Source organism: Xiphias gladius, chromosome 4 (assembly GCF_016859285.1).
Source record: "Xiphias gladius isolate SHS-SW01 ecotype Sanya breed wild chromosome 4, ASM1685928v1, whole genome shotgun sequence".
In the NCBI taxonomy this organism is placed as follows: domain Eukaryota; kingdom Metazoa; phylum Chordata; class Actinopteri; order Istiophoriformes; family Xiphiidae; genus Xiphias; species Xiphias gladius.
The window spans coordinates 24,055,478-24,127,566 of record NC_053403.1 but is presented as its reverse complement, the minus strand read 5'-3'; the positions used below and the strand labels follow the sequence as shown (position 1 = coordinate 24,127,566).

Genomic DNA, 72,089 nt, shown 5'->3' with positions numbered 1-72,089 from the left:
TTTCTTTATGATGGGCAATATGTGAAGATTTGTGTGAAATCGCCTCAAAAATCTCTAAAAATTAATGATGTAAATATTACAATAAAAATCACTAACTGTAACCAGAACAATCTGTCAACAGATAGCAGCTTTAAAAGGTTGATGAGATCCTTGTTATTACATAATTTTACAGTTGCAAATTTAAGTAAGACAGGACTAACAGCATTGTGTGCAGTGAAATATGGTGTGGGCTGAGCTGAATTACTGCCACAGTCACTGTTGGTGTAAAAATACCAGGTGCAGCAGGGCAGTGCTGTGGCCTGGAGCAGATATCCAGGAACTGCTGCCTCCAACACCCAAAACAACCCCTCTAAGGTTAGCATGCCAGCTGGCTGGAAGCCACTGAGCCTTTCCTTTCCTCTCAGATCCCCCCCAGCTGCCCTCTCTGTGATTATCAGTAACTGATGAAAAGAAACACAGAGTACACAGACCTACACAGAAGCTCTGACACCCACCACCCTGACCTACCTGGATCAGATTAACCCACTCAGCTTTGGTCTACCCCAGCCCAGGTCACTTTACTGTACATACCCCATGAGCTACAGACAGGCTGGCCCGAAGGATATACACATAATGCCTTTGTTGCCATTACTGGTTCTGACTTTATAATATACAATAATATGACTTAAGAAGAACTGCGATTCATATAAGAGTTGTGATTAGGGGTAGGTTCTGGTAGCCGGGTCCATTTTAGATCCATTTACAAGTAGGCAGAATATCTGGATTCCTTATGCTTTGCATCCATCAAATCCTTTTTTTTAAATCTATCATCCCTGATCTCTCTTAGTCTTTTCTGCCTCATGAAACTAGAGGAATCTGCAAAGAAAAAATAAACAGTTGATGTATATAAGCATGTGCTACCTCACAGAAACTGTTGCTGAGTGACAGAAAATGAATGAATGGATGTGAGTTTAAATTGGAATCAAGTCTAGGTGACACCATAAAACAAATATGAATGATCCTCTAGACGAATCACACAGGCACAGCAACTTGGAATATATGTTGCATTATTATTATTATATGCTGTCCCCACACAGGCCAATGTGGTCCAAATCACCTCCAGTCAATTGTTATACATTAGTAAAACTACCGCGATCATTAACATTGATGGATGAGACATATTTATATATCAATCAAATGAGCCATTAAAGGGGAGCAGACCCATAAGACATCTAATAACAGCTCTAACCGATGGCCTGACGCTGTAGGAATGCCTTGTAGTTGAAATGACTGAGGCTTAGGGGGCTTCACAGTTGTGATTTTGGTCTAGTTCCTGCTGGCTCTAAAATTCCTGCTTTAAATGCTGCTGATCTGACACAGCACACACAGTGGCAGTCCTGTTTACTGAAGCCAGGGGTCAGAGCGTCTCGCCACGCGTTTGTCATTAATTGGGAGCAACTGGCCAAAGGACGATCAAAGGAGCGGCTGTAGACATGTAAACTCTGTCCAGGACTTTGAGGAGGGAAACTGTTTGAAGCTGGATCAGCACACTGACAACTCAAGGACTTTATATCAGGATTTCACATACTCTAAATCTGACAGTGGATGCTCTGTTTTGCTGGTTTTCCGTCCATAATCCTTATTTTGTCTTTAGTCTTACCATATCTACAACTTGTATCACCCTAATGATGTTCTTGCAAAGAACGTGTTGGCAAACACATGGGCCGGTGGTGCACAGTACAAACAACTGTCTGCTGGTGCTGCTGGAAACAATACCATTGAGAGTTTTTAGGCTGAAACCCCAAAATAATGAGCTTACACAGTATCTTAGGTGCCGCTTGATTACAGTCTTATCACCTAGGAAAGGTTGAAAGTGGGTTTGAATTACATCATGACTACAAGGGATATCCTGATCATGGGTTTTAAGGTCCTTTTGATTCCAAATGTTTTCTAACTGAACTAATGCACATGACTTTTAAGAGTTTTAAGCTAAAGTATTGACCTTATGTGGCCCACTAATTTTTTGGTTAGTTCCATGTCCAGTTTTGTCCTTTAACTTCCAGTTTCTATTGCTGGCTATAGTAAATACAAGTAAGAAGTCTTGGTCCTCATCAGTTCACACAGCCCACTATTCATTTCTGAAAGCTGGGAACACATGACCACATTTTCATGTCATCTGAAATCAATACGTCCACTTCAGATATTGGACAAGAAAAAAACCTCATTGGAGCAAAGTTAAGTTAGCTGTTAACTTGCTTACAGTTCTGATGCTAACTTACCAGTACGATGATGCAGGTTATTGGGTTAATAGCATTATTATTTTCATTCTTCACAAGTGATCACAAAACCAGAGGATTTTTGCTTTGCTGGTCTATGTGAAGAGCAGTGGATGTTCGTCAGACTGCTGTAGATGAAAGTCTCTCATTTTCTTCCACCTCTTTCGGATCCACATGCTGTGTTGGCACATGTAGGCACATGGTTGATCAGCAGATGTCAATCAAACAACGCAACACCTCCCCGCTTCCATTGTAGACAGGAAGTTAAAAGTCAAAACTACAAAGTAGGAGTAGGTCAACGGGTAATAAATAAATCAAAAAGTCAGTTCTCCCTTAATGTTTATTTTCTCATGCTCCACAAGTAAGGATTATTTAATTACTGGTTAATATGTAGATTGTATTTATTTACAGAATACAAAACACAGTTAATAAGTCACCTTCCCGAGCTGACGTACTCAAACTGCTTGTCCAAAAACCAAGGTCATATTGTAAACTATCATGTCACATAAGACAAAAAGACATTTGACAAAAAGTAAATTCTCACCTCTGAAAAACTGGAACCAGCGAATTCAGCATTTTTACTGGAAAACTTCAGTTTTCAATGTTGATTATCAACATCAATTATCGATTTTGATTGCTTGATTATCAAAATAGTTGTTCATTATATGTGGACCAACTAATCAGTGAATCATTCCCGTTCTATTTCCAACATTCTATTGAAGCCAGGTGATAGAAAGCCAAGCAAAATGTTGAAATTCAAAATGCCTTGGAACCTCTTCTACTCAAATTTAGCCTTTTGTATCACATTTCCACATATTTAATATGTTTGAAAACTTTCTGACCTTAACTAGGATGTGAAGTAGTATGAGTTTATAAGGATGGACACACTGGTGCTGGTGTGTCCTTCAGAGTTTAAGAGGTAGTTCTTTTATACCTTAACGGACAAAAAGCTTTACAATTTGCCTCTTATTCACCAACCCACACACACACACTCAAACACTAATGGCAGCGAGCTACCCTGCAAGGTGCTCCCTACTCATCAGGAGCAACGTGGGGTTCAGCGTTTTGCCCAAGGACACGTCGACATGTGAACAGGAGGATCAAACCGCCAACCCTGTGTTCAGTGGACAACCCACTCCATCTCCTGAGCCACAGCCGCCCCAAAATACAACCCTTGATTTAACCTGTGGTTAATTTTTCAGTTGTATTAAAAGATGATACATAAACAAAGAGTAATTCAGTCATTCCAGTAATTCCAAAAACTGCCCAACACTTGTATTACAAATCATATCACACCAAAACAGATATTGCCATGTACGCACCACATGACTGATCAGCGACAGGGGGTCACAAATTGCAGGATCTTTCAGCATGCAGAATTTGTTTTAATCAGTGTTGAATCTTTGTCTCAGACATTCATTACCAGTATAGAGAGCCTATCATTTATCATTTTAAAATGAGTTTCTTTAGCTTTCGATGAAATAGGGAGACTGACGTATCTGGTTCTAATCAAATTCTAATCTTTGTAGAATCATCTTATGTGACACAGGAAAATGCAAACTTGATGTTGTATAACTCCTCCCCGGGGTTTCCCCTTACCCCGTGTCTGGCGCTCTCCGTGGCTGTAGTTTGTCGCCGCACTCATTGCCAATCACAACTAGGTCACAACGCTTTTCTGAGTGCTGGACCCCAACAGGTCCAATTATTTAGCCTGCTAGATATTTTTTGGGCATTTTTTGGGACACACAGACGAGTCTCACGGATCGTATCTTTGAAAAGTTCTCAAATGGCGGTCAAGCGCCCATTTACCAGCGCCGAGCAAACGCGGGTTTGCCTCTGATCTGGGGCGATCTCCAAAAACTGCTGGCGAGTGGAAGATCAGGGCTAAAATCGTGTAGTGTGAACGTAGCATAAGAGAGCTGATATCAGCTGATATATGTCAGTATATCTGATGATTCTGGATAAATCATGAAACATGAAGGATCTCTTGTAAAAAAACTGGTGGTTACTATCATCAAATCTAGTCAGCAAAAAAAAAAAAAAAAAAAAAAGATTCAAAAAGAGATGCAGTTCCAAATGAGTTGTGTCCTGTCAGAGCCCATATTACAGAGCATCAATCTGTGATAGGTGTGGGGTAATTTAAACTTTCTCTACATCAAGGCCAACATGAGAATTTTATATTTAGAATGGAGAAATCAAGCTTTTTGCAACTTTATTATCCTGACTAACAGACGTGTAGTGACTGATTTTTTTTTGCAGCGTATAAGCTCGGCATGCGGTGCATAGGCAGACTAAACATCCACTCTGCGAGACACGTGCCGCTCCTGCTGCATCTGTCAGCCAGTGGCATCCCTGTGGCTGCAGCCTGTGCTGAGACAGCAATCCACGCAGACAAAAGTCTTATCAACACACACAAACAACAGTCTGACCCCCAACAGAACAGACACTCACCGCCATTCACTCTCTTTCTCTGCCTGTATGCCTGCTTTAAATCAAATCCTTAAAAGGGGAATAATGAATGATCATGCAAACTCATCAGAACTCATGGATTCGGCATCATTCAGTTCAGAAGTGGGTTACCCTCCCTAACTCCAGACCTGCTGTTAATGACGTCTTCAAAACCAAAGCGCACTCAATCACTGAACGAGGTGCACATTTTCACAGATCACCTTCATATGCTCAGTGCCCTGCTGCTCGCGTAATGTTGTTAGACAAAGGTTGAGGAGGAGGCTGTGCGCTGTAGATGAAAACCCAGTATGTGTGTAAACCTGAGGACGTGCTAAAGGAATGCAGCACTGCCCACTCTGTGAACGTGCAGGACTTTCCTCTTCATTAATGAGAAAGACTTAACATCGGTGTTAGAATGCGGGGCTGCTATTACTTCCAGGTGACAGTGGCTGATATGTAAGCTCACACACACATTCACAGAATAAATTTAAGAGGTATAGACATGGGGAAACAGCTAGCTTGGCCCTGTCTAAAGGTGAGGAATCTGGCTACCAGACCATGTAAGGCTTATTGACTAACACTTTGTGTCCTGTCTGTTTAATCCACAGAAAAACTGAAGTGTAAAAGCAAAGTTCGCTGTTTTATGAGGGTCATGCGCCAGACTATTTCTTGGCTCTGAGCAGTTGCCAGACAGCCAGGGGAGGCTCCAGGAAGTTACTGGTCCCAGCCAAGAAATAAGCCAGGACATAAACCCCTGTAAAACAACGTATTGTAATTTTTACACTTCAGTTTTTTTAACAGATTAAACAAACAATTTTTAACACGTTAATTAATGAGCTTGGGCAGCTTTGGTGTGCAGATTAGCCAGGCCAGCTGTTTCCAGTCTTTGTGTTAAGCTAACCAGCTGAAGGCAGTAGCTTCATATATAAAGGATTCCCCAGAGCCCAAGCTGACATTTTCAAATAGCTTCTTTTGTCTTACCAAAAATGACACATGATACAAAACAGAGTAAAGCAGCAAATCTTAACATTTGAGACACTGATATAGTTTTGCTTGATAAATGAAAGATGGTAAATCGATTATTATAATGGCAGGCAATCAATGGCTGTTGATCAGTTCATCGATTAATTGACTACTCATTTCAGCATTACCGGAAGGTATGCTCTTAGAGTATTTCTTCTGCAAAAACTTGATAAGTAAAGTGGACAATCAGTTGGACATTTAGTCAACTGATCATTTAAAGTTACAAGACTTGAACTCATGCTGTTACGTGGTGAAATGGTTCTGAAAGTGAGAAATACATAGTTTACGTTGGCCTGACTTGAAACTGATTAATAGTTATTGATAAAATATTACTTGATTTAATTGAACTGACGGTGTACAGATGCAGTTGCTTGCACTGACAGATAGGGTGAGAGCTGGCTTGGATCAGCACAGCATTCAGACGCTGCTTGTTAACTGGTAAATCATAAGTAAAAGGTCACAGCAGACAGTTAGAGCGGGTAACCCTCCTTTTTCTTATCACCCCCCCCCCTTAGTAAGACAGCCCCTTGTTTTGCTCAAACACGTGGTATATACAAATAAAAGCCCACCGTGCGGAGCATGAAGTCACGGCCAGTGAAGTCACCGCTAGTGACAAGCCCAGCGTGGTTTTGGACATGCAGGGAGCCTGAATCGCCATCTGTGTAGTGAGTAGAGAGGCACACCCAAAACAGAAGGAGATATTCCCTGAATGCTCCCAGCCAGGGCGGGGGACCTGAGCAGAGGAAGAAACAAAGCGATGGGAGCAGGAACCGGGGCCAGATACACAGTGGGGAGTGGAGACCTGCAATTATACAAGCCAGCGGAAGAAGTTACCTCTTCCCCTCACACAAAACTTCAGCTTATGAAAAAGAAGATCACATTTCTGCGGCTTTTGTGGGGGCCTGAGTGTTCGGTTCCTATACCTTTTGTATACCAAGCACGTAGACAAATCTCCAGTCTTAGCAGCCAGGTAGAGTCAGGCAATTCCCACAAGGCACAATAGGCCCGGCTAATAGCATTCCTGTAATGGCAGCAGAAAAGCTGTGGACAAACATTTACGCTTGGCCAGATTGAGTTTTAAAGAGCCGCTTTTCTCCCCTTGTCCTTGTCCCTTTCAGACAGGTCAGTGGGCTCCTCCCTGGTGTTTTGTGCGACGCCATTCAAAGCGCTCCATCACTCAGTGCCTCAAACACTCTCCCCTGTCCTCTGCTCACTGAGCTGGACAGCAGTGACCCTGGGCGAATGCACTCTGGCATTCCTCAGCAAGGAAAAGTGTTTAGGGCGAGGCTTTTGGGTTTCAAGAGAAGACAAAAAAATATCAGGAGGGAAAGTAAAAAAAGGAGAAAATTCCCCAAATAGAAAGGAAAAATTCATCTTGATCTATGTAAACATTGTTTTATCACTCAGGCATGTTGTTCTCGTTACATCCCAGTCTTCTAAAAATAATGTTCATGTTAGGGCTGCATCTAATGATCATTTTCATTAACCATTAATCTGCCCATTACTGAGTCTATAAAATGTTAGATTACTGTGAATAATACCCCTCACAACTTCTCAGAGCCTAAGGTGACGATTTTAAATGTCCTGTTTTTTCCAACCTAGCAAACCAAATCCTGCACACTGTCTAACTTGCAATGACACATTTATTTGCAATGTTTCAGTGCTAGACCGACATCAGGCACATGGTTTGTGACAGTGAGAGGCCATCTTATTTAGGAGTGGTTATAAGCCTGCAACCAATCACATTACCCCACGTGAAATAGAAAGGCAAAAGTACCAAACATCAATTTACTATGGAACAGTTTCTAATGTCATACTCGGAGCTAGAAAATGAAAAACTCTGTATAGTAACAATAATACATAATAAATGTAATGACTGCCAAAATTCTTACATTAACTGGGTAAATTAATATAAAATGAATGCTTAAGGCCCCAAAGGCTAAACTGCATTCCCAAATATTGCAGGATACATTTGTAGATGAACCTGTAGCGATACATTTACATGGCATATGAAAAACAGCATCAATACATAAATAGAACCCTTCATAATAAATGCAACAAGACATCTTAGATTGTTAATGGGCAAACACTTCATGTGTTAAGTAACAACAATCAAATCTACCTCTACCCTATCATGACTGCATAGATTATATTAAGTAGGTCCTTATAAATAGATCCTACAGGCCCCCCAAAACAACTGCAGTCAAAAAATGAACTTATTTAACAGGTTACATTTTTGGGTTAACCTAACGTAGCATATAGAAAAAGTCAACACCAATCATAAATTTACTTAAACCCTCCACAATACTAAATATAACAGACATCAAGACTCAAATGATTCATGCAGCATCCATGCAAACATATATAGATGGACACAGACAACAGGTCACATTGGTAAATGAACTTGATTATATATGTACATATTCATACGCATCCATGACTGTCTGGAGATGGACAAGAAACCCCTCGGATTAATCTTCAACAAAAAAGACATCACTGTAAAGTCCAAAGAAAACTATCTAAACGAAATATACAGAAAAAATATTCAGTGTTTGTTTTTTCCAACCAACAGTCCAAAACCCAAAGATATTCAGTTCAATATGATATATGACAGAGAAAACGAGCAAATTCTCACTTTTGAGAAGCTGGTGCCACAAATGACTCGATCAATCAATTATCAAATGTAGTAGCCAATTAATTTTCTGTCAATCTACTTATTGATTAATGGACTAATTTTTCCAACTCTGGTTCATGTACAACTAATTTGAGTTAGAAAATAGGTTTTGTGGGGAACATAAGGCCAACGTTTTGCCTCTTTAATCAGCATTATGAGGCAAGACCCAGCATTGTTTCCTAGAAACTAAAGGATGATTAACATTTTTATATTTATGTTAAGGGAACTGAAAGTTTGTGGTTTTATGATTGTTGAAAGGTTGCAGTTTTGGTTAAATGTTGAAAAACTTGATAATTCCAGACAGGAAGCACAGACTTTTTCAATATGTAAGTAAAATTACAAAGATGCCCAACTGAAGTGCCGGAGTTTTTTACTACCGTACGCCTAATGTGGGATGCAGGATTCCTACCTTGTGTTGGACTGCACCAGCTATTCATAAATCCATTACTGAGTTTGAACGTAGTCCTTCCTAAGTTCTTAGTAACTACTAGCTAGTTTCAAGTAAGTGGTTTAGTAAATCACGTTGCATCATTAATACTTATGCTGCTAGTTATACTACTATACTACTCAACAGTTGTTTAGTCTGTAAACTATCAAAGAAATAATTTTAAACTTCTCTTCACGATATCCTACAACACAAGGCGACATCAGTAGTCTTGTTTTGTTCAACCAATAGTCCAAAACACCAGAGTATTCAATTTAATGTAAGACCAAAAAAAAACAAAACCTGAATACTTACATTTTAGAGCCTGGACCCATCAAATATTTGTCATTTTTGCTTGAAAAAGATGAATCACTATAAGTCCGGAGGTGGCTGTGACGGCAAGATAGTCTTCAAGTCTGGCCATCGATTTGCCTTCAGATGGCTGGACAACACATCATGTGACTTTGTTTGTTTGAAGCATACTGCATTTCGCAGAACAAATGAGTAGTATATAAATGTACTTGATATTAGACAAGGTTGCTTGTTCATGTTCTATTTCCTTATCAGGTGAAACTTAATTCCTTAGTTTGTATGAACTTAAATGCCAGGTGTAACAGATGAGCCGTAACATAAAAGTACAAGGCAGTAAGTGTAGATAAGCACCAGGGAGGTTTTGCTTGGGGAAATAAATCCTGGAAAGAAAGGGCTTGGGATGGGCTGCTTGGACTAACAACATGCTGTTGTTTAGTGGTGACCTGAAGTTTCTCATTCACTATCTTAATAAGGCAGAGTCAGCACAAGTGTCATGTTTAAGTCATCTAAGGGCACAGGATATTATTTCTGATAATATAACATATATTAGATTTCATAAGCAAACATACCCTGAGGCAGAATCCTGCAATTATGGGCTACAGGTAAAAAATATGTTAATCTTAATCCACGGGTATAGGCACAGGTAAAAATGAACTAAACGAGGGCGGGCAGCAGGTGACATAAACAAACAACAACAAAAAAACAAAACAGAAAACAGAAATTGAAATAAAGACACAGTTTTTTAAACATCTAAACCAGTGTAATTTTATCAAACCTATCAATCAACAATCTTTTGTTTCTGAATGCTGACGATACAATCTCCCACCCCTCAATTCATCATCATTCCAGAACTGAGATTGCAGCTAACTGATAGCAACGGGACAGTCACTTTTGGATATGTGGACAGATGATTACCACAAAATCGGAGTGTCACCCTGCATTACATCAACAACAAGTGGGAGCTGACTGGGTGAGTGTTTTGCACATCAGTACAGCACACAAAATGGAAGATAACCTCATCACGCAAACCCTGCGTAAATACAATCAGGATGAGTTTTAAAGTGAGTGACTGCGTGACCTATGCGTTTAATTAACGTTACAGGTTGGGTCACAGAACTCACAGTATTTTAATGGGTCGGGTATGGATTTGATTTCGAGATCATTGCGGGTAATGGGTCAGTTCTGGTGCTGAGCCTTGCAGGTGTAGCATGGGTGAGGGTTTCCAAAATTGGACCCAGGTGGGAGGCATGGATCACATCAAACGAGTTGAGTTTTACCAACAAGTTGTATCAGTTGAGTTTGGTCAATGTATCATTTGCATAGCATACTGACAGTGCTGTTTATGGTCAGAGAAGCAGCACAAAGAAGCTTTCTTGTTTGTGTATTCTTAGTTACTTAAGTCTGGCCGCTACTGTCGACTCGTGATTTCCTTTACAGACCTTTTCTTTCCCACAGAACGCACATCCACCTAATTGCTTACAATTAAAGGTGTTGAATTAACATCCTGTCAACTCAACCATTGGCTCCCTTCTTGTGAACATCAAGTGTCTGATCACAACCAGACAGCTTACTAAGAGCACAACTTCACTTAATGTTGCTGTACATTCTGGTGTATTGAGACAACCAGGCAACTCCACAGATATAAATCTGCGTCTCTTCTACGATACATTTCTCCCTGTTTGATGGTTGAATGCTGATGCAAAATGGGAACTCCAGAACAATGTTCTTCCTCTGTTATTTTAAGGAGCTCGTACGGTATGTGATTGGTATTGGCAGCATAGTGCAGATTAAAAGGGCTGACAACAGAAATCACCTATGGAAAGAAGAATGGCACTCAGTAGAGCGCATACCTCCGCCAAAGCCAAATATTGACAAAAATCTCGCAATGTTAAGGAAAGTGATAAAAAAGTTCCTGGATGTGCCCCCTTGACTGGATTCATACCAAAACTGAATGGGCCCCTTCCCTGGCCCATGCCCCTTCCCTCCACCACGTTCGGTGCAAATCAGTTCAGCATTTTTGTGTAATCATGCTGACAAATAACCTACATTTAAAATTTTATTTAAAAGAACAGATGTACAGTATACATCTTTTGTAAGAATAGAAAGTAAAAAAAAGCACCAATGTTACCAACATCAGTGTTAGTAACATTTATGATGCCTCTGTTTGATTCAAGTATCCCAATACCAGGACCCTGGAATTGAAGCAACTAAATGGATTTCAGCCATCGTTGATTTGAATTTTACACCTTGCTTTTCTGTTCTGAGTTACATCTTACTGCTACAAATAATAATTAATTAATGAATTAGTCCCTCTCGCCAAAACTCAAAAACGTACCCCTGCACTTTGAGTTTGTCCACATAAAGCCAGGTAAAATTGTAATTGCATCTTTTCTCTCCATTTCAGTCTTCTGTTCAGATTAAAGCTGCCTTTTTCTCACTCCAAAACCCAAAACGACCTCCAGAATGAGTAAATCTGAAAATGCTGGGGGGGGGGTGATTAATCACTTTTTCAGTTGTCTGACAACAACTATATCATGAATTTGGCTGCACTGAAGCACAGTGACAGTGATCACAGAGCAGGAGACTGAAGAGAGGTGTAAAAGGCTGTCACTCAGCAGAGCAACCAGCTGTGTCCGTGGCCTAGTCACAGGTGGGGACTGTGTGGCAGTAAATGAAGACAAGTTTCTGTGTGCGCTGCTGGGAGTCACATGCCGGTGGTCCTGAACTCTGTGTGTCATCAAACAAAGGTGCGTTTACTAAAAATCCGTGTCAGTTGGCAAACACTGACTTTTTGTTAACACATCATTACAATTGTGTTACTGAAAGCCAGGCTGCTGATGACTGATAACACTAGGCAGGAATAAGCCCTCCAAACACCATTGCTTCTTTATTTGTTAACCTGTCAATTTCGAATGATTAGTAATGAGTGAGTCTTTATATTATTCTGGCATTCCAGTGGTCAGTGTGGTCCCTTTGCTATGTCACTTTAAATTGAACTAAACTTTTGAAAAACAAAAACTTGTTTTTTTTAATGTTAAATTATTTGCTAACACAAAAAGGGTTCAAAAAGTAAAGGGGCCTGAGTACTTTCCAGACCTATTGTATACCTCAATAAAACCAATATTGCAAAGTTTCAGACAGTTCAACATTCTACTTGCCATATAATCACTGTGATAAATACAAAATCCAATATAACAGCAAAATGTTAGCTATTAAGCTAATTTTTAAATGAATATTAAAGCCAAGTCATAATGTTTATTTAGTTGTGTCTAGAACGTCAGACCCACAAATCACAATTTGGAAGAAACTGAAATATACAGAAATAAACTATGTTACCATGTTAGGCCACTAGCTATGTTACCTGGACACAGAGCTGAAACAATTAATCGATTAGTCGAGCAACAGAAAAATAACTATTTTGATAATTGATTAATTTCCAAATATTTGTGGGTTCCAATTGTGACAACTTGCTTCTTTTCTCTGGTATTTGATAAATAACTGAATATCTTTAGGTTTTGATATGGAGATATTGTGGTGGAAACTCGAGAAAAAGCTAGTAAGTGGACATCGAGTTCAGATTATGTTGTCAAAAAATAACTGCATAAAAAAATTAAATACCAAAGGCAAAGCAACAAATTCTGGAAAATTTATAACAAATGAAAACCAACAACATGGAAACTTAAATGAGCACCACTTGCACAACTTGTCCATACTTTATTTTAGTCAACACTTTGTAATAAATACACTTCTTGTTTTAAGGATATTCTCTGTGGAGTGTTTTTCAGGAAGCCCATGAATTGACCTAATGTCTTCTCAAAGTCTTTGGGCTTCCCTTTGTTGCCAAAATTGCATTTTTCCACAGAAAGACAGCTTGACAGTCCCTTTAACCACTGGCTGAAAGGTGTTTTTTGTGGGGTTTTCCCATACACATCCTCTCACATATTTAGCAATTCTGATTAATTCTTTATTGCATATAATGACAAGTGAAACTGTCCACCAAAATGTCTAGTAACCAAAGGGGGTTTCCTCTAATTGCTTAATTTAGTCTGACCAGACCAGTCCAAAGATATTCAGTTTACTGCCATAGAAGATAAAGCAATCCTGCAAATAATCACATTGGGAAGCAGGAACGAGTGAAGTTTTGACTTAATAATTACTTACGGTTACTGATGATATACTTTTGATATACTTATACTCTCTTTTTTTGTCTATCAACTGATTTTTTAAGACATAGTAGACATTAAAAAATTATGCAAGCTTTGATTTTTTTACATGGTTTTAGGGGTGTTGAGTCTATTTAGCTATTGAGCACAGAAGTTTATTCTTGACCTCGGAACCAGTGGTTTGACAAAAAAAAATAAAATAACTGAAGGTCCATGTAGCTCATCTCCACCTGCAGACTCAGTCGGAATATGAGCAGACTCAGAGATTAAGGTAGCTGGAGTTTGTAAAGTCTAAGGAAGACTTTAATATGTGGTTGAAAGCTCCAGAAAAAGCTAGTAAGTGCATCATTTTAGGCCAAATTTTGAAACCAGTCTGTGGTGCTGTATTGGACTAGACCATATTGTTATTATTGTTTATGTTGTTTTCTTCAAACCATGTGAAACGAAGCAAGTGCAAATTTGATGCTCTGCTCATAGGCACTCTGGCAGGTCACATGACTGTAGATGGAAACACAGGTCACTAAAAGAACATGAATGAAATAATGTACTTTGCATCTCGGGTGAGAGTTTCCCGGCAAGGCTGTTTTGCATTGCACTCGGTAACATTTAAAAGCAGCAGCCCGAAACTCCTCCAGGAAGCCCACCTCTGCTGCCGTTGAACTGTCTGTTTTAGCTCCGTTTCTCTGAGTGCAGCAGAGGACGGTTGACTCTGCCTCTGTGATGGATTTGCATTGCAAATGTGGGCTGAGGGACCTGTTTGAAAACTCACAACCTTCCCCGTGGGGCCCATCACATTGTCGTCAACAAGACTGCACTGGGTACACACACACACACACACACACACACACACACACACACACACACACACACACATACAGTAGGGGTTTGTTGTTCAACTGTTGTTTAGCTGAGAAAGCCCCTGAAACCAACCAAACTTGATCCTCATCTTTTAACAGAAACTGTATCTCTTTCCAGTATTCCGTCTTCTTTCATTCTACTCTTGTCGTTTGTTTGATCACATCTTAGTGATACTTGACAAACTGGAGGCAGACGGTAGCTTAACCTGTGGTTAGTCAAACTAAATGTGAATAAACATGCCCTGGTGAATGGTTAGAACAGTATTATTACGACTGATTATGTCATCTTCAGTCAATCTTGGTCCTATAACTGAGTAAACACAGCAAATAAAAGTTGATTCTGTTAGACATCAAGAAAGAGTTTAATTATATATAAAAATGGTGTCAAGTACAGCTATTTCATTTAAATATATGGCTTACAGAGCAGAAAATTGGTGGCCACAACAAGTTGACCCTACAATCTTAAGTGTTGCATTCAGGGCACGCAAAAAAACTAAGATACAAAGATCCGAGTGGCAATAAGGATCATGACGAGTGACTCCAAAATGAATGACTACATCACACAGATCATTTGTAATTCCAGGCATTAAAATTCTGAGTATGTAACAACAAAATACCACCTCTGTATTTTGATTTTTGGGTCAGGACACATGACTATGAAATTGCCTGTAAAATAGAAACTGCTATGTATTCTAGAAGTGTTCACGGATCCATTTGGCTCCTAATAACAAATCACCCAACCCAAGTCCGGGCGAATGACTGTATATTTAGTCTAGTGTCTGATACCCAAGTGGATTGGAGCGCACTCACTGTCGCCTCTGATCTGATCACGCTGCATCATCATCAGTACAAGAAAAAAAAAAGAAAGTGGTTCTCAGTGTCAGATGGAGGGGTGCACTGTGACCTGCAATTAACTGGTATTGCACAATAGCCATATCTTGAGTGTAGGATGTATTATTTTCGAAATATAGCTCCAGAAAGCTAGAGAGAGGACCTCCAATTACATTTATTTTTATCAAATTATGATGATATAAAGGAGCGGCGCAAAAACAAAGAAAAAAGAATATATTTCTGTCTGTTCTTTGTATGTATTAAATACTTACTAGTTGGTTCATTTTGACGGGGCGGTGAAAACAGATTATCGTTTGGTTTGGTGAGTCGCCATACTATTGATTTAGTTGAATGTTGCCAATTGAAATGTCATTATTTCTAGTTACCATGAACGCAGCACTTCAATCTATTGTTCACTCCCTTTCCAGACCCCGCCCCTTCCGAGAGGAGGCTGTGATTGGCTGAATCAGAGTGCGGTGCCGTCATCGCTCGGAGCGCCCATTCATCTCTGCACTTGGGCGTTGGACTCCGCATCTTATTAGCAACAAGGGAAATTTCTCCATTTTGCAGCCTGTCTACAGCGACACGGCCACCAATCTGGGATTTTATTACTTCTCCTCACCTGCCAGCTTTTCCTGCTATTTTAAAAAAAATCCTCCTCACTCTACCTGGACTTTGCTTTACATTTTTCTTTGTGAACTTTTTCCCCTGCGCAGAGAGAGTGGGAGACAGCAGCGAAGAGCTTTGCGTTTCAACAAAGAGGCTTGTGGGTCTTTGTTCGTTTTTTGGATCAGTTGAGTTTCTTTGTTGGAGCGAAAAGCATGGGAGCGCAATTGTCCAAGACAGCTGGAAAGGCTGAAACCGCGGCTGAAAAGCCAGGAGAGGCTGTTTCTTCACCCACCAAGACCAATGGACAGGTAAATGATATTTTAATATCCAGCTCGTTACATCCATCGGGGGTGGGGGGGGGGGGCGTCTGGTCGATCTGGAGGGGGCTGCGCACTGAGGGCGCAATCCGTGCGTAATTGTGGATATATTGAATGAAGATCCGCGGGGGAGTTTAAACCAAATGGAAAGACTTGTTTTTTTTAATATGAATACATTGTACTTCATGAGCAACAGTTGATCATTTGATATTTTCATTTTTCCACGGAAAACGGGGCGCAATATTGAGCCAATGTTGAAAAGAAATTCCACAAAAATGAGCTTTTATGTTTGAAGAAGAAGAAGAAGTCGGTTCGGTCGAATCTTTTGTCGTTGATCACTTTGAATTACAGGATTTGAATCCATGTGTCATGTGAAGTCATGCGTTGAGTGGTTGGTTGGTGAATTTCCTACAGAAATAACTGTAGGATGACCGCGGACTGCTTTGGCTTTGAACGAAGCCCCCTCTCGATCGTAATTTGGAAGTTGTCGAATAAGACGAGGTGCACGGCGTCAACAAAGGCCGTGTGCGCTCGGAGCACCACGCCTTTTGTTACAGATGCTCGACTAGAAAGTGGAGATGGCAGTCGGCTCTCACACGGGAGGAGAGAGGCGCGGAGCCAGCGGTGCGCCCGGGAGAGAATACGGCTCGTGCTGGTCTTAGCAGCTCCGTTTTTAAAGTTTGGATTTAGGGGGGAAAAAACAAACAATTCAGAACCTCGTTGAGGGTTGATGCATTTTTAGGAAATGCATCTGAACTCTCCTCTCCGTGATGTGCTGAACTAATGAGCATCTGCTGTTTTAATGAGCAGCTGCTCCGCTTTGGCGCTCCGCTGTCGGAGCGGCCTTGCACCGACCCCTTGCGATCCAGCGGAGGCACTGCGCGCTCTCTCGCTCGGAGCGCGAATGAAGTCCAGGTCGAAAGGATGAGGAAACGCGCGGCACTGTTGAGTCAAATGCGTGACTGCTACTTTGTGAGGGATTAATCCCATGTAAAGCGTGTGCTCTGAAAGCTTGAAAGTAGAAAACTGAGTCAGGCTGGACTGAGTGTCTGCTTTTGTCACTGCTGATTCGATGGTTTCTGCTGCCCCTGGTGTCCATCGGTGGCACTGTCCAGCTTGACTTCTGAAACCATGCCAGCGCCGTACACGGTGTTAACAGCCGCTGTGTTTTCTTTTTAGGAAAACGGACATGTCAAAGCGAATGGGGATGCCTCTCCTGCAGCAGCTGAGAATGGCAAAGAGGAGGTGCAGGCCAACGGCAGCGCCACGGCAGAGGAGAGCCCCAAGGAGGAGGCCGAGAAGGCCGAGGCTGCCCCCGTTGAGGTGGAGGCTGCAGATGGGGAGAAGGTAGAGGCGGCATCTCCTGCGCCTGCTGAGGGAGAGGCAGCGAAGGCAGAGGACGCTGCCGCACCTTCCACCAGCAATGAGACGCCCAAGAAGAAGAAAAAGAAGTTCTCCTTCAAGAAGTCATTCAAGCTCAGTGGTTTTTCTTTCAAGAAGACCAAAAAGGAGACGGGAGACGGGGCTGAGAATGAGGAGGCGGCTGCGGCCGCAGCGTCCACAGAGGAGGCCAAGGCCGAGGGCGCGCAGGAAGTGGCGGCTGCTAGTGAGGAGGCCAAGCCTGCTGAGGAGGAGGCTGCACCTGCTGCGGAGCAGGCCGAGGAGGAGGTAGAAGCCAAGCCAGAGGCGGCAGCACCAGCAGAGAAACCTGCTGAGGAGGCCAAGGAGGCTGCTCCTGCAGAGGAGCCAAAGGCAGAGGAGAAGCCGGCCGAGCCTGCAGCTGAGGAGGAGCCCAAAACAGAGGAGGCCACCCCGGCCTCACAGGAAGCAGCATCAGCGGAGGCTCCAGCTGCAGCTGCTGAGGCTGCTGAATAAGTTTGGAGAGGGGAAGAAATTAAAAAAAAAAAAAGGAGAAAAAAAGATAATCAAAGAACATTTCCCTGTTTGTATGTTGGAGTGATGCCAGATCTTGGCTTTGAAGAACTTGTCTACAACCAGGGATATTTTAAAGCTTTTCTTTATTTTTGATTTTTGGTTTCCATTCCCCCTCACACAAAACCCATCTCAGTCCATTGTTACGTCACATTCCAGTGGGCTAGGAAGGTGGGTGGCTTCAATATGTACAACAGATTAAATACTTCCACACTCTGCCATATATTTTTCATCAGTATTAAGTTTTTGTTTTGTTTTGTTTTTTTTTGTTTTGAATTTTTATACAAAATGTAAGCAAAATGGTATGGACATGCCCGTGGTATGAAGGAGACGGGGGTTGAGCTGTAAATGAAGGGGGGAGGTGAGTTCAGGGAGGGAGGGAGTAAGGGGCCTGGGAAATGTGCCGCAGACTATGATGAAAAGAATAGTCCGCAAAACTATGAGACCAACATCTATATACACCATACAATTTACAACACTAAGTCATTTTCATGATGAGCCGACAAAAGAATCCCAGAGTTAGGTCTTTAGGAAGTCATATAAACTCATAGACGCTTTTCACTTCTCATTAGCTGTACCAGTCAGTGATTCGGTAGAAATACAACTTGTATAGGCTTTATTGTTTATTGTTGGTTTTATGACCTTAATAAAAATGTAAGTATGTATAGGCGGGGTGTTTTTAACTGTGATTATTGTACAAAATGAAATCTTGATCTCAAGAAGCACATGAAGTTTGCAGCTCTTTTTTCCACCCGCTCATTTTTGTAAGATAACAACACACAAAAAAAGTCATCCCAAAAGACCTTCTTAAGCAATTTTGAACTCAAAAACCAAGCTGTGATAAGTGGAATGGTTAACTGTTTATATACTGTGGTATGTTTTTTGATTACAGCAAGCAATGCTTTTTCAGTGGTCTTTGACAGAATTTAAGGAACCTATCAGATGCAAATGTTTGTGTAGCATCTTGTCTCTCTTTCTCTCTCTCTCTCTCTCTCTTTCTCTTTTTCTTTTGTAAATAGTGGAGAAGCTTTGACCAATTTGACTTAGAGATGGAATGTAACTTTGCTTACAAAAAATGCTATTAAACTCCTCTGCTTAAGGTGTTCTAATTTTCTGTGAGCACACTAAAAGCAAAAATAAATGTGAATAAAATTTGAGCCGCATCTGTCGTTATTTGTGTATTTCCTACTGTTGGTTTACCGGGCTTTACACGTATTAATAATATCCTAGCCAGTTTATTTATACTGCAGCAGCCCTGCGCCTTCAAGGTGAAATCCAGGGTATAAATATTTATTTTAGCTCATAGGATCAAATGTTACAATATGAGGAATATGAAAGGGGCAGGACAAAAGTTGAGCTGCAACCTACTCTACGTGGCCAAAAATATACGGACACCAGAGCTTTACGCCAACATGTGATTGTTGAACAACACTGTGGGTATTAATGTGCTCTTGTAATAGCCTACACCCCTCTGGTTTCAGACTCCCTGGCTGCAGGGATTTGTTTTGAATTCCAATTCCAGTCCATCCCAGAGGTTTCGGATAGGATAGGCTTGAAGACCAGGCTCTGGGAAAACCATTTCTTTATGGACCTGGCTTTATGTCCTGGGGTCGATATACACGATATGCTGCAGCATTAAGGTTCCCCTCCAGACATGTTTAAGACATATGGAAATACTCTGCTTGGGATGGTATTCTGTATCTGATTGGATTTTTCTGCAAAAAAGTTCAATTACCTAGTTAAAATTCTTTAAATTACATCTCCTCGTTTGCAGAATCTGCGAATATGCAAATATTGTTCTTTTCAAAAGTTCAACTGCTGGAAACAAGATGTCTCCTAACTTACTGAAAAGTCCATTCTCAGTGTATGGGACCTTGAGGCTTCAATCTCCACATCACACTCGCGTAAGCTGCATATTGGATGGGGACTCGCTTCAAACTAGTGGTGATGTCGTAAAATACAAACGCTTCTTATACTGAGATTTAAGGTGAGAAAAACCTTTCTCTCACCAGGAGACAGACGTGAAAACAGTTTCCTGTTGTCAAACAAGCACCTTTCTGCAAAGTGAAGCTAAAACATCCGATTGACATAACAAAACGTAAAACACATTTTTAACTGGGGGGGCTCGAAAATTTCCCTTCAATGGAACCAAGGGGCCAAAACCAGCTAAACAATCAGCAATTACAAACTCAGCTTTACACATACAATACCAGTCAAAAGTTTTAGAACACCCCCATTTTTCTAGTTTTTATTGAAATTTCAGCTGTTCAATTCCAGTGAATTACGGTACAAAGGTAAGCAGTTAACTGCAGGGGGGAAAAAAAAAAAAAAGCTTAGGTCAACATAAACTGGATTTAAGAAATTGGTCAATTTACAGCTCTCCTGCAGCAATGGAAGTAAATTAAGCCTTGAATTTTAATGCAAACATTTCTTACAGGTTTCCCAACTGTTGTTGATTACTTACAAACCCTCTGTCTGCACAGAGGCAGTGTTGTACAGACTGTTTTTAAAATGTCCAACTGTTTATTTTTTCTATGCTTCAATTTCAGAAACACTGAGACACTGAATTACGTAAATTTAAATAACAGTTGTAAAGATTGAGGTAGTGTACATAAGTCCCTTCATGTAAAGTCACAGATCAAAATGTTTCCACTTCAAGATTCAGCTGGAGTGGGTTTTATGTACACAGTGGTGTTTGAAAGTTTGAAAGTACAGTATCTGAACCTTTGCTTTCGGTATTCTGGAGTGACCCCCTTAACCGTTGATGAGTCCTGCCCATCGGCTTGGAGGAATTTTAGCCCATTCTTCCGCAAAGAACAGCTTCAACACTGGGATGTTAGTGGGCTTCTTCACGTGAACTGCTCGCTTCAGGTCCTTCCACAACTTTTCAGTTGGATTAAGGTCAGGACTTTGCCGCGCCCATTACAAAACATTAACTTTATTCCTCTTTAACCATTCTTTGGTAGAACGACTTGAGTGCTTAGGGTCATCGTCTTGCTACATGACCCACATTCCCTTGAGATTCAGTTCAGGGACAGATGTCCTGATGATTTCCTTTAGAAGTCGCTGGTATAATTCAGAATTAATTGTTCCATCAATGATGGCAAGCCTCCCTGGCCCAGATGCAGCAAAACGGGGCCCAATCCATGGTATTGCCACCGCCATGTTTTAAAAGGTAGGATAAGGTTCTTATGCTGGAATGCAGTGTTTTCCTTTCTCTTCTGATCTTGATCAAACTGCGGACAGGCAACAATGTTCTTTAAGGAGAGCAGTGGCTTTCTCTTTGCAACCTTGCAATGCACACCATTGGTGTCCAGTATTCTCCTGATGGTGGACCCTTTAGTTGCTTAGAAGTTACCCTGGGCTCCTTTGTGACCTTGCCTTGCTCTTGGAGGGATCTTTCTTGGTCGACCATTCCTGGGGAGGGTACACATTTGTACACAATCTGTCTGACTGACTGTCAGTGGACTGGTGAAGTTAGAGATGGTTTTGTAACCTTTTCCCGCCTGATTCCATGTCTTTGGACTGTGGGAAGTAGCTGGAGTACCTGGAGGAAACCCACGCAGGCACAGGGGAGAACATGCAAACTCCACACAGCCAGTTCGGACCCAGAACCTTCTTCCCCGGAGGAAATGGTGCTAACCACTGCACCACCGTGCCGCCCTTTGATTGATCCCTATTCTTTAAATAAAACAGGGTGCCCACTCAAACCTGATTGTCTTTCCATTGATTGAAAACGCCTCACTCGAATTTCACCTTCAAATTAACTGCTTATCCTAGGGGTTCACATACTGTACTTTGCCACTCACAGATATGTAATATTGGATCCGTTTCCTCAATACATAAATGACCCAGTATGCTTTTTTTCTCTCATTCGTTTAACTGAGTTCTCTTTAACTACATTTAGGACTAGTGCGAAAATCTGATGATGTTTTAGGTCATGCTTATGCAGAAATATAGAAAAATTCTAGAGAGGTCCCAAACTTTCAAGCACCACTGTAGTTGCTGAGATACCGAAGTGCTGCAACCTACTGTATGTCAAAGCCTCCAAATGAATATGTGATGATCATAGGCCTTAACGTGACACAGATTTCCCCTAATTTCTTATCTGAGACTAACGTTAATAGTTCTGATATTGGACAGAGTAAGATACACAGCGAGCGAAGTGGACAAGTATATAGTAGAGTATACCGTTCTCTCCCTGTTCTATCAACAGGTGAAAACCAGTGTGAAACTCAGGGAACTTTACTCTCGCTGTAAAAGGAAAAGTGAGTTTCTGAAACTGGAGGGTACAATCGAGCAGGCGAACGGCTTAAAGACAGCGGCGTCAGTCTACTCAAGCTAGCATTGGTCTATTTTAAGTCAGCGACCAAAACATTTCCAAACACCATCTTACCTGGATCGTGGCTGATTTTCACTCGATGTGGCTTCCAGGCTCCTAAACAGAACAACTTCAATTCAAAACTCCGACTGTTCAAAGTGTCTTTGATTGCTACGAAGGAAATATTGCTGGCAGAATCTCATGTACGGACATTTGGCAATAACGAGGAGACACTTTACAATTCGGCATTCCTTAAACGCACAAATAAGTCATGACTCGGCAAATAACTTCAACTTTATTCAGAGTTGCCTCTCAATCTTTAGGGTCTGCGTCTATCAAACCAGTTATGGTGGACGACAGGAGTGAGAATTCTAACCGATAAAATTGCATTTTATTACGTTTGAGTTGTCCTGGTTGGGTTTTTTTCTGAAATGCCAAATTCATCAAGCAAGTATTCATGTTGGACGTATCCTAGTTTATGCTCTCCAATATATTTGCGCTCGTTATGAAACATGGGTTTCCAACACATTAAGCGCGCTCAGTACCTTCAGCGCTGCCGCTGCACCTTCAGATGCGATCTCTTGGGTCACAACGCCCCCGTGTGACCGTACATTTTCATTACACCAAGCTCAGAAGAGGAGGAAGCCCCATAGATTACCACACGTCATGGGTATAGTATAAAAAAGTTTTATTGACAAATGCAAAATATCAAAATTTAAACACGAAATCATTGTAGGTTCATCTACAGATTACCCACCGCTACTTAAAAACAAGTAAGTCGACATTTCCTTCAGAAGATCAAGCACATTGGAATCAAATGGTTTAATGGGTATCAAAGGACATAGTATGTCAAATTCAAGTGGCGGATTCAAGAAATCCACTGATGCACTACACAAAGAGAGATGCTTACAATTCACAAGAGATTTACAAGTAGAAAATGGAGAGTCATAATAAATATAATGCTTCTGATGGTGATTCGCTGAAGAGTTGGATCCTTGAGGGTGGACAGCACCGCAGAGTTGTGTTTGTTTAAGGAGAACTCAGGCACTGCTGGTCTGCTCATTCTTCACACTGGCAAAGACAAAACAAGAGTTGATCTCAGCTGGAATATTATTTTACACCATTCATTACAACCGGTAACTGGTTTTAAATGTTGTGGCTGATCAGTGTACTCCAGTAGCTTCAGAAAGTATTCAGAACCCTTCACTTTTTGCACACCTCATTGTGTTGTTGTCTTAATTTTAAATGGATAAAATTGCCATTTTTGCCCATCAGTCTGCACTCCATAAACCCATAATGACAAAGTGAAAACATGTTTTTAAACGTTAAACATTTTTGCAATTTTATTAAAAATCAATACTCATAAATCAAAAATCAAAACACATTTTCAAGTATTCAGACCTTTTGCTGCGGCAGTCCAAATTGTTTGGACATAGATTAGAAAGGCTCACACCTGTATATACACCTGTATCTATAAAAGGTCCCACAAGTCACACTGCATGACAGGACAAAAACCAAGCCCTGAAGTCCAAGGAACTCCGGCGAGGCACAGATCAGGGTTTAAGGGTACAAAACCATTTCTAAAGCTTTTAGTGTTCTCAAGAGCACAGCGACCTCAACCATTTTGAAATGGAAGACATTTTGAATCACCAGGACTCTACCTAGAGTTGGCCGTCCAGCCAAACTGAGTAACCAGACCAGACGGGCCTTGGTCTGGGAGGTGACCCAGGCCCAACAGTCACTGAAACAGAGATGGGAGAACCTGCCGGATGGACGACTATCTCAGAAACCACTTTGAGTAAAAAGCAGATGACAGCTCGCTTGGAGTTTGTCAAACAATATTTAAAGGACTGTGAAAGCATGAGGAAAAAGAGTCTCTTGTCTGATGAGACAAAAACTGAACTCTTTGGCCAGAACTCCAAACACTATGTCTGGTGAACACCAGGCATCGCTCATCACCTGGCTAATACCAACCCTATGGGGGCAGCATCATGGTATTGGGGGGCTTCTCAGTGGAAGGGACAGGGAGACTGTTCAGAATTGAGGTAAGGATGAATGCAGCCAAATACAGAGAGGTCCTTGAAGAATACCTACTCTAGAGTGCACGAGACCTAAGACTGGGGCGACAAATCACCGTGCAGCACGACAATGACCCTAAAGCATACAGCAAAGAAAATGCTGGAGTGGCTCTGGGTCAAGTCTTTGATTATCCTTGAAAGGCCCAGCCAAAGCCGAGACTTAAACCCCATAGAACATCTGTGGAGAGATATGAAGATGGCAGCTCACAGACGCTTCACATCCAGTCTGACAGAGCTTGAGAGGATATGCCAGGAAGACTAGGATTAACTGGCTGTATCCAGGTGTGTAAAGCTCAGACTTGAATCTGTAATTTCTGCCAGAGGGGCTTCAACAAAGTACTAAAATAAGGGCCTGGATACTTTTTGTAAATGAGAGATTTTAGTTTTTGATTTTTAATAAATTGCACAGATGTCTAAAAACATTTTTTTACTTTGTCATTGTGGGTTATTGAGTAGAGACTGAAGGGCAAAAAACCCCCCAAAAAATTAAATAAAATTTACAACATAATGAAGAATGCAAAAGTGAAGGCAGTGCAGGCCAGTCAGGTGTGAACATAGCCCTAAACTCAATTTAGAACAAACTAGTTGTTGGACAATTATTAATAGAGAGGCTTATCACCTTTTTGAGTCAGTCTTCTCAGCGCTGCTGTCCTTTGTTTTCTCTTCCTCTTTTATCTCTGGGAGAGGACAGAGAACAAATGAATAACATTTCAACTGCTGTAGAAAAACTTGGTCACTTGCTTTCCTCACTGTCCACTGTCCAAGAGAGTACCCACCAGTTTTCTTCTCCTCTCCTTCCCTCTTGTCTTCGTCAACCCTGGGCCTTTTCGCTCCTTTCTTGTGATTGGCCACATTCCTCCTGCCACCCTCCCCCTCGTCCTCAGAGTCAGAGAACTCTTCATCACAGGCTATCCTCTTATCTGTGGCACGAACTGCAACCACACAACAAGACGCTCTGATTAGCAACATTACAGGTGGACATCTTGTGGACAGGGTTGTGTCCTTCCTGTGGAAATAATCAGAGGACACCGGAACACTTGTGTTTGGGTGTAACCTGACAGCAGCCACCGAGAAAATTTACTGCTGAACTGTGAGATCATCTACCTTACTACCAATCTTTACGTGATAGTTCGGTTGATATAAATCAAGTTGCCAGGTAAAGCAGTAAGAATGCTTCTTCAGTCTGGGGAGTTGTCTTGTTTTGCGTAAGCATTTCTTGTACCATTATTTCCAGAATAAGTTAAGTTACTGAGTAATGCAACCAATTAAATGTGGCATGCACCATATATGTTCTAAAACGGTTTATCTGATAAAATTTTATAAAATCATTGAAATTATTTGGATTTTTTCCAGTGTGTTCACAGGTTTTCCAAGCACACAACAGATGTATGTACAGAACATACAGTATGTAATATATGTATGTGTATGAATGGACAGATCAGAGTGTGAGAATTTCAGGAATATGAGATTTTGTGCCTCAGTTCTGCCAGAAATGTACTGATAGTGTAAAACAAAAAAGAGGCCATATTCATGGATTTAGTAACTTTCATTGTTGTTGTTTTTATTATTCCTACTCAGGATTAATATGTTCTGAGTCTTGGTGGTACATTTCTTTGGGGGATGCAACCAGGAAAATGACATAGAAATTGTGAAAATATTGCCAACAAACATGGACACTTTAATCCATTTTACTGCATGTAACAAAAGGGATCTGGGGAAATGAAGGGCTGTCTTACTTGACAAGCGTTTGTCAGGATCCTCCATGTCCTCGTCCACGGTGTCGTCTGGGACAGCGTCCTCTGGGATGGCCTGCATCTGAACTCCAGGAGCATGAGGAAGCATCCGCAGGTTCTCAAACAGTCGCTGCCTGAACAGTCAGATACACATAACCAACGCATTCAGGTCACTCTGGAGCAATTTAAATAACTTTCCATCAAGTCCACTTTCACATGGACAAAGGAAGATGTGTTACATTTGTTAGTGCTGTGAGAGCAGTCTGTAATGATGGGGATTCATTCAGGTATTATAACGTAGTGAAGTAAGGTGAGAATTGCTGATCAGGTTCGACAGGCCGCGTCTGCAGTTACCACCTAAATACTTTACGTGAGAAAAACACGTGTTCATATTAGCTGTACATACAAACTACTAACGGGAAGGAAACTGTCTGCTATATCACAAACATGCTGAAAAGGACAGCTGGAAGCTCTGAGATAATTCAGACATTTCACTTTTACTTTACAGACACTGTAGGTTTTGTTGATTTTCAAAGTATCTGGGATGATAATGTCACAGTAGTTGAAGTATGATAACTGGAGCACATTCTAAAACTAGGCAAGGAAATTACATTTATTTAATTTAAAAAAAAAACACTCAGGGGCTGAAAAGATCAACAACCAGACTAAAATACATCTCTCAGTGTTTTGCCTTATACTGAGCAATCAACTGATGAGGACCATGGGATGCGATTGAAAGCTCCAGAAAAATCCATTAAGTCAACCTTAATTTAAGGTTTTAGGTGATAACCAAATATATGCAAATATAATATTTGCATGAACATCAGTAATAATAATTATTCCAAATACATTTCAAATCTACTGCAGCATTGTTAAGAAACAGCCCTATAAAATGTCTGTTCGTACTTTATCTTGTCCATGTACTCCTGTGTGTTCTGGTTGGTCATGTTGGAGGGGCTGATGTGCAGCTTGAAGTCAGGCCCAAAGTATTCAAAGTAGTCATTGTAGGGCAGTTCTGCAATAGAAACATCATTTAGAAAAGTAGGCAAACTGTGAAAACTGAGCCAAGATAAACAGCTGTGCAAGATATATATACTGCAGATAAAACAAAGTAACAAATTATCAGTCGTTTGAGTTAAAAAAGGGCCGATAACACACCTGTTAACATGATTTACTGAGGCTTTATAACCTACACTGATCCTGACTGAGGGGAGGATGAATTGAACTGAGTGGGGAGTACAGTTAATGTCCTGAAATTCCATTAAGAAGACTGCTGGCCCATCTGACAGCCTGCGATTACATCCCCCCTCTTTATGTTACACACGCTCAGTGGAACAGACAGTCTGCTGACTCAGCTCCCTGTCAAGAAAGGTAGCAGGTAGGAAGTCAAGCACAAAAAGTGCTGCACAGACACAGCTGAGTATCAAGCACACATTTTACATTCAGTTGCCACCGCCAATGTGTATCTCCAGTGCCTCTCTTTGTTGAATGAAAGCTACTTTCATACACACAGAGTCAATTATCTCTCGCATAAAAACTACATATGCCTTGTGTTTTTCTTTATAGAATGAGGTTGTGTGTTCAGTACAGTTTTTATGCTGTAAAAAGATCTTACCAAACACCAAAAGTCAGTATGTTCCCAGTGGCTCTTCGGACTTCGACACTAGCAGGTGCTCGAGTATTTACGTGATTTTGTATTGCACTTCCATAATGTTGGGGGGACTCACAAGAAACACATTAAAAAAAGAATGGTCAACATCAACGCAGCAGAAGGTAAGACATCTGGACTTTTAGTCCCCAACACGGGATGCATACCAAAAACCCTTAATCCTTCTCTTCCCATGTTACAACTCTACATTTTCTGTCATTAGACCCACTCTGCCTGGTAATGTCAATGTCTTTCAATCCCCACAACTCCAGTTTCTAACACAGCCTTTCTGCTATAAATTTGTAGTCTGCAAGCCCAAAATGAGATAATCCAGATAACACCATTAGGGATTATTTTCTAAGACGTGACAACGGTCCACTGGAGCTGAACAAGGCATCCAACTGTTTTCACAGGCTGGGCCATGACTAGGCTGAAAAAACAAAACAAACCTGTCAGACAGATGGCAGAAACTTTAGGAGTGGCCAAATCAACAATTTGGTAGAATATTAAAAAGAAGAATGCACTAATGAGCTCAGCAACACCAAAAGGCCTGGAAGACCAAGGGAAACAACTAGAGTGGATGATCACAAAATTCTTTCCTTGGTGAAGAAAAACCCTTTCACAACATCTAGCCAGGTCAAGAACAATCTTGAGGAGGCAGGCGTATCATTGTCATAGTCTACATTCAAGAGACGTCTTCATTAATGTAAATACAGAGGGGTTTACCACAAGGTTCAAATCTCACTCACTCACTCACTCACTCTCTCTCTCTCTCTCACTCTCACTCACTCACTCACTCACTCTCACTCACTCACTCACTCACTCACTCACTCACTCACTCACTCACTCACTCACTCACTCAATGTTGTGGCTGATCGGTGTACACTCAAAGCCTCAAGTGTATACTTGACAGAGCTTCCTAACGCAGACAAGGTAGCCTACTGTTTTTAGATTATATGCCATGTTGTTGAGCTATGATGTACAAACGGCTGTCTGCAAAGTTAACACTAGACTTTATGATCATCCATTTTAACAAAATGCAGCCACACCAATGACTTCTTTGACATGGTGTCAATTAGTTCGGAGTCGACTCCAAGTAAACATTTAGTAAATGGTCAGTAAACGATAAATAAGTCATACCTAGAAGTTTCCATTAAGTTGGGCGAATTCAAGATTGTGTTTTCAAAACACCCCCGTTTTCACAGGCAGTCTGTCCCTCCCGCCACTGAAAATAATGGATTAATCCTGGAAGACTATTGATATAGTGCTTTTCTCCTATTGAAAGTAATACCAGCGATTGTCCAGCCAATGAGAATTTGTTCGGATGATAGCATATTGACTAACCAATCAACCATTCAACACTACAGCCCTAAAGAATAGACAATCAAGAAACAAAGGATGATGCATTGTTTTTGAATAAAACAGCAAGCAGTATGTATAGTTAAAATTTGGCCCACCTTGACCAACAACAATAAAGGAAGACTTGCAGCACACTCAGAAAGTTATATACAGTCATGCCTCAAAGCTGCCGTGTGTAAAAGGGTTCCTCTACTGCTCCATAGCTCTACTGACGGAATTCAGCATGTAGAGCAGTGTTCATTTTTATCCTCTAATCACACGAACCCCACCGACAAGAGAATTTTTGTACCTTTCAGGATTCATCTACAGCCAGGGAAGGAGGTGGGTGAGGATATTTTTAACCTTTTAAGGTTAATAAGGCAAAAAGTTTCAGACATGCTGCTCTGGCCTATCACTGCCTTGCTTAATCACAACATGGTCAAATTGCTATTTTTAACATTCTTCATATTCACTGACATGGAATCAGTGACAAACCATCAGGGATGTCTGTGTCCAGAGCCACAGCTGTTTCATAGGTCCAGCAGCGGGCCACATTACGGATGGTGTATCCTCCCCCACCCAGCATGAGCAGCGGGAGGTTGAAGGACTTCATGTACTCCACACACTTGGCATGCCCTGGGAGAAACAAGAGGCACAATGTAACACTGACAGATAAAAGACCAAGTGATACATTCACCTGTTTTTAGACTATTCTCAGACCAAGAAAATCTGAATATCTGAGTAAATGGAAGTATTTATTTGACAAGTTCTTGTAAATGTGTGTGTATACATACCACGGATAGTGAGGTTAAAGCAGCCAAGGCGGTCTCCTGAGAGAGAGTCTGCACCACATTGAAGAACCACAGCACTTGGCTGGTACATCTCCATCACCTTGGCCATCACCTGCAGGCCCACAGCAGAAAAATCACACTCAGGAAGTGTTGAAAGATAGTGAATATGACCCCTCAAATCCCTTAAATTGAAATGTAGCTGTCAATTGTGCAAAGACGGGGTATTTTGTTTAATTTTTGTATCAGCCATGACAAAAAAAAACAACAACTAATGAACAACAACCATGTTGTGGTTTATTCATAATGGACTCTCAAGATTCAGGATAACATTGGAAAATGTCATCAATGTCGCGATTTTCCGTGCTGCTTCTGAACACAATTTAAATAAATCTCCTCTCCCACCCACATCTTTCCGACTTTGGATCTGGGAGGGCTGTGTCCAACCATTTCATTAGCTTTTCAAAATCAACGATCTGACATTCACACCCACTTCCGAGACTGGGCAGCTCTGTAGAGGTGAGAAAGTATGATGGATTTGACATAACCATACAACACGTATGAGCCACTTCTTATTTGGTATAACACAACCTGCACACCCAGCTACATTTTAAATCATCAAGGTAATTTAATTTTTTCTAAATTGGCTTTGGAATTTCCAGGGTTACCTTACCACCTGACTGACCTGACTCAGTTATCCAATCCGGGAAATTTGCACCTAAAATTTATAGACTTTTTTTGGGGCTTTTTAGGGAAGCAGAACAAGCTGAATATACAACATCTGACATATTATCAAGCTGTTATAGCAAACACTTTCACCCAACAGACGCCTATTTACACATCCATGGAAAAAAATTAGCATTCATTTGGAATTGTGTTTCTGGCCACCTGATGAATTTAAGTCCAATGTTCACTCTCTTTTGAGCTCTGGTTTCTTCTCCACCAACTCCTGAAAAAAAAAATATCTGGCTTCTTGGCTGGTAAATGCACCACAATGTTCACCAGCTAATTCCCAACTCTTGTCTGGTTTTTGGTGCTGTATAGAGTGTACAGAGGGTTTATCAAAGCTTTTCCACGGACCACAGCCGCCACCTGCTGCTAGAAAACAAGGTGGAAGAGAGCAGAGTCTTCAGACTGTAAAACCAAAAAAGTGAGCTAAAATAAACTAAAATGCTCCACAGAGTTGAGGGGAACTACAGAGTTGGGTGATAATTCTCTGTGGGTTTATCATTCCAACTGACCTATTTACATTACACACAGAAACTTGATCCATTGTTAAAATAACGAGACTAGTCAAAACCTAGTATGTGGCTGGACCGCCCTTTATCTGTTTGCTGCTCTCCTACTCTCTGTGCTCACATATACAGCATTTTAATCCAGCTGAATTCCCAATAAAGCTGTTCACATTTACATGTTTTTTCTGTTTCTGTGGTCAGACAATAGAACAAGTATGAAATAGTGACTGTTAACCAGCAGTCACTTCCAAGCCATTTCCAAGCTGCTGCTCTGCTAAAATCCTGATTTTATAACTGCAATATCGTCTAAGTTCTAATAAGTTAAAGACAACGGCTGTGCCATGACTTCGGCTATATGTACTTGAAAATCGATCACTCAGAGTGAAGATTAGAAGCTCATCAGGTGCTTTGCAATCAACTGAATGAGACACATAGAGAGGTGTACCTGCGGAGAGAAAGCCTGAACTCAGTAGGGAAATGCTGGTGAATCTACTCTATGGAAAGTAGCTAAGATTTTACCAAAAAGTCGCTAGATTTGTCACTAGGTGCTTTCGTGAAGAAATTTGCTAAAGGGCTGTGAAAAGTTGGTAAATCTAGCAACAAACGTACTAAGTTGGCAACACTACCCATAAACGCCTCCCTGATGACGTAATAGGAATTGTTTGGGCCAATTCATTTTGAAAGAGCAACAACCAATGGGGAAACTCCAACACTCGGCCAGCTGAACAGTGGTGTACCTTCAGCACTCAATCACATGGTAATCGGTTGACCAATGTTGTAATTTCACTACCCACTCAGTCAGTCAGTTACTCACTCAGTCAGTCACAGACACTCGCGCATTTATAGGGCTGGCCCCGCAGTTGCAGTTGGATGCAGCTTTATGTGTCATATCCTTTAAATAATCTGAGGTATATACACTGGAATAACATGCAATAAAAGTCATATTCAAGGTCATTCAGGTATGAAAATGTTTCCTGGTATTAGGTTCAAGTGAACTTCTAAAAAAAACATGACTGATTTCATGTGTGAGGATATCTAAATAAGATTGTGTGAATCTCGACAATGTCGATGATATTTAATGTGGAATACAAAAATAAGTTTGATCATTTTCAAGATTTAAATGTATTACTCACAGGCTTGAAGATTTGCTCATATGACTCATCATCAATGCCATCCCGCAGAGGGAAGTTGACAGCATAATATTTGCCTTTTCCAGCACCAATATCCTAAATGCAGAGAGGGTCAATGCAGTAGAATACAAAGAAAAAGATACATCACTAAATTATCACAATATTCATCGCAGGTGAACAGTTTCTCCAAGTGGAAATGTTAGCTTCATCAAATCAACGAGACTACTATGCCTTTTCATAAATTAAAAACTTAAATTTACACAAATCCATATTGCTTTGTTGTCTTACAGCGATAACATCCACTTCTACTTTAATGCCTACAAACACCACACACTAACAATCCAATGTTTGGTGTTTTCATATACAAATTATGACCTGTAAGTAAGTGAGGATGAAGGCTGAAGCTCACCCTGAGGTCCCCGGTTCCAGGGAAGTACTCCCCGTATTTATGGAAGGACACAGTCATGACCCGGTCTGTGGTATAGAAGGCCTCCTCTACTCCGTCCCCATGGTGGATATCTATATCAATGTACAGCACCCTCTGGTGATACCTGGGAGAGAGGGACAACACAGACAGGGCAGAGATACGTACAGAGAACACATACTTTGGTTAACACTGCATTTTCAAAACTCAACCTTAAAATCAGTACACTGATGAAGAATGTACTTTTCACACATGTGGTTGGACATCATGTGAGATAAAAATGCCTTCTCATACTGTCCAGTTTTGTCAAGCTGCTAGTGAAACTCACTTGAGCAGTTCCAAGATGGCCAGCACAATGTCATTAACATAGCAGAATCCAGACGCTTCAGACTTCTTTGCGTGGTGAAGTCCTCCTGCCCAGTTCACTGCAATGTCCGTCTGCTGTCGGTTCAGTTTTACTGAACCAGCTGGGCCCAACAGAAAACACATTTGGTTTAATGAAATTTTACAGTTATAAATATATATGATTGACAATCACCAATATGACAGATCTAACAGGGTCTTTTCTCATTTCCCAACAAGATTTAAAAATTCATTATACTATTTTATGCAATTAATGGCATTAGGCTCAACTGGGAAACCAAGTGGCCTGATGTCACTGACTCTCAACTGATTCTAATAAATTGGTGATTAAGGCTATTGTAGAAACCAATGCACAAATTTGGGATTGCACAGAAGTTTTTCATATTAGCTTGTAACCATTGTACATTATGGTATCCAACCACAGGTTACAAATATGAACAGCTCAAGCCTTCTGACCACTGCAGCTAGTGGGTAGCACAAGTTCAGCATAAACCTGACTACCTTTCACCAGACAATGCATCATTCAGACAGGACAACTACTACAAAAAGAAACAGTAGCAGCGACCTAGCCAACCAATAATATATCCTTTATCAAACACCCTGAAAACCTGTTTTCTCAATCAGCTTCTTACTAAAAGTAATGGACTCCCACAAGAACATTTAAATTTATGTCCAAATTACAATAGTTTCAGTGAGCCTAATTGAAGGGTTTTTGTCTGTGCTCCTCTCACTAGTTTGATGTTGACAGGACTTAGAAAGATTTGAGATCATGTTTGTCCATGCACCAATCAAAATTTAATATGTACCTTAATCAGAAACTGATGACAATTTTGAGGGTGTTTGCTGCTGTTGGCAGGCTACTTACAATTAAACTGAAGAATTAACACTCAAATGGTCTTGATTAAACGGATTAGCTTAGTTTTTTAATGTTAAACTTGTAATAAATAACTACAAATACTTTTTTGTTTTTTTTAAACTTTAACTTTGATTTGTTGTTTTAGTCATTAATATTTTAGTATTTAATTTTAGAAAGAAATATTTTGGATTTGAAAGTGATATTTCAGGTGCTTTAATGCTTAATGCAATTTTATTATAGTTCAGATGTATAAAGATAACCATTAATAATTTAGGCATTTAAAGGATGTCCGGGACTGGTTTGAAAACGTCAACATTTCTAAAAGATTCAGATTTCAAAAGCATAATAATGAAATCCTCTTGAGTGATAGCACTAAGCTTCAGAATCCCAGTAAGACACAGCTACTGTAATATGCAGATACTGTATGTAGACAACATGCACACACGCTAGCTCTTAACATTCCTCTGAGCAGTGACAGGGATTTAGCCACAGTCTGAATACAATAAATGATTACCTTGTTATTACGATTTTACACTCATTGGTATAAGTAATAATCGTATATGTAAATAAATAAGTATAGTAGTTCAGTAATAAAAATGTTGTGTGTCCTCTTTGCTGCCAGTTTGTCCAATAAATTCATGGGTTTGAAATTTTCTCTGTGCAGAGGACGTAATGTAATTAGGCGGTGATATACAGTTAGGTCTATAAGTATTTGGACAGTGCCACAATTTTTGTAATTTTGCATCTGTACATCACCACAATTGATTTAAAACAAAGCCATCAAGATGTGATTAAGTGTAGAGTTTTGGCTTTAATTCAAGGGGTGTAAAAATAATATTGCATTAACCATTTAGGAATTACAGCAGTTTTTACACACTGACCCTCATTTTCAGAGGCTCAAAAGCAATTCGACAATTAACAATTGATCTTTTTCATTGCCAGGTGTGTCCTGTTCCCTCGTGACAAATTAAGCAGATAAAAGGTCTGGAGTTGATTCCAAGTGTGGAATTTGCATTTGGTAACTGCTCATAGAAACTCTCAATATCTGGTCCAATGAGGTGTTGATGCAAATGGATGAGGCCATCATTCAAATCAATTCTATTAAATTTTATTTATATAGCGCAAAATCATAACAGAGGTTATCTCGGGGCACTTTTCATGTAGGTCGGGTCTAGACCAGGACTCTTTATAGTTACATTTACAGAGAACCAACATTCCCCCATGATCAATTACTTGGCGACAGAGGCAAAAAAAAAAAATAATAAATAAAAAATAACCTCCCTTTTAACAGGAAGAAACCTTGAGCAGAACCCCGCTCATGATTGGTGGTAGTCTGCCTCGACCAATCATTAGGTTGAAAAAACAAAACAAACCTATCAGATAAATAACAGAAACTTTAGGAGTGGCCAAATCAACAATTTTGTAGATTCTGTAAAAGAGGGAATGCACTGGCGAGCTCAGCAACACAAAAAAGGGCTGGAAGACCACGGAAGACAACTAAGTGGATTATCGCAAAATTCTTTCCTTGGAGAAGAAAAACCCCTTCACAACATCTAGCCTGTTCAAGAAAAATCTCGAGGAAGCAGGTGTATCATTGTCAAAGTCTGCAATCAATGATTGCAAATCCAGAGGGTTTACCACAAGGTTCAAATCACTGGTAACACTCAAGAACAGAAAGACCAGATTAGACTTTGCCACAAAACATCTAAAAAAGCCCCCTCCCCAGTTCTGGAACAAGTTTCTTTGGACAGATGAAACCAGGATGAACTTGTACCAGAATGATGGGAAGAGAAGAGTATGGAGAAGGAGAGGAACGGCTCATGATCCAAAGCCACCACATCGTCTGTCAAACATGATGGAGGCAGTGTTATTGCACGGACATGTATAGCTGCCAATGGATCTGGGTCACAGGTGTTTATTGATGGTGTGACTGCTGATAGAAGTAGCAGGATGAATTCTGAAGTGTATAGTTCTATACCATCTGCTCTGATTCAGCAAAATGCTGTAAAATGGATAGGACAGTACTTCACAGTACAGATGGATACTGCGAAATCAACACAAGAACTTCTCAAAGCAAAGAAATGGGATATTCTTCAATGGCCAAGTCAGTCACAAGAAATCAAACCAACTGAGCATGCTATTCATTTCTCGAAGCCAAAAGTGAGGGCAGAAAGACCTACAAACAAGCAGCAACTGAAGGCGGCTGCATTGAAGGCCTGGGAAAGCATCTCAAGGGAGGAAACTCAGCATTTGGTGATGTTCATAAAATGTCTGTGATTCCTAAACAATTGATGTGATATTTTTGTCAAACCCCTTGAATTAAAGCTAAAAGTCTATATGTATTTCTATATGTGAAACTCTTCCCTCTAACACATTGCATGCTGGAGTCTATCCCAGCAGACACTGGCTAATCCTGAACAGATATTTGGCAAATGTTTGTGCAGATATCTCACACGGTCAAAAGAGCTGAAGGGACAGACAGACCGATATCACTCTCTTTAAGTCATTTTCCTAGTAGTGCAAACGTTTGACCTCTGCGTGTAGTTAACTGACATCAAGTTATATCATTTTTAGGTAATAAAAATCTAGCAATTTGCTATGCAACTAATGGATTTTTCTTGCAACTTACCAGCAGAGCCACCAGCGGAGAGCTGGCAGAACTCAAACAACCCATCAAATACAGGACAGTCCTCCCCAACATTGACTGCAAGACAAAAATGATGAGAAATCCTACAATTACTACTATGAACACACAAATAAAACAGGAACAACAGCTTGGTGTGAGTGTTGTCTTATCAAAAGTGTTCTTTCAGCAAAACCGATTTAATCATTGAGTTTTCCATGACTTTTCATACTAAAGCTGAGTGCTAATTTAACCTTAAAGCGTAGTACTTTGTATGTTCTTTTGGTGACATGGTGGAGTCGGCCAAAGGATATGTTGGAGGAGCAGACAGACAGGTAGAGCCATGGCGTTGGCTACTGGCGCTAAAATACTAGCTCAGCTGGTCTATATATAACTGTAAACTAACTTCAACTCCTTGCAGAACATAGTGGGTAAAACGTGTGTCCACAAAATGACTGGTTGAGCCATTTAATGCTATTTCAAGCTTGTAAAAACTCAGGTTTTTTTTCCCCCAACATTGCACCATGCTGGTCTGATTAATTACCATAAAGCAAACATACAATGTGACCAATCAATTACTGTCACCTACAGACCAGAATCAGACAAAGGCTTGACAGGCACTGCACTACTTTAAAAGAAGACTAGGTCAAACCCTAGTATATGGCTGGACCGTCTGTTTGCTTCTCTCCTAGAGTCTGTGCTCACATATACAATAAATTATTACATGGTTACCAAATTCCCAATAAACCTGTTCTCATTCACATATTTTCTGTTTCTATTATCAGACAACAGAAAAAGTATGAAATAGTGACTGTATTGCAGCCCGAGACGTGTGCCTGTGGAGGGAAATCCAGATCTTGTTCTCGTGGGGCAATACTGGCAATTCGCTTCTATGGAAAGTAGCTAAGCTTTGTCCTAAAAGTCACTAGATTTGTTGCTAGGTGCTTAAGTGAAGAGAATTTGCTAAAAGGGTGTGAAAAGTTGGTAAATCTAGTGACAAAGAGGTTGCTAAGTTATCAACACTGCCTGTAAACGCCCCCCTGATGACACAATAGAAACAGTTTGCGCCAATTCATTTTGGAGGTGCAACAGCCAATGGGGAAACTCCAACGTTCTGCAAGCCAACCAATAGTGTAACTTCAGCACTTGGTCACTCGGAATTCAGCTGACCTATGGTGTAACTTCATCACTCACTCAGTCAAGGACATTCACGTTTATAGGGCTGGCTCCACTGTTGCAATCCAGCCAAAAATTTTTTAGTTGCATGCCTATTGAGAACCCTGTACAAGAAGCCCGCAAACTCCTTACAGCGCTGCATCTGCTTGCTGAACTCAGACATGTTGTCGGGCCGTATGGATCGGAGGAACTTGATGTAGTCATCACTGTGATATTTTGTCATCTCCTCTGCTGTGGCTTTGTGTGGTCTCTGTAACACAAAATAGAGCAGCTGAATGAAACTAGGGGAAAAAAGAAGAAGACGACCACTATAATCATATTTTATTAACATCTGATATTCTGGTACCACAGTAGAGCATACAATACATTTTGTGGTTAGAAACATACATAGATTTCCATTTTCCTGTACAGTCCATAATTCAGAAGCAGGTTGTGAGTCATCCGGATGCGATGTGGTTTCATGGGATGCCCCTGTCCATAGTAATAATTTCCAATGTCACCTGCAAACATAAACATGGGTTAAAGCGCACATTCACAAGCAATGATACGTGCATGTATCACGTATGGTCTACTAAGGAGGACTTACTGATACTGACAAGAATCAAATATTACAATATTTTTTTCAACTATGTATGTAACTTCATATAACACTACAAATATTGTATTAATATACACATATATCCCAATGATATTGAGTCTCATTAATAATGAGCTCTTCCATAACCTAAATCTGGGCCATTAATGACGCTATTGCAGTACAAGTTCAAATGTGCCTGTGTCTAAGGAAGTCATTCAGTTGTGTATCAAAAAAAACAAATGTTGAAATAATTGTACATTTTTCACATTTCCACATGCCCTCCTAAGGTGATCTTGACGCATAAGGCTGGTGTTATCCTGTTTTTTCTTACTGTCAACCAATCCCATTTTAAGACTAAAACAAACAATGTGCTACTCTGTCTCTCAATAATTTCTGACCTCTCTACCCCACATTTAGCACTCAGCCCCAAGGCCGTTGGTTCCTACTGAAGAAATAAATCCTTAAAAATGGGTCACAAATATGTAGTTTCTTTTTAAAAAAGGCTCAACAATTTCATAAAACAGCTGGGAACTGTAGTTTTTAGCAAACATTAACTAAACAGGAGTGAAGAATGCATTTGTTGGGGACTATTTTCAGCAGTGAAATAATACACATTCAGTGTCCTAGTTAGTATATCTGAGTTAGCAATTGTCTGTGTAGTTAACAATGAAGGGTTTCTACAGTTCACTGTTGTTTTGGGTTTTTTTATGGAATTTGGCAAAATGTAGAATGCCCGCCTTATCCTTTACGGCCTGTGTTGTATATCTAAAGAGAAAAATTCATAAGTGAAATGAAAACCACCAAGTCAAGCAACAATATGGAATCTTTTGACTGTTTGGCTTATTAAGATATTAAAAATTGAAAATAATTAAGTCCTCATTAACCTGAACTGCTGAGGTTAAAAATAAGTGATGCCTCTAGGGGGGAGGCCATGGTACCACTTGGACGGTCAAGACAGTTTCCTCTACTGTGAAATGCTGCTACCTGGGCTCAAAGAAACACTTGATCCACTGAGGGACGTTAAACATCAATTAGGCCTGAGCAAACTGTGCGTGAAATAGTTTCACATTTCGCTTCGTGGCTCCAAAAATGTAGCTTTGACACACTGGATCTACAGTTTCTCGTCAGTTTCAGTTATTCATCCGGGTACGAACAAATAACACGGTGCGCAAAGCCTGGTCTACGGTTGCAATTATATGGCTCAAACAGTGATTGTGAGTGTTGCGATTGCACTGTTACACACGTTCACGTCTAGATAATTACATGATAAAACATTAATTTAACCTTATTTTACGTAATTTTTTACACCCTCGCTCGTTCTACATGAGGAGTAAAGTGCATGTTTGGTTTGCTACATGCTTTTTAAACCAGTTCACACGCAGGGTTACACTAGATAGTACCATGGAGGCCATTTAAGTGATGGTCATTAACGCTAGCGGCGAGCTTACTCGTTAGCTAACTTGTGTTTAACACCATTCATTTACAGGCAGCACCAGCTAAACTGACTAGCTAAGCAGCTAGCGCTAGCCTGCCAGATGCCTCAATTTGGGCTTCCCATTCAGACACCCCGGATGTCCCGTACCGTCATAGTAGTAGCAGACCTTCTTCTTTGTTCCACCCGCAGTCGTGTAAGCCATGTTTGGATCAGTTTTTTAAAAAGTTGGTTAGAATTGGCTTTAGCAGATGGAGAAGTGAATGGACGGTATCAACACAGAGGAGTACACTGCGAAACGGAGCGTTAGTAAATGGGAGGCGGAACTCCACCGGGGCGGGGCGGGGCGTGCTGTTACGTTGTAAGGTGGCCCCGGGCCCCAGGCAGCAGAAAAGATGGGACAGATGTATGGGTAAGAGTTCCCGCGACAAACTCCGGCGGGGCTGACAGATAAGCTACATAGAGTATTACCTATTTTTAGAAACAAGGTATATAAATATCCCTGCCATGCTTAATGTTAAAATAATTACTACTTCTTCATTGTGTTGGAGCTCCTTATGAAGAAGTGTTACTACTTCTTGATTGTGTTGGAGCTCCTTATGAAGAAGTGTTAAAATAATTACTACTTCTTCATTAGGAGCTCCAACACAATGAAGGCACGAATCCGCCGCACTTTATTTACTGCTGAGACACAACACTAGATGTCAGCATTATCTTTGTTACATTCTGCTCTGCCCCCGGTCCACAACAAGTGACTTAGAAAAACACTGTAAGGCAAATACTATGTTTAAATCTCACCTGGCTGTGTCTGCTCACAGCCAGGCATCGAATGGTCGTACTGTATGTCCTATCTCATGCACCAGGTACACTTTCAATACCTATTCACTTGGTGCTTGTAGAGAAGGTCTGGGAGGTCAGGGTCAACCTCCAAGCAAAACAGGAAGGGTTTTGCTAACGGTCCCTGGGGCAGAGTCAGGACTGGACTAACCTGGACTAACCTGGGGGCGCTAAAGTAAAATTAAGATCTGGGCCCTCACTGTCACCCAGTTTCTCCCTGTTTCTGCAGTTTTTATTTATCCTGTTTCCTCGAGTACCCATCTGGTACAGTGCGCACTGCAGACTACAAATGACAGTATATTTGGCTCAGAAACCAACTGGCACTTCGTCGCTGAAATTTTTATGCACAATATGAGCACAATATCAAGTGATATAATAAGTCTTTAACGCAGGGGCCTGTTTGCAAGATAGATTAGGGTCCTTCAGATCCTCAGCATTTCAGTTTATACTTTGCTGAAGTGTTTCACAACCCCCAAGAGCTTTTACCTCGCTGGATATAAAGTTCATTGGATTTAAATTAATCAAATTACCACAAACCAGATGTAAAACCTTGTGCCTTCAGGGTCCCTCAAGGTTTGATGCCCTGGAGCACTGCCCACTTTTCCCATGTTATCCCTGTGGTTACTTTCTGACACATCCAACTTAAAACCCAAAAATTCTGAAGGATCACCGGTCTTGTATCTAACATACAAAAGATACAAACCCTTCTGCTTATATACTGTATATGTGGCATTTTTCTCTGTCCAGACATAATCATGATTTATCTGCAGTTGAACAAAATGTGTTTCAGTGTACTTTTATGAATTTTATATACAGTTTTTAACAAGTTAAAGGTATAGTTCAACATTTTGAGAAATATGCTTCCTTTTGAGAGTTAGATGAGAAGATTATTACCACTCCCATTTCTGTGTGTTACGTACAGAGCTGGAGTCAAGAGGTGATTAGCCTAGCTTAGCATAAAGATTGGAATCAGGGGAAAAGAGTTAGCCTGGCCCTGTCCAAAGTTCAACAGCTAGGCTAATAGCCTCCAGACTCCAGCTAACACAGGCGTGAGTGGTATCAATCTTCTCATCTATTACCCAAAATGTGAAATTATTCCTTTCTATAGCAAAAGATGAACAACAGTACGATATAAATCAGTTGACAAATGTCTACACATTCTTTTAATTTAGCATTTTTTTAACAACACACATGATACAGAATGAATATTTGCACAGAAGCAGATAGATATTGTTAATCATCTTAGAATAAGCAGTTGGTCTGACAAGAATCATCAAAGGACAACTTTTTTTTTTCACTATGGCTTTTTGCCGGGTATTTTGCAAACCAATGAAAAAGCTGTAGGGGAAGAAACAGCATACTTACAATAAAACACAAGCTCAAGTCTCAAATGCTTTGAAGGTTTTGAGTCAAACTTGAAACCTTAATTCTATTCTGATGATCCTTTTCTGGATAATGCTGGGTTGAGGATTAGAGGTCACCTTCTAATGGATTGATCACACCATGAATTAAAGATAAAATGTAGTGAAAAACATTATGAAACGACAACAGAAGACAACTAACTAATACGGGATCCTATAATGATGTATTGGCATCTTGATTGCACATGCAGTTTTGGTCAAATAAACAACATGATGGGGAACAAATCAGCAATTTCTTTGTTCGTAAGATGTCATTTTTCCATCTTTTAAGAGGTTTTATCATGAAAAAGCATCACACTTAAAGCCTATCTTAACAGCTTGAATGTCAGTATTTGATAGTCTTTTAAAAAGCAACAAAAATAATCTCTTTAGTTAATCACAGTTCAGTACTGGGTTTTTTTTTCTTGACGGGAAACATTGAAAGACAGGTGAATTAATTTGCAAGATCAAGTGCTTTGAACTGAATCTTTTAGTCAAACCACTCAAACCATTTTGTTTTATTTTCACACACATAAAAACAAGCTTACATCAAGTTCCTTTTATATTTGGTCACACAGTCGTTGTATTAAATTCAGTCAAAGTGCTATTAATATCTTTTGAGATTTTGTAGCGTGGGATTTAAAAAAAAACACCAATCCAATGAATCTCAGTGAAGTTCAAAGCTCTTCATGGCCAGTTGAATGTTCTACCAGTGATCTGGTAAAACTTCTGATTGAAGGGGTGAAAGAACTTCTGCAATTTAGTCACCACTGAGGGGTCCACCTCTGGATGGATGCGGCCCTTGCTGCCTGCCAGGCACTTGTTGAAGACAATGTTAAATCGCAGACAGTAAAATCCCCTGGTGGCATTGAAGTACAGGTTATATTGGCTGATCCTTGAGGGTAAGTTGAGGAAGCGCTCGACGAGCTGCAGCTCCGGCAGCGGGTCCGTGATAAGGCGGTCCCCATCCACGATGTGGAACTGCTCCACAGGAAAGTACTTCAGCCAGCGCTCCAAATGTTTGGTGTAGATGCTGGTCCGGACAGCTTTGTACTTTGTGTTAACCTCGCAGGTGTTAGCGTCGATAGCAAGCTTCTCAAACTTGTGGTAGGTCTTGTTTTTGCGCTCCTTGCCCTCCAGAACTTGCGTGTAGTCAGATACAGCTCTGGTGGTGGGCTCGCGGACGATGATCAGAAGCTTGATGGAGGAGTTCATCTTGAAGATGCGTTCAGGGACCTCCTCTGTGATGAAGTAGGCAGGGCTCTTCTCAATGGTGATCTGATGAGGGAAGGAGAAGGGCATTTTCCCTCTGTACCAGTCGATACCCCGGGCGTAGTTTTGGTCATTGTCAAAGAAGTGGATCTCCTGTGAAGCCTTGACCACTGCCGGATGCAGGTTGAGCATCTCCAGCAGGGCACGGGTGCCCCCTTTGCGCACCCCGATGATGATGGCCTGAGGCAGCTGCTGGACCAGGTTTTGAAGGCGGATCTGCTCTTTGGTGGCATTGCCCTTACGTAATTCATGGAGCAGGCCTCGCTTAAACTGCAGGGTACGGAGAGGGATTTGCTCTGGCTCAGGGGCAGTCAGTCTGCTTTCAATGGGGCAAATGGGCTGTAGCCTGAGAAAAAAGAGAAAAAACAAAAGAGAAATGAAAAAGACACAAAAATAACTTATTTATAACGAGGATTCTTAAATAAAAGGACAACAAAAGGAATTTTTGGCTAGGTTAAAGTACTAGAATGCAAGATTTTATTTAAGGTTTATTTTTTTAATGCTTAACAGCCACATTACACATAGTCTTTTGACCTATTGTTTATTTAAGATATTGATTAATGCAGCTTTAACTTGTCCGAGAACTTCCAGCTCCCACCTTTGCACAGGCACATTTGGAATATTTACCAGCTATCTCGACAGGCATTTTTCATCACCACAAGTGATCGCACATAGTCATTTAAGCAATTTGTTATTATAAAGTTTTGATTAATGTGGCCTTAATTAAAATGATTAATAATAATTACAATTCAAAAACTTACCCTTTCGTAAAAGAAAATAATACACGTCAAACACAACCCAAATAAGTATGGGGAAATTTTTCTACTAATTAGCTGAAAATAAAACTCCATAGAAATCTTTTGAAAATTAGGCCATCACTTTTCATAGTGTTGTTTTAGTTTTGTAGTGTTTGCTCACTGTATATATAGAGTACAAACTTTTCCTCATTTGGGAGAATTGGCATAACCTAACCTCCCGGGTACATGTCTGGGAAGAGGCAATGCAGGGTAAAAACATTACTTTTTGTCCTACGAACGGCCCAGTTTTTGTATGAAGCAGCACATTTAAACAATTTCATGCAGTGGAGGATTGCCTACATTGATTAACAGATTCACTTAAACCGTGTCATATTATTCAATAACATCAAGTGTGAAAAAAAATAATCGAGTTTAAAAAATAAGATATTCCGGATAAACTTAAATAACTTATAATAAAGATGCAGTATTTCCCAAAATGTGATAGTGATAACTTACCTATCCAAGGTCCCAACCCTGGCCACGAGATAAAGAACACTTCCGATAGCAAGGCTGCCCAGAACGAAGAGCTTCTGTCTCAGCAATGCCTGCTGTTGGAATAGCATGGCCCTCCATCAATCTTCAGGACTGCGTCTTCAGCCTGCAGAGAGCAGAGCACATAAACCACTAATCACCAGGGGGAGAGAGACAGCATAATGTTTATTAACACACACTCAATCAAGTCTTACAAGTGATTAAGCCACACTCACACACGCCTGAAAAGTGCTGCAGTGCCATTAGAGAAAATGCTCACCCGCCAACCACCGCTTTGTTACATTTATTTATTTATTTCTGACAACTCAAGAATCAGATTTGATCCAATGTACAGGCAATCTGTAGGGGCCCAGCTTTGAAAAAGGAATGTTTAATATGTAAAGTTTCATTTTGAAACTGTTCAATGGAAAAAACCTTTTAAGAGAATACTGAATTGATCCAACTCCCTCAGGAACAAGACAGCCAAACTCTCCTCTCCTATTCTTACCCACTTAAAAAACCTCAATGCATGAATCCCACATGCCACAGCAAATACAACAACAAATACAACATATATTCTTCTCCTTTTGCTCACCTCCATCCCTCCTGCCCCAAACTAAATCCTCATAATGCTGACTCCTTTTCACAGTCTCCTACTTTTGGAGGGTTCTTTTCCTGTCCATTTTTTAATTTCTCTTTTCTCTTCTTTCTAACTCTCACTTTAAAGCCCAATCCAATTACTTTATTAATGTATCACTGATTATTATTATTACTGATTCCTCATTATTCTTCATTTAAATTATTGCATGTGCTGGTGAGTTTATGATAATTGTTACTGTTCTTATTGTTACTATTATTATTATGATTATTATTACTAGTAGTAATGGGAATAGTAGTAGCAGGGGTGGTAATGGAGCCAGTAGTCTAGTTGTGGTCTGCATGCTGGGGATAATGATAATAACGAAAATGAAGATGCTAAAGCTCCTAAGTTACATACTGTATTTCTGTTAAATTTACTTTATTTATTTAAATACAAAATTTGGCTTTTTGTCTTTTTGTACCTTTATTATACTCTGCTATTTTCTTACTGTCACTATTTTCACACATCTATCCATCACCTTTTCTCCCTTTTTTTCTTTTTTCATGTCACTTTTTTTGAAAATTTATTTAATTTATCAATTCCCTGTTTTTCTTTTCACATCAATTTTGTGCACGAAAAAAGAAAAAGCTCTGAAAATCCGATTGTACGCTAGCTGTCCAGCACCAAACAGCAGACAGTTAAAGTTAGCAACTAGCTGATGAATGGTAGAACATTTAGCAGCTAAAGAGAACAATAGTGAATATTGGATTTAAGTTTATCAGCTGGCTAGCAGCAGACAGTTAAAGTTAGCAACTAGCTGGTGAATGGTAGAACATTTAGCAGCTAAAGAGAACAATAGTGAATATTGGACTTAAGTTTATCAGCTGGCTAGAAAAATGACTCGGAATGACTGCTAATGTGTAATCAAGGCAAATGTTTGCTAACACATTCGGCACAACTTTATACGATAATACTATGTCGGATGTCGTATTTACTGCACGTTACGCTGCGCCCAAAAATATAAAAATTGACATTGAAATAACAGAATTTAGACGGGGGGGGGGCATTGGCATATACAGTTTTTTATGGCGAGCATGTTGGCTAACAGTTGCTTTATTTACACATCCAGCGTAAACGGAGGAACATCAGTGTTATTTTTAGGGCTACCCCCAACCAAAGATTTTTCTAGTCAACTAGTAGTAGTTAGTTCCAGCCATTAGTCGACTAGTTGTTGTACATTTATGATATTAATTTAATTATTTAAATATACATCAAGGGCTGAGAAAGAATGCTTAAGTAACATTGGTAGCAATACCAACAACGTAATAATTGGAATTCCTGCCCGACGAATGCAAGTCAAACATTTAACCACGTTTTGGTCTTCGTCAACCCCTGAGAAAATTATCTGGTTGTTTATCTTAGCTTTAGCATTTTTTTGGTTTGTTATTTCTCGACCTCAATGAAAGTGCACTTTAAAATCTCCATCCATAAAAAAATCTTCAAACAGGAGGTTCAGATATGGACTTAAAAAAAAACAAAGTGTACGGATGGTCACATTATGTTAATGCTTATTGCTCTTTTGACCTTCAAAGAACATGCAACAAGAATTAATGTCCTCCTCCAAGAGAGGGCACTGTATCTTTTCATACAGATGAAGCATTGAAAAGTTTGTCTCACTCTAATTAAAGAAAAGACTGTTTTTTGTGGATCGATACCTTCAGTCCTTCCTGCATCTGCAAACTTACCACAGTGTGACTGGGTAAATCACATTATGGAATAACAGATCTATACAGAAGTCATAGCACTATTACAAAAGGGCCAATTGCACTCTAATCCAGCCTTTAAAACTGCCTACCATTACCAATAAAGCAGATCCTCCACAGCATCTCATAAATAAGTAGAGAGAGGTTTTGGCCCCAGTGTGAGTGGAAAACATTTCACTCATATTGCCTTGTGGTGACTTCTGAAGGGAGACCAGCAGAGCAATTGCAATTCCATCAGTCTGACAAAGCAGAAGATTAAAGCCAGTTAGCCAGGGGCCAGCCTTGTGTTTGAGGAGTCCCATTTGGAAAAGAAATGTTTTTCATTACATCCTGTATCTCTGAAACAAGTGGGAGAAATAAATTCAATTGTTTCCAATGGATATAAATTCTCTTCAGTATTTTTTTAGACACACCATTTTGATAGTAATGTAATCCACCTTCTTTCAGTGTGTGTCATTTATACCAAGAAAATAAGATATTATGACTTTAGCTTTTCAAAGAAAAAACATTTTTTTTAAATTCCCAGATAATGAAATCTTGCACCCTTGATTAATTCAATTAAGTCAGGTGTTTTGCTGCTACAGTCTTACTTGAACTGGTATGACTAGTACCTTTTCGTGGCTAATGTTAGCTAAATTTAGCTTTTAAAGATAGATGGATGTTACTGTACAACTGACATTACTGAGTCAGTTTGCTGAATTATAGATTCTTATCTACTTGTGTTACTTATACACTATGTTTTAGCAAAAAATGAAAGACACTTCACTAATGCCACATTCATGTCATATGGTATAGATAGAAGAGATCGGAAGGACTTCCATTTACATGACCAGACACTTCAGTACGGTTGCATGATTGCAGATTTGGCCGTGCGACAGTTAAAAATACTCTGCATTTACAATATAACATTATATTCAGTAAAGTTGAGTTTATTTACTTTGAACAATGGTAGGCATTCATGTCTGTGCTGTTTTAACCATTATTAATTGATAGTAATTTTTGAAATAATGTTTCCTTGACTTGCATTTTTTCTCCAGCTGACTTGTACGAAAACCGGAGCCCTGAAAAAGGGTTTTAAATATACATTTGATCCTTACAGACATGACGATAATACAGTTAAATATAACCTGTAATCCCACAAAATAATGTTGTTAGCTACAGTGTAGTTGTAAAGCCATTTTACTGCTGTAGGTAATAGGTTAGCTTGGTGTGCTTATGCTTGTGGCTTATGTCAGAGCAGACAAACACATGTTAATCTACTCCTTACTATTTTGCTCATATATTTTTATGTGTCGAAAGATGATTAAAAAAAGACCCTCAAAACTGTTGAGGTACTGAATATCACCCTTAGCAGAGCCCCAAGATAGGCATACCTGCTGGGCCTAGTTACACTTGCTAAACTATGACTGGACAGTCACTGTTCGATGGACAGGTTTAGCAAACGGTACTGTCACTTAGGCCACAGTACTGTTGAGAAAAGTTACATAGTCTTGTTTTAAAGACTGAACAGTCAAACTGATTAAAATGGAAATTCTTGTATAGAATGTATAGATAGAGTTTTCAAAGTCTTTGACCTGCAGGTACACATAGCAGCTCTCAGGATCCCACTCTGTTCTACTAATAAATGGAGAGTACCACTTTCTGCCCATTCTTTATGACTTATTTATAAGCATACATAGAAATTAATTGTATGCCTTGTCAAGAAGCTACAAACACAACAGCTGTGCCAGGCCGTGAGCACAAAATGCGGTTCGTGCAGATTTATCAATTATGGAGCAGTTTATTTTCATAAACTATGCACTGGGCCAAAGCCACTACTTTGTGTGTGCATATTAATTATACGATACAATAGAGAGAGGCCTATACAGTTCTATAGAGAAAATAAAAATCCACTTTCCTTTGTGAATAATGATGTAAATTCTACAGTTACTGGAGGTTTCTAATCTAAGGTGCTGCTCATGATGCTCACTTGTGAAATGACACCTTTGCTCCTGCCAGGAAAGATTACTCCTGACAGGAAAGTGCAGAAGGTATTTATTTTGTCTATAAAAAGATGCTTATACAGTGTGACCTAAATACATTCTGCTTTTTTCTCTTTGTAGGGCTTCGAGACAGTGGAATGTTTTGATGGGACAGCCAGAGGGGAGCAGCATTGCCGGAAGAGAGAAGAGAAAATGTCTTTTTCGCAAAGGCCAGGCATTTGCAGATGCTTTAGACTGAAGGTCACTGTGCACTGTCAGTAATGATCTTGGGGGAAATTACATGGGCACACAGTGTCTGATCAGAAAAATCAAATTGCACTTGACAGGTTTTTCAGTTTGGATACATTTTTCTGCAGGGGAAGCTGACATGAGTGGATCTTAGTTTACAGTTTACAGATGCAATAAGTTTTGCTCAGCAAATAGTATATAGTGTGTAGTGCTCTTTTATATGCCAAACAGAAGGTGGCCATTAACTGATCTGTAAAGCAAAAGAAAAAAAGGCTGCAATGTTCATTGCATCCTGAACACAAAAGTGTTGCAAGGAACAAACACCATTCTGATGATTTTGTTATTCTCAGACCCTTACCAGGAGTAGGCTAAAAATGTCAAGTTTGTCCTGAGGGTTGCACTGATGGACAGTTCATGAGGTCATTGAAATCTAACTGGGAGCTCAGCAAACATCACACCAATCTACTGAATATAACTTTCTTGTGTATGTTTTAACTATGTAATTTTTAAAGAAGAAATGACACATTTTTCCTCTTCTAAGTGAAAAGTTGAATTCATAAGCAGTAAAACACACCCTTGGTCACTTCAGTACACTCAGGTGTTTTGCTGCAACAGTCTTATTGGTGTGGTATGACCTTTAGCTTATAGTAGCTAATCTTAGCTACTGCTAGCAAATTTTAAATAGATATTGCTCTATAACTGCCATTACTGAGCCAGTTTACTGGCTTTATGACTATTGTTACAATAAAGACATTTTTAGTATTCACCATTAATCCTGTAATTGTTGGCCACAGTGACCATTCTCCTGCAAATGTTGCACAGCTTCTAACCTGGTAACTTTAACCTGTGTGTTTAGTTTTAACCAAATGAAGTGTCCAAAACGACATGGGTTAATCCTCTTTGGACCATGAATGTGCTCAGTGAACATCATAGTAATCAAAGCATTAGAGCTTGATATTTCTTGTGGACAGTTAAAGAAAGAATATTTGACCTGATTGTGGAAAGATGCAGAGGTCCATACAAAGATTCATCCTCTGAGGACCATGAATATCCACGGTAAATTCCATGGAAATATTGTCACTATTATTCAAAATACCATGGACAAAAGAGTTGGTCAAGTTAAAATTTTGATCTAATGATGGTAAGAAACAAAGAATTCAGTGGGTCACAAAATCGTTAAGAATCATCCTCTGGGGATCAATAAACTTCACAGTAATCTGACCTGCAGATGTCAACACATCTTTGAGGATAGCCTGACAATGTTTACCCCTGCTGTAACTGGGAAAAAGAAACGTAATTTTTAGAGCATTCTATGTCGCCGATGCCAAAACATCTTAACCCACCAGTTTAACATTCTAGTCCACACCAACAGAGGTCATACTCCTCTGATGTTTTTTTCATTTTCTAGCATCTCAGCTCCTGACCTCTAAACATCTCAGATCGCCCATCCTTCCTTTACTTTGACCACACACAAAACAGGAACGAAATGAAAAGCAGGTAATTTGCATTTTTTCTCAACATGGGAATGACTGGCATGTGTCATGAGTGATCAGTCATACACGAGCTCTCAGCCTTCTTGGCTAATGGTCTGAGAAGGAGTGCAGCAGAAAACACTTACAAAAAACACTAAGCAATTAGTGACATGCTGACTGGCCTTTTTGTGTGTAATTAAAACATTGACAAGTGCTGCTGTTTACAGGCCTGGTAACAAATATAATTAGTTTCCAAATACTGGAACATGGAATATAGATGAACTTGATAAAAAGCGGCTATTTAGGGTGACACGGCACAAAAACCTGTTTAGTTATTAAGGCACTTGCTGCGATGCACTAATAATCTACAGTGCTCTGTTCTCATTTTTAGATGAGTACACAAGGGCTTTGGTAAAAATAGACCACTGCAGCTGAGCTCTGATTAGATTCCTTCCTATCCTGTTAATTCATTGTATTACTGAAAACACTGTTGTTGGAAGAAGGCAACCAATCCCCTCAGTCTCACTCAAATATACTATAAACTGTGGGGGCCTGGGGCCTCAGTCATAAGGACAGCAACAGCGGTAACAGTGGGGTGATGTGACAGGAAAACCTTTGCGGAGAGACGACACAACACATTTTTAATACTGATCCAACAACTCCCGTATTGTGTTGTATTTAAACAGTTTGAATCACACCCATCCATATACACTACTGGGCAAGTTACTTGCAAAATATAATCAGTCACTCATTAACAGAGACGTTATAAGAGAGGAGACAAACCACTTAAAGCATTTTGAAAAGAAAAGTCCATGATGCCAAAGATGGCGCTTGTGTGACACATATCCTGCACCTTTCCTCCAAAAGCCAGTCGTTGATTTAGTACAGCCTAACTGGAAAAAAATCAAGCCAATCGTTTCGTTGCACTGACGCAAGCGAAACCTTGCGCATGCATAGTAGCAATATAACCTGAGGGAAAAGAGCATTTTAAACCTCATTTTGGGGCAAAGTCACCAAATGATTCGAGAATTACTCGTGGAACACACACACACACACACACACACACACACGCACACACACACAGTATATATAAAACCGCAAGGTCTGTGGTTCATGGTTCATCAAGAAGACCCAGAGGTAAACAAAAAAGGAAGAAAAGAGTAAAAGAAGAACTGCAAAAGAGGAAGAGAGTTAAAGTGCCAAAAGCGCTGAGGAACAAAGGGAAATCAGCTCTTTTTATCAACCGGCAGTTCTGGGCATGAATTGTGGATGGAGAACTGGTCTTTTGCGCACGAATTGCAACTCACCTCCAGTGAGCATCCACTTGTTTGTTTCAAGGAACTGGGGAAGAAATTGATCTGATCTGCAACCTTTCTTTACTCCAGGGAGATTCATTTAATTGAGCTTTTACGCACAAAGATCACATACTTGATCTTTGAACAATAATCATAGTGCAGCACATCAAAGAATTATTTAGAGGGATATAGTAAGATGATTTTCAATACTGCTAATAGATAAACAGGAGTTAAACAAAAAGTAACTTGATTAACAATAATAAAATACAACCTACAGTCTAGTATAACAAGAGTATGTCAAACCCTATTATGTGGCTGGACCGCCCTTTATCTGTTTGCTGCTCTCCTACTCTCTGTGCTCACATATACAGTATTTTATTCTGGCTGAATTCCCAATAAAGCTGTTGTCATTTACATGTTTTCTGTGTCTGTTGTCAGACAACAGAACAAATAGTGACTGAAACGTGGCCCATTAAGAATAATTGTTAATCAGCAGTCACTTCCAAGCCATTTCCAAGCTGCTGCTCTGCACTGATAAAATCCTGATCTTATAACCACCACGTCGTCTGACAGAGTCACCACCACCAAAAGGGAGTTAATGGAAGGTTTATTGCCCCACTAACACATGCCAGATCAGTCTGTCTTCTGAAGGCACAGAGATAAAATCAATATCAAGCCTCTCATCTAACTTGTAGTAAGACAGCCTAAAAATGTCAAAGTAATGGTTTTTAATTTGTTTCAGAAAAAAAGTAACTACATTAATGCAGTAAGTTACTCTATAATGTCCTACTGCCCAAAACTCCATTGAGAGTCCATCAAAAGACTTTTCAAGTGCACCATCAACAAGTCCCCCTCTTTGCAGTGAAAGTTCTTCTACTCCATTGGTGGAATGTAACTAAGTACATTTACACAAGTCCTGTGCTAGTTTCTAAGTTCTAATTTACCACTTGTAGTTAAATACTTTACTTGAGTGTTTCCATTTCAAGTAACTTTATATTTCTACTCAACCATATTTCGAAGGGAAAATATTGTGTCTTTTAAACCACTAAATTTACTGTATTTGACAGTTTTAGTCACTAGTTTATAAAATAATATTTTTTACACAAATAATGATCAGTTTATTTAAAAATAATGCATTAGTATAAATTAAACTTTCTAACAGTAAAGTAGTTAAAATGAGCTCCACCTCAACCAGCTACAAGCAGTAAAATTCACATTGCACAGCGTATTCACTTGACTAGTAATAAACCTGGTAGCTGCATATGCATGCTCATATTTCACAAAGTGAATATCTTTTTTGTCTGTTTCTGTATTTTTTGCCTTCTTTCATCTTTCAGTTCAAGAAATGGTTAACAGCGTTTGGCTCCTTCCACAAAGGTCTGTGCAGCTTGGGTCAAAGTTCAACATATACTGTCGTAACACACCACCACAACAAAGGAGGAGGCGCGAAGGCAGTCTTGCATGTTCAGTCAGCTTCAGTACCTATTCCAGGACACTACCGACTATGTTTTCTTTTAGTATGAGAAGATTTCTGTTAAACTGAAAGTTTTCATGATTTATGTAAATTTGGCCTCAGTGCGCCATCCCTCTCTACAACAGAGGTGGTGAGTACAATGTTATCATGAGCAAAACACAAAATGCACAAAATTGTGAAGATAAGAAGCAGATTTAACTGTTTGATTTGCTGATATTTCTGGGGTGAGTGCATTCAGCTGACTGTTCATCTTTTGTGGAGAGAGCCGGGGAGCGACTATAAATGGCAGCCACAACAGGCTACTTCACACAGCCTTACAAATGTTATCCTCTGACAGAACTGGTGCACACTCCAAAGCGATCAAGTATGAAGTCATTCGGTCACCAACGGCATTCACATGTAAGAAGTAACAAAACAAATAATATGCATTTGGTTCTTTGTTGGTGAACATGAATTCTCCAAAGTTTGATGGAGACAGACAGACAGACAGCAGCAGCAGCAGCAGTACAGCAGTAGCTCTTAATGCTGGAGTTGAGTCAGCGGAGGACATTGTGGAGGGAAAAGAGAGAAGGGGATAAAGAGAGACCAGAACATTGATAAATAATTCACCGCTATGTGCTTTATTATTGTTACTGATGCACAAGGGAATGATTCTGCTGTTCAGCTTGGAGCTCCACCCTTCGCTGACCTCCACTCCACTCCTCTAAACCAGGCGTCCATTTTGTGATATTACACCTACATAATTTATCACCCATTGCTACAGATTCCTTTGTCTCCAACTCTAGTCTGCCATCACCTTACCCTCTGACATTGTGTGTTTTATAAGAAACACAGAGGTAAGAAATGCATTTACAGTACATGTGCTTTACCTGTGCGTATGTTTTTGATAATATAATCACACCACAGTCGTTTTTTTTCCCACACAGCGAGGACCATCAAACAACTCACACAACTCTCCTCCAGTATACCACCATTTATTTCCCAAACTTTTTCAGATATCAGCAGGTAATCATCAGGGTGCCATCTGAGTTTGTTACCAGTTCTTTATATATACCACAAATACTACATATACCAAAGAACATTATGATCATCTTCGTCAAAATAGTTTTTACAAAGTACAGTTTTTACTTTTAATCTCCAACTGGCTAACATTTTTTTTACAAGAGGAATAGAAATGGTCATACATACAAGACATGCAACAAAAGTGCAATATTCATAGATTGTTGAATCTTTTCTGTTTCTGTTCTTTTGTGCTGATTTATAGCTCTTCAGTAAACTCAGTGACTAATAAAGAAATTGGAAACACTTCAGATGAACACAAACTCATAATGTGAATTTCCACCCTGGGATGATAAATATCTTATCTTATCTTAGATATCACCCAAAAGAAGGAAAGATAGCTGAAAATGTTTGGGGAATACTTTAATGGAGATGCGTTATGATTGACTTCAAAGTGTATCACACTGCCTCTCTTGTCCTTGGAGTAAATTACAAACTTGCACAGCAGTGCTGTCACGACATTCAGATATACAGTATCAACATGTAAAGAGAATGTTCTAGTCTTTTGCAATTTCTAGTTAACCAGACAATAATCAGAAATCCAAAATCTGATTAGCTGTCTGGCTTTGCACGCTCTAAATCTCTAAGAGTAGTGGACCTTGCATGTAAACCCTGAGTGAGCGCTCAACTTTGTTTTTATCCCCAAACAGATGTGGATAATTACCAAACCTGACAACAAGCCTGTGAGTGTGTCTCACACAGCTGTGACATGACAACAGAATAATACAACACTGGGATACAACAAAGAAATACAACTCGAAAGCAATATCTTTACCCATGCTGCTGTTTGACCTTCAAACACCAAATAAGCCATCAGTCATAAAATTTGAGCTGGGAGACAAACAGGAGGACATATCCCCACAAGGTTTTCTGCTGTGTTACCTCAAGGCTCTGTGTGAGCGTGAAGTTACTCCCATTTTAACACTCAACTTCGAAACACAAACACTCACACATATGCAGGCACCCTATGCACAAAGACAAACACAAAGCCAGTCCTCTGAGATGTTCAGATGAATGACAAGATATAGCCTTTTAAGAGGTGTGAGAACATACAGCTGAGTACATATCACTTCAAATATCAAACCGTCATTATGTCATCATACTCTCGGGTTTTGAGTATATGCCAATAGTGAACAAAAACATTCCCAGAATAGGCCAAGGTTGCGTAATAACCAGACCATCACGTGAAACAGCATCACATGTTGTAATTAACAAAAATGGAATGCATTCCGATTACAGGTTTACATGAAAATTTAGTAGACTGCGTCAGGATGACAATTCCATTTGTAAGTAAACAAGCAGACATACACCAGTCAGCTACAAAACACACACACACACACACACACACACACACACACACACACACACACACACACACACACACACACACACACACACACAGACGGACAAATTAAAGGAGAAACCCACATAAACTGTCTTATTAAGGTGCTGGGCCACTACATGCTGCTAGGATGGCTTTAATGGGCCTTGGCATTGATTCTACGAGTCTACATGTCTGTGGAACTCTAATGGAGGGATGAAACACCGTTCTTTCAAAAGATATTCCTTCATTTGGTGTTTTAATGATGGTGGTGGAGAGCGTCGGTCCAAAATCTGTCATATTTGTTCAATTGGGTTGCGATCTGGTGACTGCGAAGGCAACCCATTATAATATCTCTCTCTATGTAACTGTCAACAGACTGTTCTTGCTGACACCATCTCATCACGTCCTACACTGACATCCTCAGTCACCTGAGGAAGAGTTGCTTTTCTGTTTTTCATTTTACATGTTGCACTAATGCGCGAGCATCACGTCCATCAAATGAGCGCTGACGACCACAGTTTCTGACCCTTTTGACTGATGTCTTTACCACTGGTCTAACTGCATGCCACTTTATTGCTGTTCCTATTGAAACACCAGCTAGTTGAGCAGTCTCTGTGAATGAAGCTCCTGACATCCGTGCCCCAACAATGAACCCTCTGTCAAAGTCACTTAGATCGTTTCCTCTTGATAAAAAATCAGAATCAACTGGACCTGCTCAGCATTTTTATTCATGCCACAGATCCTGATTTGATTTTAACTGCTTACTTGGGGGAGAAGGGCCTTGGTAAGAGAGGTGACCAAGACCCTGAGGGTCAACAATCGCTGCAACACTCCGCCGATCTGGGCTTTTTGGCAGAGTGGCCAGTATTTCTCCTCAGTGAAATACACCTGAAAGCCACTTGGAGCAAAAAAAAAAAAAAAAAAAACACCTAAAGGACTCTCAGACTGTGAGAAACAGGAGCCTCTGGTCAGATGAAACCAAGATTGAACAGTTTGGCCTCAATTCCTAGCATCATGTCTGGGAGAAACCAGGCACCGCTCATCACCTGCCCAATACCATCCCAACAGTGGAGCATGGTGGTAGCAGCATCATGCTGTGAGATCCTTAATGAAAACTTGGTCCAGAGCGCTCATGGCCTCAGGCTGGGCTGACGGTTCACCTTCCAGTACAGGACAATGACCCTATACTGACTTTGGAACAACTCTGTGAATGTCCTGGAGTGGCCCGGCCAGAGCCCTGACTTGAAACCAATCAAACATCTCTGTAGAAACCTGAAAATGGCTGTCCACCGATGGCCCCCATCCAACCTAAGTACTGAGTAAAGGGTCTGAATACTTATGTCAGTTTGTCCTTTTTTACAAATTTGAAAAAAATTCTAAAATTCTTTTTTGGCTTTGTTATAATGGGGTATTGAGTGTACATGGATAAAGGCAAAAATGAATTTAAACAATTGTAGCATAACGCTGCAATATAACAAAATGTGAAATGGTCTGAATACTTTCTCAATGCACTGTATATAGTGTTGTTGGACTTGTACCACAGCAAATTCTGCAATTATATAAAGAAAGTGTTAATTGCATTTTGAAATCATTCAGTTGTTTGTGTATCACCAAAAACTTGGGTTTCTTTTATTTTTTATTTTTTTATTTTGTTTTTAATAGTAAACAGTATTTTACATTTTTGCAAGATGTAGAAATGAAAATTAAGTGTCCGATGATAACGTAAAATATATGTAAACGTTTTTAAAAGGTATCCAACTTAACATCAGATTTCATCCTTTAGTAACCATTTCCAGCTGTCCTGTGATGTTCTATTTTCAGGCTGACATGTCTGTGTGCTTCATGTCACATCTTTGCATCATTGTACATGGTGAGAACTAACAAGATTAAGTAAGAAGGCCTGTTTTTAGTTTTACAGCTAAGTGCACTAATGGGATTTGTTAGAGTAGGGCATGTGCTATGGTGCTGGAGAAGTAAGTGTGTGTGTGTGTGTGTGTGTGTGTGTGTGTGTGTGTGTGTGTGTGTGTGTGTGTGTGTGTGTGTGCGTGTGTGCGGGGTCCAGGTATTACCCCTGTTGTGTGGACCTAGATCTGTTTAAACAGATCACGTTATGGATACAAAAACCAAATCCCCATAACATAAATCATTAAATTTTAAGATGAAGGCGTGTTTTAAGGTTAGGGTACGATTAGCTTTAGGTTAAGGTTAGGGTTAGGCAAGTAGTAGTTATGGTTCAGGTTAGAGTAAGTCTCCAGGAAATGAATGTAAGTCCAAGTACTGTCCTTTGAATTCATGGAGACATGTCTGTCACGCATAATAATTTGCTGATAGAATCTGGTTCTATTACTCTTACATCTATGTGGACAAAAGAAAAGCAAACCGCATGATTTTCTATCTCCTGCTTGATCATGGGAAAAAGATGGTTGCTGTTCTACTAGATGATCAGGTGTTAGTGTGCTGACAAAGTCAAATACAGATACATGTACAGGTGAGAGAGACTTTAGTTTATCTGCTTTATGATTTCCTAAAGAGAGAGTTTGACTTCTGCAGCTCGCTGTGTCCTCTATAAACTACAGTTAACAATGGTTTACAGTGGCAATCAATCAATGGCAAGATTTTCATTTAAATAAAAGTTTCTTAGGTCACTATCTGTCGCTGCGGTACTGAAGTAACACAGTGGTGACTGAGCCTATGGCCCACTGATGAAAGTATTTCAATATTTATATATTTGCAGTATTACGAACCGGGTGGTGACATTCCTGGAAAACTGCGGTATTGAGTTACTGCTAAGGCAAACCGCAGATTTCCTACTGCTGCAGCTTCACGTTAAAAGCATTAAACTGGCAAAACATGACTTTTATTGTTAAGTAGTCACCGCTGTTGTTCATCAAAAATGCGGTCATTTTGGGCATTTCTGGACAGCGGATCAGTTTGAAATACTGCAGGGCGACCAGGAAAAAGCAGGGGCAGTCACAGCGAGCTGTTAGATAAAGAGCAGCAGGTGACGGGCCGCACACCTCCAACTTCTCAGCCAGGTAACCAACTCCTTTCACTGTGCCCTGCCTCCCACAGTTGTGTGTTTTGCTGCCCCCAGAATTCTATGAACTGTAGCATTAAAACGTATTTGTTGTTACCACCAGTAACTACAGGTGTCGCCAAATCAACCTGGACTGAAATCTTCCAGATTACCACTTTAAATTATCGCCATTGACCTTAAATTTTAAAAGTAAAAGTTGTAGAATACTCGAGAACTTTGAAGTTATAATCCTTAAAGCTGCAGCAGTTTTTATTTTGACAGTGGATCAAATGACTATGTCATGTACCACGGGTTGCTAGTAGGAACAAACCCACAGAGACTTATCAGCTGAATCTGCAATTCCAATTAACTCTACGGAGGGATTACAGTTGTTCAGCTCATTCTTGCAGGGAGTTGTAGGTGCATGGCACCTGGCTAACACTTTTGCCGCATCGACTTTGTAATGCAATTACATATCACTGTTCTGTTTACATCATCACCCCCAAGTGGCCATAAAAGATTCTTTTTAAATCAAAGCCCATTTTTAGCCACACTAGCTGCATAGCTGTAGGGATGGCAGACTGAAATATTGTATCTCTACAGCTATTGGATGCATTGCCATGGAATCTGGTACAGAAATTCATGGTCCCCAGAGGATGAATGCTACTGACTTTGGTGATCTCCTACCATCATGCTAGCATCTGTTCATCCAGCAACACCATGAGATTGACATTTTAGGTCTTGCGTAAATTACATATCTTAACAACTGGATTGATTGTTGTGAAATTTGGTAGAGATATCCATGTCCCTTTAGGGTGTAATTGTAATATCATCAGTTCAAATTTCAAAATTGTCCAGTGCGTTGTTTTATGACCAAAAACCTGCAAAACTCTTGACATTCCCATCAGCCTCAGCTGTACATTGTGCTTATCAGCATTAAAGTAACACACAGGAGCGCACTGTAAGATGTACGTGTAAACATTATGTCCACTAACATTTGCATGATAGCATTGTCATTGTGAGGATGTTAGCATGGTAACCACAGCCTTACAGAGCTGCTAGTATTGCTGGGGACTCTTTGTCCTGTTGATGCTATTTATGTTTAGCTTTTTTATGGCCATTATGTGCACTATATACTTTGTAATGTCCTAGTTATCACAGTTACTAGCAAAGTCCACCAGTCCTGCGCAGGATGCAAGTTGTCGTTTCAGACCTGTTTAAAGTTACTGCATATGCAAACCAGAGTTTTTTTTCAGCTAATCATTATACATTTTTGCAAAAGAGGAATAGTCTAGAAGGAACAGTCACAGTGATAGTTGTGTCTGTGGCTGCGACTTGTGTTATTAAAACATTGTTGTTAACTCAATAGTAAAACATGGAAGACCAAAAATCTGGCCTTCCGAGGTTGATGGATAAAGTTGCAAGTTGGCTGACAAACCTGGTCAAAACATTGATTAAGTTTTCCAGGGTCACTCTGTTCCATAAAAAAATAAAATCCATGTACGTTCTTTGATCAGTTAATCAAATCAATTACTAAGTGACTGCTGTGACCCTGACTGACCAACAGCCCCAGCTCCTCCAGTTAAAATGATGCAAAAATATCTGATTTGAAAATGGGAGCCAATCAGGACAAAGTTGAGTTCTGAGCCAATGACTGGAGTTTGTTAGAAACATCCATGAAAAAAAGATATATTCTTGAAAATATCTGACTTTTTGGATTTCAGCACTCAAAAGAATAATTAAAAACATTAGAAACAGATGTAAATAAAAGTCCTTGTATTAGGGCCTCTTCGAGATGGAGCCACTTCTGCAGAAAAAAAGATGGGCATACCGTGAATCATTTTGCTTATCTGTGTGGGTGGTTAAACTTCCAGTTTGAGAGCTCACAGTGCTTCACAAGCTCTATCAAAACGGCACAGTTTCTAGATCACAGTGTTTGGAAGGATGCCTTTTTCTTGTAGCGTTTGCTGTCGGTACACAGTGAGGAAAGGCTGCAGTGCCCAGCGTGGGGAACAGCATGTCAGGTTGATAGAAGAAAATCCGCTGAACTGAAGCCACAGAGGCAAGGTGCTGCAGGGAATATCGGGAATTGAGTGAAGACATGACAGGTGGTGCTCAGAGACCCAGTAACATCACCTGTCTGTCTGTCAGTCTGACCCAGCAGCTCCTTGCTCCTTCCAGAGCTGTATGAAACAGAGGAGAACTGCGAGCCGGTTGGTCGTTCGGACACAGCCTCTTCTCTGGGGGTGGTGGTTCACTGTTAGAAGCACACAGCTGCTCTGGAGACCTCTCTGCTAGCAGGTGTTTGTACCTGATGTTATTCAGGGTTCCCGAAGAGGTGGAGAGAGCAGAGTCCCTCCCATCACACACACAAACACACACACACACACACGTATTAGTCTTACTATAGTTGTGAGGACACTCATCGACATAACGCATTCCCTAGCTCCTTACCCTTACCTTAACCATCACGAATAAATGTCTAACCCTAACCCTACCTAAACCTAATTCTAACCTGAACCCTAAAACCAAGTCTTAACCCTCAAAGAGCCCTTTGAAGGTGTGAAGACTGGTCAAAATACCCTCACATATATCCCAAACATTTGTCCACACAACCATGTACACACACACACACACACACACACACACACACACACACACACACACACACACACACACACACACACACACACACACACACACAAACACAAACACACACACATACCAGGGGTAAACAAATACCATCATTCCTTTAAGGCTGAAGCAAGGGCAGCCCGTCGACACAGGAAAAACCTTGTCATCTCATTTCATAGCTGGACTAGCAAAGGGCCTGGGGGAGAGCAGAAGGAGGGAGGTGGCAGGCAGAGGTTCCAGCTGAATAATGTGTAAGTGCAGAGTCTCTGAGTCATGAAACACTGCAGAGATTGCTGAGATATCTCCCTGCTGAACAGCCAGCTCACGCCATTCACCTCCTCGTCGTCAGCTCAGCCTCTGCTCAGCTCCTCTTTGTTGGCTTGAAATGCAGCAACCTTGGGCCATCCTTGCAGTGCAGCTTCAATCAGAGAGATGTTTTATGTGCGCACCCTTTGAAATCCATATCAAGAGCCAAGGCACGTCCATCCGCCATGCTCAACTGTTAAGTGACGCTGATGCACATAGAATGTTAGCAGGGGTTTGATAGTCTCTGTGAATGTCCTGGGGATTGCTCAAGACGGGGGGAAGGGAAACCAGGGGTGGCTCCTGGTGTAAGGGCAGCCCTGCAGTGAGAGACAACATATGCATGGAGCTAATTAGCCACGCTGTGCTTATGCAAAAACCTTTTAACTGTTTCCAACCATCAAGCACCTTGTGATTCCCTCTGACAAGCCCTCTGCTCAGCATAAAGACGACAGCTTGGGTGTTTAAAATTGCATCCACCTCCCTCAGCAGAGGCCTATCACTGCCCGGGATTATTTCTCTACCAGGCTGTGGGCAAGTTGCACAGCTCAGCAGGACATAACAATCATCTGTGTAACCCTTTTCAGACTGCTCAGCTGGTCCAAAACTTTTCTTTCTCAATTTTACACATATGGTTTCAGTTTTACACTATATGAAAATTATTGTCAACTGTATTTGAATCATCATGCTTCGTAAACAATCTGATATGTTTATCCGAGAGAGTTTCAGTGATCTCATGACCAACCACCTGTTTCCCCAGTGGCTGCTACTCTCAGACAACACAATTCTGTACTGTTTGACAAAGAGGAGCTAGAGATGAGAAGTCCTCAACAATCCAAAATAACACTCTTATGATCATGATATTGGGGTGTGACAAAGATCATTTTTTGGTCCATAACATTGTGGAAGAGTTCATTTTATTCAAGTTCAGCTACAGTAATTTAAAGTTTAATCTTTTGCCAGCATTGGAAACATAATTTAAAGGAATAGTTTGACATGTTGGTAAATATAATTTGCTTTCTAGTGGAGAGATGATAAGACTGATGCCATTCTCATATCTGTCTGTTCAATATAAAGTCTACAAAAAGCTAGTTAGCTTAGCTTGGCATAAAGAGTGGCCTGGCTCTTTCGAAAGGTAACAAAATCCACCTACTAGCAGGCTCAAGCTGAATAATTAACACACTTGATCTAGTTTGTTTAATCCAAAAAAAAGTGAAAAAAGGACATTTTGTTGTTTAACAGGGTTTTGTGCTGGACTATTTTTTTTGGATGGGAACAGATGCCAGGCAACAGTGACTTTATTGTTTTTGGAAAGTGCATATTCCTTTATTTATATAAAAGTAGTAATATAACAACTTAAAAACGTTCAATTACAAGCAAAAGCCCTGCTTTCAAAAACTATTAAAGTATTTTCATCAGTTAGACAGGTGTTAAAAAACCCCCAGGGTAGCCAATTCAATTTTGAGTAGTGCATCCAACTGCTTTGTTGTGTAGTTGCCACACAAATTCATGTTTTGGACTACACACAATGACAACATATCATCACTCTGACTTATGAAAGCTGAGTGTGAGATCAAGCTTCTTAAATTGACTTTTACCAGATCAATACATCTTTGTCTACTCATGTATTAAGTCCGTTACCTCCCTGCTAATCTGGGTGGTGCATCTGGGTGACTATGTTATGGGGGTTAATTTTGTTTGTTTATTAAAGCACAAAGAAATGTGGACGATACAGTATGATACCTGATTTTCTGCACTGATAGCAAAACAATTCTTTTTGTGATTCCATAGTATGGCGTCACTGTTGCCTGTTAATAAAAATGCAAAGAATGTTGAATCGCAAACCACTAAACATAAAGTACACCCCCAAATTATCATAATTCAAAATTATGACAAAGAGCTACAGTGTCAAATCCAAGTCCTTATAGGCAAGTCCCACCACTCGGGCCTGATATGTTGGGCAATACAGACTTTTCTATTCAAAATGCATCAAGTGGCGTGTCTCCTCTTATAGAGTCTGTGGTGAAATGTAAAGAAATTTGGTTTTGCATCTAAAATCACACTTTCTATGCCTGTCCTTTGGTTTGAGTTTCTTATGGCTGGTGTGTGTTTCTTATTTTTGGTTTGCGAGTCGCGGAGTTTCATTTTCATTTCTAGCCCTTTAACAAGACAATACGAAGTGGTAGGGTTTTCCTGCTTTATTTAGCATTAATGAAACCACTGTTAATGCTCATTCACTTGTTTGACAACAGAAACAGAAAATTAATTCAATGAGAGCAGTTAAAGAGTTTGTGTGTGTACATTAAAACACAATTGTCGATGATGATGACGGAGTGGATTGTCTGTCACACTGCTCAGCATGTTGGCTGTCATCACAGTTTTTCATCACAGTGCTAACAGTTTTTCGATTTCTGAACTTTCTGACACTCTGACATGTTTTCCACAAGGTTATCCGTCAATAGCAATAAGATTTTGTTAATCAGTAATGAAAATTGACAGTGAAAATAACTTCAATTTCAACTTTGGGGAGGGCTACTGGCAAAACAGCATCAGAGTTCTGTGGTCACTTCCCAGAGTTCCTTGCAGGATCGGAATGACAGCTGATCGGACCAATAACAGAACAACAGAGAGAATCCCCTGTAGTATTGTCCATTTAAAATGATAATTAAACTAAGAAAAACTGTCTGCAAAGAGCCAAGACAGACTGAGAAACGCAAACCAAAAGACAGGTAATACGAGTTGTGATTTTACATGCAAATCACATTTCTTTTCATTTTACATTGCAGCTCTTTTGGGTTGTAGTTTATGTTGGCTGGTTTGCAATTCCAAATTTCAGTTTTCTGTTATCAGTGCAGAACCCCATGTATCATATTGTCACTATTATTTAAAAAAAAGCAAGCAACAACCAGCCCGTATTGCCTGATATATTTCTGATATATAAAAAAAAACTCTTTAACATTAAAGCTCAGTCAGGCACAACTCCAGAGGCCTGTAAATTGAAGCAGGATTCGTAGTTAGCGAGGTAACTTCAGGTTAAACCCTGGGTTTTCAGGCTTACAACGGTGGTTCACTTCTTACTGTGGTACATCTCCACGGTAACTTATGCCGCACACCTTATCTGGAGCAGGTTCTGTTTGAGATAACAGATCAATGCTTATAAAAGCACCGCCTGCTGACCGATCAATTCTCTTGGAAAATGGCATCACCATGCGTAGAAGATCCCGTGGAGCTTGATGCGTGGATCATGAGAGGGTCTCTGAGGAGGGGAAGAGTGTTCAGAGACCGGCAGACCCCTTTGGCTTTCCCTGATGATTTTTTTATATCAGCGACCCTCATTATTGCAGAGGGCCAGCTCTTCAGCGGGAGTGTGCTCCCCTCCTGTCTTCATTTCATTTGTTTCCTGTTGGCTGCAAGCAATATCAAAGACATTTCACTGTGCTTTTGCTACCGATATCATCCTACAACAGGCTCTGAAGCATTAAAACCTTGTACATGTTGTACTTACAAGATATGAAAGTAAGCCTACTTACCACTTTTGAAGTTTGATTTTATATTTATTTTTTATTTGCTCCCAAGTCCGTTTGACATCCCTGAGGCTGAACCTGAAAGCATGAGGCTAAAAATTGCTAACATGCCATAAGAAGCAATCTAAGCAACACATTTTTTTAATGGCCTACACAAATGCAATTATAGTCACATCTACTTGTGTCCTAATGATGGGGCAGTGATATCATGAGCCTGTTAACTTAGGCATTCACACAGTCAGCAATTTTTACCAGCTGTCCCTCTCGTATATGGCAGCTGCAACTGTTGTTTTTAGCCTGGATTATGTGTTTAACTTTTTCGTATTTGTCTAATTTTATAGTTTTCTCTTCATTTGTAAAATATGCGGCACGTCTGCTGCCAGTAGACTTGTCCATATTTGCGATCGGTCATATGCACGTACACTGCCCCTTTTATTTGAATGCGCTCGGGAAGACCTGGGTTGAATTACCCAGTAGATGACCACTGTCCTGTGACTGTGTAGCATAATTGCGGTTGTTAAGCTTAGTGAAGCCAGATAATGAAAAGATATCCCAGGTATGTTGAACTTGCTCCGTAGTACAGGCCTCAAGATCTTGTCCACTCCATAAGGTCGCCAGGCAACAAGTGGGGACGCTGTACAGAATTGCTGGGAGGATGGATAAACTGTTAGGAAATACACCACGTAACTTCCTTTGAAGCCACATATTATTTTTTAATTTCTGTTTGTGTACGTATTAAACACACAACATACAGTACAATGTGTTAAATAGTGAGCTTGACACGTGTTGCTAGGCATATTTTTGACCACTGGAAAGAACCAGGCTATCTATTTCCCCCCACTTCCTGTCTTATTGCTAAACTTGGTCAACCACATCCTGGCTCAAATGAGAGAGGTACCGATCTTTTCTAACTCTTGGCAACGCATACACTCTAGAATTTGAGTTTCCTAATTTCCCCATTGAGATGTAGAAGTATCTAATTAAAGCATAACAGGACTAAAAAATCTCACCAAGCAGCTAATGTCAAATTCTGATAATTGACAGTTTTTATACCTGATGCTACTGACACATTTTGAACAGTTCTCAAAAAGTATTGTGGTTCAATACCCCGCTCTAATGAGAAGTGTAGCTTTTCATTAGTGGTTGAAAACCTCCTGGCTGCATGATTTAGGCTTTACATGATACGAATGTACACAAAGTATGTACCATATTAATGTAATACAGAAATCTGAGGAATGGCTGAGCTTCTGACTATAAGAGCGTTCTTTTAGTTAGTGCATAGGTGTGATGCAGTGCTGTATGTACACAATACCACCTGCCTGTCTGTGGATGGACATTTTTAATTGGGGGATGAGCATCTTCATTACTGAGATCCTCCTCTCCATCCTCTGGAAAAACTGGCAGCAGGTTTCTTTTAAAGGGTAGAGCACATCTGGATGCAGACTTTTACAGGCACACTTGGAGGAAAGACGCTCAAAATAAGGATGTGTGCGTGTCTGTGTACACTGCCAGTTTCCACTCTGCATCAGTGAGTACAAAATTCATCAGAGAGTGGCACTTGAATTGATAAATGCCTGTAATACACCACAAGGGTGTTAGGAAGTATGGGCAAAAACACCAAGGGACTCAAACAGCTTTGTGTTGCCCAGAGGAAGCAGTTTATCTCTCCATAAAGCTGTTAAAGATGTCCCTGACAGATGAGGTGACTCTAGAAGGGTACTTTGTGTCTAAAATGGTTTAAAAAGGAGGTGAAATGTTTGGAGACTTTGCCCAAAATAGTATGTCAAAGTCTTTCAAAGCCTCTAAAGGATCCCACTTAAGTGCTGTAAGAGTGGAGCGAGTAGCAATGAGGTGCCCATCATCTTCTCAGGAAGCCACTCAACTGTTACCAGTCAGGGCAAGAAGCTCCGCGTGGCTAGGGAGATTCCGCTTCACAAGTCCATTTCACTGTCTCCCCCTCCAAAGCCTAAACCTGCCATGACTGAAGTATGAACTGACACATCCAAAGAGATGTCAGTCCGTAGAAGAGAAAACACAAAAAGTAGAGCTGTCAAAAGAAGACTGGGTAACTGATGAAGAATTTTGGATATTTGTGAGATTAAAACTACACTAATCATCTTTTTTTCATATGAACAAAGGATCAAATGACTACGTGTAATGTGAAAGGTGCTGCTCATACTGACAAACCCGCAACTAATTATCGTCTCTACAGTTCCCCTCAGCTCTGCTGACCATTTTAGCCTCGTTTAACTCATTGTTTGGTGTAATAGCACACAAACTCTGCTACTTTCTATCCAGCAGAGGCAGGCACCTGTTTTCACAAAAAAAACCTAAAAAAAAACAACTAAAATAATCATAATAATAAATCCAATGGATACTACCTGCCCAGCACCAAATAGAAAGGTCTAAACTAACTCTAAAATAGGTAGAATATTTTACTGTGGAGTTTTTGACCACTGATAAGTGGTGTTTTTGGGAGATGGGCCAATCCCCGATTTGTTTATATCTCTTGGATTCAAATGCATGCACATGAGCACAGAACAAGACACAGCAATTTGCCATCAAAGGGAAGGGAAGCAGAAGACTGCTAACTGGCAAACATGGATGTAAACAATGTGGTTTTAAAATCCTTTAAAAATGGGCTTCACAAATGTTTCATGAGAAAGGAATTGCATTCAGCACCTTTGTTAGGGCTTATATAAACAAATTGTTTCATGAGAAATGCTAAATGTAAACGGAAATTGATTTTTGTAGCTTTAAGTTCATCAGGTCGGCAGAAACACGACTCCACATGAATGTTAATGAATGCTAATGAATGCTAATGAATGCTAATGTTGAGTGAAGTATACATTTAAGCAACCCCAGCCAAACTCGTTGCCCAAGGTAGTTTTACAAATTCATTGGTTGGCTGTTATAAAAGCGAAACATATTATTTAAAAATCTGAAAAATAAAACATACTGTATGTGTAACCTCTGTATTTCAAAATTAACAAAGTTAAAGCTAATCAGCTAGTTAGCTACAGTTATTAAAATCTGCTGGAAACAGTCGTTTCTTCAGCAAGAAAAAATGAAAAGTCTCCTTTTTTATATCTGTGTTAAATCATGGACCCATTCTTTCAAAAATTCTGAAGACTTGTAATTGGTCAGTCTCATCTGTCACTGTTACCATTGTACAATACGTAAATTCTGTGTTTTAAGCTTGTCGTGGAGTTCCTCTGCCCCCAAGTGGCCAGAGAGAGAGAAAAAAGGAGAAGCAAAAACATAATACAATAAAAGCAGCCTTAAGTAGTAGGTTAACTCTCACTGCCGATCATTTGTCAATCAAACTGTTGTGTCTTTCGCCCCTACATGTTATCTGTATGGAGGTATCGAGACCTTGTATCCACTAATGCATACTGTCTTCCAAACCATGAAAATGTTGTGAATTATTAATACAAAAATGTAAACCCGTATGTTGTACTTCATTCTTGAGCAGGAAATTGAAAACGACACATTCTGCATTCAACAAAAGCCTCAAGCCTGAGGCCTACAGTTTACTACATGCTCCAAATACTGATTCTCTATTATTAATGTATCCAAATATAGATACACCTATGCCTTGCTTTTGTTGAGTGACATACTCAAGCCGTAATAAAATATTTATTCATCTTGGATGTTTGCGGGACTACCTAGGGACCCAGACTTAAATACTGTCTGTATTGTGTCTACCTGACCCTGGAACCGTTTCTCATGTGTTTTTGAAAAGGGTTAGTATAAATCCAAAGCTACTGCATATGAGTGCTGCTATGGTGTCTTTGTCAATAGGCTTTACTTTCTTTAACTAAGGTTTAAATTAGCTTCAGGGGACCTTGGCATCCAAGTGCTCATTCAGTAGAAGAGAGTAATAAATCACAGATGCTACTTCTGCCCGGCCTGTGCTCTGATCCGTCGTGAGTTTGGACATGAAGCGTAGGTCCCTCTCTTAATTACAATTTCTTATGAGAAAGCATTTATCTAAGTTACAATAAGGGGGAAGAATCCATCTAAAACTAGAATGACACTCAGTTGAACAGAAACCTCTGCCAAGGCCAGACAACACTACACATGTAGGATCTTCTATAATAAAAAAAAAAAAGAGAAAGGAAGTAGTCACCACTATTGTTATTGTGTAAGCATTCTTAAATGCTGCTGGCGCCATCTGCGCTGTTACTTACTATTAATAATTAATTAATAAGTACAACTCTGCGTGTAATGCGGATTCAGGATTTTTTTTCCAACAGATGAGGATTATTATCTGGATCTGCAACAAATTGTACAAACGCTTAGATCTCGTCACCAAAAATATGTCAGATTTAAAAAAAAAATCAAGATCTATACATTATTTCCTGAGCAATTGACAAAAATGTTAAAAAAAATGCCCCCTTGGGCAGTGTTAAAAAAGTGATAAACAATTCCTGGATCGTCTTCTTAACCAGATCTGCACCAAAATGTAATGGCTTCTTCCCTGGCCCATGCCCCATCCCTTCACCAAGTTTAGTGCAAATCGGTTCAGTATTTAATGCGTAATCCTGTTGTCAAACAAACACACACACCAACAAACAGACATGGGCGAAAACATAACCTCTGCAAAATCCAGCTCTTGTTTCATCCCCAGAGAAAAACACCACTGATGATAATGCACCTTTTCTAAAAGACAGTTAAAGCTGTGGTGGACGCAACATGGTGCCACATTTGAAGATTTTAAGAAGTTCTCAAATTTTCTGTGGCTCAGGCTACACACACTCGCACTGTATTTTGTGGAAGTAAACTTTGCACTCTGCAAGGCAATCTTGTTGCCCTTAAATAAACACTTCAAAGGATTAAAATGCAGGGGATGGAGGGGAATCCATTAAAATGCTCCAGATCTCACACAGCCAGATGTTGGAAGCCTCATTCGAGTGAAGAGAGGTCTGGATACGCGAAGGAAACAAAGCTCAGCTCTGTTATTAATGGGCTCAGTCTGTCTAGACCACATTTGCCGTATCTGTAATGTCACAGAGTACTGAAGGAGGAGGCAATAAAACACAGAGCCTGGAAGCTCCACTTATTACAATTAATAATTCATGTGATTGCATTAACTAGGCAAAATCCGAAATTTCACTTTGCAGGCATGGAGTGTGTGTGTGTGTGTGTGTGTGTGTGTGTGTGTGTGTGTGTGTGTGTGTGTGTGCGTGCGTGCGCGTATGTGTTTTTTTTTTTTTTGGGGGGGGGCACTTCCATCAGAGCAAGGGGAGACAGAATCAAAATGCCTTTTTATAGCCAACGAAGACTGTAGCAAGTACATGGGCCATGAATAATAGATGGGATATGTTATTTTGAATGATAACGTCCTCCCTCTGTGTTCTCTTGTGTATGAACACAGAGCTCTCTAAACCTGGCTAAACTACATATAGGCTTTTTTTAATCTCCAAAGAGATTAAAAAGATTAAAGAGAGAAATACTAATCTCCTTTTCTTACTGTTGCCAATGATGTGATGTAGAGACTTTGTTCAGACAATCTGGACAGTTGTTCACGAAGCAAACTAAAGCAGTAATGAAGACTTTGACAGCAAATCCTATTTATTTGTGTTTTTACGGAAGCCAATTTAAATGGACTCCAGTGAAATGATTACGTGTGCTTTCAGCCGCACCTGGTCAGGAAGAGGTTTACGATGGCTAAGTTCAGCTTTGTTTGCTTTTTGAAATTTACGACCATTAATTCTCAAATAAAAGCCGGTATTTAAAGCTCCCCTTCAAAATGTTTTAAGAAACATAAAAATACTCTGCTTGGAATAATTACCTAGTTACTGAGTTGATTGATCTAAAAATTATACTCTTTCTCCCTCATTGCAAAATCCAGAATCTATCCAGAATCTTTTTGTTCATAATTATGTGGGTTTTTCCAATTACTTTTGAACCTCTGAAAATGAGGTACTATGTATAAAAATGGCTGTAATTCCTAAACAGTTAATGCGATATTTTTGCTGAACTCCCTTGAATAAAAGCTAAAAAGTCTACACTTTGTGTATCACATCTTGATGGTTTTGTTTCAAATCCATTGTGGTGGTGCACAGAGGCAAAATTGCAAAACTGTGTCCCTGTCCACATACTTATGTACCTAATTGTATAAAGTAGCTAAAACTAACTCCAGCTAGAACAGTGAAATGCTGCTGAAGCACTGATGAATCCTTATTTACAATCTAATAATGTCATGTATTATATGTCATTAATGAATGAATGAATGAATTTGTTAATTCATAATAATATAATATGTATATACATATACATATACATATATATACACATATACATATTCATATATATACATATACATATACATATACACTTTTATATACACATATATATATATATATATATACACACATATGTATGAATTTCTTCAGAAATAAATGCAAAGTAATCCATTTTGTATAATCAAATTTTTTTTTAAAGTTTACAACTTGCATTATCGTGAAATATTACGATATCTAAACGCTTCTTGTAGCCATCTAGAAGCTTCTTGCAGCCGTCTGCTGGTGGTTTCTGCCACTCTTCCTTTCCTCTGCGTTCAAGTTATTTTTAGTTTACAGGAGTTTTTTGAATGGCAGATTTCAGCTCCCTCTAAAGGTTTTCAACAGGATTTAGGTCAGGACTCACTGCTGACCAGTTTAAAACACTCCATCTTTTCCTTTTCAACCATTTTTTTGGTCATTGTCCTGCTGAAAGATCCAAGACCTTCACTTCAAACCTAGTTATTTGACACTAGGTAACACAATTTTACTCTAAAATGCCTCAGTAATCTGATTTCATCATTCCTTTGATACAGTCAATGCCTCCAGCACCAGAGGCTACCAAGCAGCCCAGCAGCATGATAGAACCTCCACCATGTTTTGCTGTAGGTAGGGTGGTTCTTCTCCTTATGGGCTTCATTTCATCACCTATAAACATAATGATGCACTGCATTCCCAAAGAGCTCTACTCTGGTTTCATCTGTCCATAGAAAATCATCCCAGAAAAACTGTGGCTTATCTATGAAGGTTTTTGCAAACAGTAGTCTTGCCTTTTTGTGCCTTTCTTTCAATAGTGATGTCCTC

At 40.0% G+C, this 72,089-nt stretch overlaps 3 protein-coding genes across 3 annotated transcripts; 1 reads left to right on the top strand and 2 right to left on the bottom strand.

The window, feature by feature from the left end:
* The first annotated feature begins 15,483 nt into the window (after positions 1 to 15,483).
* Positions 15,484 to 19,002, top strand: marcksa (myristoylated alanine-rich protein kinase C substrate a). The gene is made up of 2 exons (XM_040126209.1): positions 15,484 to 15,904; positions 17,093 to 19,002. The coding sequence occupies exons 1-2, from the start codon at positions 15,809 to 15,811 to the stop codon at positions 17,786 to 17,788; spliced, it is 792 nt and encodes a 263-aa protein (XP_039982143.1). The 5' UTR covers positions 15,484 to 15,808; the 3' UTR covers positions 17,789 to 19,002.
* Positions 19,003 to 22,839: 3,837 nt separating this feature from the next.
* On the bottom strand, positions 22,840 to 39,918 carry LOC120789162 (histone deacetylase 2). Its single transcript, XM_040125708.1, has 14 exons — positions 39,718 to 39,918; positions 37,946 to 38,058; positions 37,691 to 37,808; positions 36,389 to 36,463; positions 32,869 to 33,007; positions 32,526 to 32,667; positions 32,120 to 32,212; positions 29,758 to 29,866; positions 29,459 to 29,599; positions 26,884 to 26,992; positions 25,981 to 26,111; positions 25,021 to 25,176; positions 24,864 to 24,921; positions 22,840 to 23,237 (listed from the first exon to the last, which is right to left on the bottom strand). Exons 1-14 carry the CDS (start codon positions 39,770 to 39,772, stop codon positions 23,207 to 23,209), a joined length of 1,470 nt encoding a protein of 489 aa, XP_039981642.1. The 5' UTR covers positions 39,773 to 39,918; the 3' UTR covers positions 22,840 to 23,206.
* A 1,688-nt stretch (positions 39,919 to 41,606) lies between these two features.
* Positions 41,607 to 44,436, bottom strand: LOC120789079 (heparan sulfate glucosamine 3-O-sulfotransferase 5). Its single transcript, XM_040125563.1, has 2 exons — positions 44,330 to 44,436; positions 41,607 to 43,422 (listed from the first exon to the last, which is right to left on the bottom strand). Exons 1-2 carry the CDS (start codon positions 44,434 to 44,436, stop codon positions 42,492 to 42,494), a joined length of 1,038 nt encoding a protein of 345 aa, XP_039981497.1. The 3' UTR covers positions 41,607 to 42,491.
* Between the last annotated feature and the right edge of the window lie 27,653 nt (positions 44,437 to 72,089).

What these genes read in the sequence shown, in the direction of transcription:
- LOC120789079 (XM_040125563.1), bottom strand. Translation starts at nt 44,436, where the DNA reads ATGCTATTCCAACAGCAGGCATTGCTGAGACAGAAGCTCTTCGTTCTG. An exon ending in AGGGTTGGGACCTTGGATAG is followed by an intron (nt 43,423 to 44,329) that starts GTAAGTTATCAC and finishes CTTTTTTCTCAG; the next exon opens with GCTACAGCCCATTTGCCCCA.
- LOC120789162 (XM_040125708.1), bottom strand. Translation starts at nt 39,772, where the DNA reads ATGGCTTACACGACTGCGGGTGGAACAAAGAAGAAGGTCTGCTACTAC. An exon ending in ACAGGAAAATGGAAATCTAT is followed by an intron (nt 37,809 to 37,945) that starts GTATGTTTCTAA and finishes TTTGTGTTACAG; the next exon opens with AGACCACACAAAGCCACAGC. An exon ending in GAGTACATGGACAAGATAAA is followed by an intron (nt 26,112 to 26,883) that starts GTACGAACAGAC and finishes CTGACTGTTCAG; the next exon opens with GCAGCGACTGTTTGAGAACC.
- marcksa (XM_040126209.1), top strand. Translation starts at nt 15,809, where the DNA reads ATGGGAGCGCAATTGTCCAAGACAGCTGGAAAGGCTGAAACCGCGGCT. An exon ending in CCACCAAGACCAATGGACAG is followed by an intron (nt 15,905 to 17,092) that starts GTAAATGATATT and finishes TTTTCTTTTTAG; the next exon opens with GAAAACGGACATGTCAAAGC.